General features: G+C 49.0%; 1 protein-coding gene across 1 annotated transcript; it reads right to left on the reverse strand.

Annotated features, from left to right (window-relative positions):
- Nucleotides 1–38,217: 38,217 nt before the first annotated feature.
- Faah (fatty acid amide hydrolase) lies at nucleotides 38,218–55,295 on the reverse strand. Its single transcript, XM_051188501.1, has 15 exons — nucleotides 54,787–55,295; nucleotides 46,828–46,941; nucleotides 44,959–45,093; nucleotides 44,690–44,823; nucleotides 44,397–44,603; nucleotides 44,093–44,133; nucleotides 43,709–43,833; nucleotides 42,347–42,472; nucleotides 41,827–41,924; nucleotides 40,732–40,831; nucleotides 40,457–40,497; nucleotides 39,878–39,917; nucleotides 39,324–39,432; nucleotides 38,640–38,785; nucleotides 38,218–38,461 (listed from the first exon to the last, which is right to left on the reverse strand). Exons 1-15 carry the CDS (start codon nucleotides 54,979–54,981, stop codon nucleotides 38,333–38,335), a joined length of 1,740 nt encoding a protein of 579 aa, XP_051044458.1. The 5' UTR covers nucleotides 54,982–55,295; the 3' UTR covers nucleotides 38,218–38,332.
- Nucleotides 55,296–60,948: the final 5,653 nt, after the last annotated feature.

Below are 60,948 nucleotides of genomic sequence, written 5' to 3' on the forward strand. Positions count from 1 at the left end.
ATTCTGCACTCATTTATCCAGGATTCTGCCCATTATCTCCCCTACCTCTTCTGTAGCCTGTGGTTGGGGCCAGCCCTTTACTATCTTTCCATACACACATCACACATAAGCTAAAAGAGGTCATGAGGAACCTCGACAGCCCAGCAGAGCAGGTTTGAGACCAGGGAAGCTGTCTTGTGGGTAAGTGACCGCTAGGGGTCTCAGGAGGCCAATCAACACTTCCAAAAAGGAACTGAGCTGATAATGTTCAAGAGGCAGGGTGGGAGAACTCTCCTGGAGGCTCCTTCCAGACCTGTAACCCCAAGACCCACTGTGTTGGAAACGGGAACTCACACACGCCTCCCAAAAGGACCCTGGACCCTCTTCCTCCCAGACCAGCGATCAGAAGGCTTCTTGAAAGGCTGAATAGCTTCCTTTCTTGACCTTCCTCTCAGGTCCATGAGGCCCAAGGGAGCCTGGTATCTGGACTTAAATAGAGCCTACCCCAGCTCCACAAGCTAGCCCTGTACCCCCACCAAGGCCTCCGTGTCTGACTGAGTGAGGATGGGGACGACAAGGGGCCAGGAAAGGGGCTCATCAACGTTTCCAGCGATGCTAATAGACTATCCTCGGCCACATCCTATTACTGCACATCCCCTCCCCAGCCCCCCAGCCTGGCCGGCCTGCTCCTCTCCGCACGGCCCCGGGGACCAGGCATCAGATTGGAGTCAAGATTCTGAGAGTGTCATTTGCTGCCGTTGATGGTGCTGATAATAGGGATGGGCTGGCGGGTGGGGAGCTGCAGCACGGAGGCGGATTCTCTATTAAGACTTCTGCTCAGTGCAGCAGCGAGCAAGAGTCAGGGAGTCCTGCACAGGGCAGGCAAAGCAAGCAGAGTTCCATAATGGGATGGGTGGCTTACCTATGTCATTGTCTGCACTGTTAGTGGGGACCATTGATATGGGCAGATAGACTGGGTAGTTACTGAGGTCAGAGAGTGTCAACCGCCAGCAGCAGGAAGAAAGATGGCAAGCCCCAGACTAGGCCCCTGCAACAGCATCTGCCTCCTTCTCACTATTTGGGATCTCAGGTTCCTAATCGATAAACACAATATGATTTTTTTTTCTCATTTCTTGATTTCAGAGTCTTACTAAAGGCCAGGAGTCCTCCCTGATGCCCTAAAAATACTGGAAGCCTTATCCCTTCAGCCATAAAGCTGAGCTCAGCCACTGAATGATTTTCTGGTTTTTCTTTTCTTTCTTTCCTTTCCCCCCATAGTCTCATTAGGTAACCCAACCTGGCCTCAAACTCGAAATACTCCAGGCTCAAGCTCCCAGCTGCTGGGGTGATAGGTGAGAATGAATGTTGTTCCTATGCCCCTGCATACCTACCCTTCCTTTACTGTCACCAGACCACCACCTAAGCCACCCTTACGGTCATTCCTGCCACCTGCAACTCAACCCTGTTTTCACTTACACACACTGCTTACCATTGCTGTACCCAACTCCATCACCACCATATGACATGTGACAAAGGACACAGACCTGAGGGTTCCTCCAGTGCCTAGCTGTGTTATCTTCTGAGCCTGTATTGTCATCGCCTTTAGCATGTTTATGGTATTAGCTACTTTAAGGGGCTTAGCAATAAAACAAGTCACCACCTGTGAAATGCGTAGAGCTGTGCAAAGCACACACACTCAGGTTTTCTTTTCAGTTCTGCCCCTCCCCTGCTTTTGCAGTGATTGGAAGCGACCTGAGATCTTGCAACATACCTAGACAACCAGCCCCTTGGAAAAGATTTTTAAGAATTAAAAATTACATAAGTGTGTCCCATGTGCGTTTGTGTGTTGTATGCTTCTATGCACATCTGTAGGAATATACTCATATGGAGGCCAGAGGTAGAACGACACCTACTGTTTTCTTTGATTACTCTCCCCTTCTGCTTTGAGGGTCTCTCACTGAAATTGGAATTGACTAGTTGACTAGATCAGGTAACCAGCCAAACCCCCATAACTGACTTTTTTACTTAACATGAATGCTGGGGATATTAACTCAAGTCCTTATACTTATGTTGCAAGCAATTTGTCTACTGAGTCATCAGGCCCCGATCCCTTTTTATTTTGAAACAATTCTGGGTTTTGATCTACTATGTATCCAGGCCACAGCCAGGCCTTGAACTTGTTAACCTCTGTTCTCAGCCTCCTAAGTAGTTTGAATTATTCCAGTGTGAACCAGGCCCAGCCATTAAACCTTTTTCCAGTGGGGAGAAGGGTTGAGACAGGGTCTCGCTACATAGATCTGAGTGTCCTGGAACTCACTATATAGGCCAGGCTGGCCTTGAACTCAGACATCTGCCTGTCTCTTACTCCCAGTGCTGGTGTTAAAGGCATGCCCCACCACACACTTAGCATCATCACCATCATCATTCTTATTTATTGCTAATTCCACTATCATTGCCATCCCTACACATACTCTTTTCATCTCCTCCTCTACCTTCCTTATTAATCACAGCAGCTGTCACACAGCATGTTGAGAGCTATTTTAAGGACCTACAGAAGTTAACTGACTTAATCCTCATGGTAGTTCTGTGCAAGAGGCATTATTCTTACCCCTGTGATATAGATGAGGAAACCAAGGCACAGAAAACTGAAATAAGTCACCTAGTGTCACACAGCTAGCAAATGTCATATCTGAAAAAGTTGAGCCCAGGCTGTGCTCTTGGCTACTACACCAGGCTATCCCTTGTCATCTTATCGATGGCAAGCATCATCACCTTTGACTGTTACCATCTCTTCCCTAGCACCTCTGCAATCACATCAATGTCACCTCCTCCTCCTTGACTATCTCCACCTCTGTGATTGATCATCCACCATCACCATTCTCCCAGCCTCCAGTAGCAACAACTTCTCAGAACTGTTACTCACAGCCCACCAGGAACAGAGTCTTGCTTCTACTCCCCCCTCCCACCAAGATCACGTGCTCTGAGAGATATATGTGCTTCCCATTAATGTTGGCTAGACCCAGGAAGAACAGACGGGACTTTAAATTGCTACCAAGGTATTTGGGTACCAGCTGGAACTTGAGGTTGGCTGGAGCCTGTAAGATGTGCTTTGTACAGCTGACTTTGCAGCTCCCCTAGGGGGCCTACCACACTTTAAACACCCTTTTAGCATTCTGAGAGCTTCTGGTGTAGAAAGACACTTTCCACCTTGCAACAAGCTGGGCTGAGAACAAATTTGTCACCACAGACACAAGCCCCTATTTGACTACTTAGATGTTCATCTCCTCAAAGCCTTGGGAGTGGTAACAGTCCCATGTGTCTTCTTGCCTCACTCTGTTTGTATCCTCTATTCAGCTCGCCTCCCCACACCCCCAAGCACCAGTGGGTAAATTGACAAAGGGCCTCTAGTTGCACCTGAAAAGAAGGGAGGGGAATCTTACTGGCCAACACTCAAGGATACAGCTTATCTCTTTAGGGACATAGAGGTTCTTGTCCTCAACAGGTTAAGACTCCCCACTCCCATCCCCAGAGCACAGCACAACTTACCATCACAGTTTGCAAAACCCATTATCATTCACAGTCTGTTCTTATTTCAAAGGCCCATCATTGCTTACAGAGCCTGTCATTGTTTGCAGAGCCTGAAATCATATGCAAAGCTCATAAGTGTTTGCAGAGCCAATTGCCATCCACAGAGTATAGCTCATCACTGATTCCTGAGTCTGTTGCAGACTCTGTGATAATTTGCAGAGTCTGTTCTCATTTCCAGAGTCCAAGATGTTACTAAGGCTGTTAGTCCAAGATGTTACTATGGCTGTTCCTATTTCCAGAGCCAAGCCCTACATTTAGGCCTCATTACTATCTGTAGACCCTTGTTACCATCTGCAGAGCCAGGCTCTATGTTGGGTGCATACTGAGTGCTCACGAGCTCAATGGAGAAAGGAAGCTGGCCTTTTCTGAGTCCTGGGTATTTAGAGACCCTCTGTTGGCTTTAATGCTTCAAACCCCTCACTTATTTATTAATAATACTAATAATTTCTGAGACCCTGTGTCTCTATGTGACCCTGGCTGGCCTGGAACTCACTATGTAGATCAAGATGGCATCAGATGCACCGCCTGCCTCTTCTTCCCAGTGCTGGGATTAAAGGTGTACACCATCACACCTGGCTTGGGAGTATCTCCCAATAGTCCACCTCCAACACTCAGGAATAGAGAAAGATAAAAGGAAATAGAGTCAGGTAGGAAAGAGGGGAATGGAGAAGAGAGATTTCCATGCATCCAGTCAGAGTCCTGCGGAGGCTGTGCTTATGCTGAGCTGTATAAATGGAGAAATGAAATAAAATGAAAAAAAATAGCTTCTCATTCTTGAGTTAAGCTCTGTGCAATGTGCTTTGCAGTTGTTATCTTATTTTCTCTTCATCTCAGTCTGGGGAGATAAGGGCTGTTCTTAAGTCCATTTTTTAAAGATGAAAAGCCTGTGCGTGACTGGGAAAGATCAGATTGGTCTTGTAGAGCCTGTGGACAGCAGATCCAGAACTTGGATTTGGTTTTGTTGTTGTTCTTTTGTTTCTTGGGAGTTGGTTTTTGTTTGTTTGTTTGTTTGCTTTGTTTTGTTGTTTTTTGCCTTCAAACACCATCTCTGCTACTTCTTGATAAAAATGGAAGAAAAAAAAGAAAAAGAGAGACAGTCTAGTAAACATGGACCTTGAAACCCAATCTAAAGAGTGGACCTAAAGTTTGTTGGCTTCAGAGACTTTTTCATGTCCCCCATTAGTGCTGGGCAGACCTAGGTCCGAATGGAAACTCTGGATGTAAAGTGTCACAGGGGTCTCTAAACTGGCAGAACTCTGGAAAGGCTGGCTTCCCCCTTTGTTCTGCTCTTAGCTGCAGCAGCTTTAGAACCTGAACATAAAGATGAGCCACACAGAGGATTGCCACTAGTAACAAGCTTCAAGACAGCCAGAGAGATGAAGCCTGCAAGATACCAAGGCTCAGAGGCCAAAAAAGATGGCAAAGAGCCAGGGATAGAGACTGAGAAGGATGTACAGAAATTCAGGAAGTGACAGAAGGCTCATTCACGGGACAAACAGACATGAAGAGGAACCAATAGCAGCAAAGGTCAAGGGGACAGAAGCCAAGAGGGCAGGAGATAGACTCAGTGGTGCACACTGTGAAGATGCTATATAGTCAGTCTACTTTGGGAGCAGCCACAGCACTTGACAAAGGCCAAGGAAGCTCTTCTCAGGATGTTCTGGATGCAGGCTGTGAAAGAATCTTCTAGACACAATCTTAATCCTGGCCAGATGTAGATGGTTGTGAACACCTATAATCCCAGCACTCAAAAGGCTAAAGTGGAAAAACTGAGAGTTCTAGGCTACCTGGGTTACAGAACAACACGTGTGTGTGTGTGTGCGCGTGCACACACACACAGACACACGGGGGGGGGCCCACACATATGTGGTGACTCATGTCTGTAATCCCTGCATTCAGAAGGATATGCAGGAGGATTGCCATGAATTAGAGGCTAGCCTGAGCTCCCTAGTGAATTCCAGGTCACCTTAGGCTACAGAGTAAGACCCTGTTTTAAAAAGTTAAGGAAAAAAGAAAAAAAAGAAAAATAGAAAGGAGGTGCATGTAAACACACACGCAGCAGCAGCAGCAGCAGCAACACTGGGTGGGCAGGTATGGTGGCCCACATTTTTAATCCCAGCACTTGGCTGATCTCTGTCAGTTCAATGCCAGCCTGCTCTGCATGGTGAGTTCCAGGCCAGCCAGAGCTGCTTAGTGAGACCCTGCCTTAAAAAAAGAAGGGAAAGGTGGTGGTGGCACATGCCTCTAATCCCAGCACTTGGAAGGCAGAGGCAGGCAGTTCTCTGTGAGTTCGAGGCTAGCCTGGTCTACAGAGCGAGTTCCAGGACAGCCACCAAAACTACAGAGAAACTATCTTGAAAAACCAAAAAAAAAAAAAAAAAAAAAAAATGGGGGGGGGGAGGGAAATCTGGAGTTCAAGTAGGTTCTAGGCCTGAGATCTGGTAGTCAAGCACTTTGTCTGGATTTAAATCCAGAGGTGGCATCAAAGAATACTTGAGAGTTGGGGGGAGGGTGGTCTTTAGCCTTCCTCTCAATCATGCGCAATCCTCTTGCCCCAAATAGGCAGGCAATCTTCATAAAATAGCAAGCTTGCTCTACAAAGCCCTCACACAGGGTCTCAAGCCCTTCCCTCCAATCTGCCTCCCTTCCCCCTCCTCAAATGGAACTTCTCTCATTTCCATTGCCAAGTTAAGCCTCCAGGCTAGATAAGTGGATGGCATTTTTTTTAAAGACCCCTGATGGCTTCCAGCTGTGTCTAGGGTACAGAGTAAACAGAGGAAGCTTGGGGTCCAACATACAGTAGGCACAATCAATTAGTTGGTGCTGTGAACAGGAATCACTCTCTCTTTGCTGGACCACCTGCCCCACCCCTAGACCCAACAGGGAACATTCACCCAAACTGGAGATGGATGGAGACCTTGCTTCCTCACCTGGGCACAGAAGGGTAAAGGGTAAAGCAAGGAGGCCCCGGGGCAGACCTGGAGTCCCTCTCCAATCTGGACTCCCTTACCCTTGTCCCCAGCCCCAGATGGACAGTGAATTTATCACTCCAGGAAAGTAATGGCTTCTGCTGAGAACCAACTGAGCCAATTCAGATCCAGCTTCTCCTCCCCACCCACCTGCTTGCACTATGGCAGGGACAGGGCAGGGAGCTCAGTCTATCTCTCCATTCCTTCTGTGAAAAACCTGAATGGGAAAGAGAATATTGTAGCAGATCCAAGGGTCTCTTCTCTACAGCCACCTTTCTTTATAAAGAGGAGTGTCAAGAGATCTGATAGATTTTAGGATTCCTTCTGCAGTATGCCTATTCTGAACTACAAATAATAGTAACAATAGTAGAAAGTCTCACACCAACATGGTAGTGCACACATTTGAAAGGCAGAAGCAAAAAGATCTCTGTGAGTTCAAGGCCAGCTTGGTCTACATAGAGAACCAGGACAACCAGGACCCTGTCTCAAAAAATAAAACCAAAACAAATAAATAAATAAAAGTTCTACAGCTTAAGCACCCCTCACTCACATGTTTTATGGTTCATTTCTACAGATCTTGGGAGGAAGGCATTATTATATCCTAAGTTTAAATATGAAGCTAAAGAAGCTAAAGACTTTTCCTGAGAGTACACTTTCACTAGGTGACATAGGATTCAGACCAGGGCAAGGCACTGAGAAGGAGGTCCACAGCTCAGACAAGAACTGTGAAGACAATGCCAAGGTCTCAGAGACTGGGCATGTAACAGGGTGCTCCCCCTCCCACCCCATCCCCGGCACCTTTGAGGTGAGGTTTCTACTTGAGTAGGCTCCTTCTCATGGCCTGGTCACTAATCATGACCAGTCTCTCTCTAAAGCTATCATACCAGATCTGTCCCATGAGAGACCAGAGAAATCCCTCCTGAGTATTGTTCCAGCCTGATTAGATAATCAGATAATGAGATCATGAGCAGACTAGAATCTTTCTGTTTTGATTTATTCAAGGCAGGGTTTCTCTGTTCAGCCCTGGCTGACCTAGTACTCACTCTATAGACCAGGCTGACCTTAAACTCACAGATCTGCCTGCCTCTGCCTCCCAAGTGCTGGGATTAAAGGTGTGCACCATGCAGAGCAGAGCTAGGAATCTTGACAGGCATATCCACAGGACTTTGTGGTTGGTTCTGTGTAGTGAATGAAGATGCTGAGAAAAGAGGAGTCCTTGTCTTTTCCCCTCTACAGTCTGAATATTCTATCTTCTCCTAGGCACTCAGATCCAGAAAGCTTAAGGAAAAACAAAACAAAACAAAAACAAACAAACCAAAACAGCTAACCAGAGAACTAGACCCTAACAGTTGAGTCAGGTTTTGGCTGTGGCTACACTGGAGAAGGAAAGTCCCACCACTACCATTACAATCATAACCAGAAATGCTCAAAACACATTTTACCCTTCCCAAAAACCCCACTTATCCCTACTGGCCAGGTCCAATGGTGAGCCAAACCACCTCACTCTGGATTCCAAATGCTCTGGATTCCAAATGCTGGGGGTAACACACACACACACACACACACACACACACACACACACACACACACACAAACAAAAAAACACACTTTCCAATGACAACAAAGGTGGCTATGATGTACACACAGTCACATGCATGAGAACACACACAACATGGGAAACTGTGACAGAGGCCAGAGCTCTGCTTGCTAAAGACTCATTGACCCCGACCCCTCCATCCATATTGATCTGGCTAGTCAAAAGACATTTCATTGCTGCCTGGGGCAAGGAATGGGGTGCCCTCTGTGTCACAGTAGTTGCTCTCTGCCACATGGGCAGCAATTCTGTAACCACTGTCCGTCTATGATGACTTTCTCAGGAGTTTGGTGTGTGTATGAAGAGTCTAGGATGAGTGCCTGTGTGTGATCAGTGTGTGTCCACTGACTTGGTGTGTGACTGTAGTGTTTGTGGAGCTGTGGAGCTACAGATACACATACCACTGCCCACAAACACTATCCAAAAACATTGCACCATAGACACATGTAGATGTATACTAAATGCCAGTTGGTATATAAATCATGCTGACAGTTCTACAGATGAAAAGCTCTTGTGACAGCCTGCCTCCATTTCACTTAGAGCTGGGTTCTCTGTCCTTTCCCAGTTCAGTAAAGGAACCACACACACACACACACACACACACACACACACACACACACACACCAGCCTCCTCCTACTCTCCTACTTGACAACTGCTCCAGGAAGCAACAGGCCCAGAGACTGGATCAGCTAGTCCCATAGAGAGGACCTCCTAGCCAGAATCACCAAGGAATGTGCTTATTTCCTAGCCTGCTGGACCACAGTCCCCCTCTCGCACACATACCCAGTAGTCCTCGGTCCCTGAAACCAAGACCGGGCCCAGATGTTAGAGAAAATGGAAGTCAGTAGAAAACGCACAGGCTCACAAACACTATTATAACACTTGTCCTCGGGGGTCCTTCATAGAGGAGCCGGAAAAGATCTAAGGGAAACTAAATGGCAGGTGCAGGGCCATGCGTGCGCCTTCTCCTGTCGCTGGTGGGTTTCTGCTGGGCCTGCTCCGAAGCTTGTCTGAATCGCGTCTGTGATTGTGAGTACTTGCCTGACCATGAGCTAGCAAAGAATGAGTGTGAGCCATGGTGGGTGGGCTTGGCGGTGTGAGGTGTCAAGGCCGGGTGTGCGCGCGCACGGGTGTTTCCGTGGCTGAGCTGGCGGCTGAGCCACAGCGCGCGTCTGCGGGCTTGTGTGCGCGTGAATACTGCCCGCCCGAGGGTTGTGCGTGTGCTCGCTTGCGCCCGGGAGAGCGCGGCTGCGGCGGGGCTCGCTTCTCCCTCGGCTTGCGGGCCAGCGCTCACCCAGCCCGCCGGCTCGTCTCCGCCCCCTCCGCCCGAGTAAACTTTTCCCAAATCCGCGAGCCGCTTAGGGCGAGCCGCCCCCGAGGCCTAATCCGCGCCCCCTGCGGATCTGCATAATCGGGTTAGCGGCCGCGCTCCCTCCCGCTCCCGCCACCGCCGCCGCCGCCGCGCGCGATTCTCTCGCTGTCACTTAGGGAGGCTCAGCGCGATTTGCGGCCTAATCCCCCGGGATCGCTCGGCCGCCGCTCCCCGAGGGGCCGCCAGATTGTTCCCTTCATAATTGATTGACTCTATTTGCCGGATTGGGACTTCAAAGCGCCGGCAGCGCGGGGGCGCCTGGGAAGGAGCCTGGCCCGCGGCGGGCGGGGCTGAGGGCTTGGCGCTGTCACTGCGCCCGCCCGGAGGTTGAGCCCAAGATGCGCTGGTGATGTCTGCAAGCAGGTCCTTTGGCCGCAGTGATGCGGGCAAGTTTGCCCAGGCGCCGTGCTGGGCCATTGACGTGTGTGCACTAGATCCTTCGCCTCCCCCAAACACAACACCTTCGAACCCGTAGAGTCGTCTCCCTGCTTCTGAGACAAGCAAAGAGATCCAGAGGGGTTTCCTTATTCTCTGAAGACCTTACCCCCCCCCCCGAGTCCTTCTTCAAGTTCTGAAGACACAATTGGGAGCCAGCTGTTTCTGTCTCCATGGAACTTGATTCTGGTGGAGGGGTACACATAAGAAATGTGAAATAAACGAGCAGAAAAATAACGGTTCCCAGGATGGGGGAAAGATGTGATCCTAGGCTCCTTAAAGAGATGTGTTAGCATTTGAATCATGAAGGCTGGAAGAAGCCAGTGCTTAAATGGTCTAAGGGACTAACCCGGGGCAAAGAAGGTGGATAGGAATATCCTGACCCAAGAACAACTTATCTGTACATGGTTAAACTGAGACTGAAACTCAGGGCTGCTTGAGTACTAACCTTTCCACTTCTCCGTCTAGACCAGTCAACACAAGCTCAACCCTTAACAAAAATAAATGGCCAGCGCCGCTGGAAGAGGCTCCTGTCCAACTTCACACAACCCACCATGGGCTGTCTCCTGTGTTCCACGTCCCACTGACCAGAGACTGCTTCAGTGGACGGCCCTAAACTCAGCCTCCTGGACCTACAGCCTTCTCTTTCCTCCACTCTTAAGAAGCCCATCCCCTTTCTTTACGTAGTCATAGACAGGCTCCCAGGAATACCTACCCCAGACTCGAGAATCCCCAGAAACGCTTAATTAATTCTTGATTACTCACTGTCTCTGCAGCTGCCATTAAACCACTTCCCCAGCCTGGGCCCAGTTAGACCATGTAATTAAATTAGCACAGGGTGAACATCCAGGCAAGAGCCAGGTACTCCTGCTGGGCCCCTTAGAACTTTCAAGGAACTGAGGAGGAAACCAAGGCTCAGGGACACCTAAGGGAGCATCTAAGGTCACTCAGCAGAGCTAGGACTGGGACTCCAAGTGCATCTCCCCCCTCACCCCACCTCTCTTGAGACCTCTATTCTAAGCACGTATCTTAAACCTTAGATATCTCTAAAACTGAAAGAGATTTGCTGCTGTCCTTAAATATATGCCAGTTCTCTGCATTTGGGGAGGAATGCATTTGAGACATTGGGGAGGGGAGGGGAGACTGAGAGTTTTTTATAGGGCAGGAAGTAGAAGACTGGAAGCTTCTCCTGTGTCCAGAATCAAAGGGGAGGAGCATGGGAGATGGGGATGAAAGATTAGCCAGTATATCTTTCAGGGTGCTGGTGAGAACGGAAGAAGGGTTTGGTGTAGAAAGACAAGTTCTGGCCATAGGAACTCAATGAAAGAGGAAGTCACTTTCCTTTTTTACAGAGGAAGGCAGAGAACATAGAATGTAGCCTGAAAGAACACGCTAAAGCAGTGGTTCTCAACCTGTGGGTCAAGAACCCTGTGGTCAAATGACCCTTTCACGAGGCTGCCTAAGACTATTGGAAAACACAGATTTACATCATCACAGTAGCAAAATTACAGTTATGAAGTAGCAACAGAATAGTACTGCTGGGAGTCACCACAACATGAAGAACTGTATTAAAGGGTCCCAGCATTAGGAAGGTTGAGAACCATGGGTAAAGGCACACTCTAAGCAAAAGCCAAAGGGACTAGAACATCATGACCACCTGCTCAGTAAGGTTGACCTAGCTGGTTTCTGCTGCTGCTGCTGCTGCTGACCCATCAGCCGGCCCTCCCTCCCTGCATGAGTCCCTCCCTGCATCCTCCTCAATCCTGGAAGATGCTTGCTGACAGCCCTCCTCCCCCAAACCCAGCTCCTTGTCACTTCAGAAAATCAGAAATAAGCCTTAGTGATTAGAGGAAGACTAGAGAGAGATGGGGCTTAGAGGCCCAGGCTCTGGGAGGTGTTAAGAGGCAGTGAGACTCAGAGTATTAGGGGGTGCAGAGCTAATAGCTGCTTTAGCTGCACCCCTCCCCCAAGGCTGCAGGACCCAGGGAAGAGGGGAAACATTGAGGAGAGGCAAGAATGAGGAGCTGTGGAGGAGGAGGGTGGGGATGGGAAAGCAGGGAGGAAAGAGAGTAGCTGAGAGGAAGCCAGGGGAATGCTATCGTTCAGGAAAAGGGCAGGTGTGGGAGTGAAGGGACAGGGAAGAGGGAAGGCAGGTGATGGATGAACGAAAGAAAGAAGATACAGTTGGACAGAGGCTGGAGTGGGTCACAGCAATACTAATAGTATGGTCCTAATCTTAATATGTTAAAAATAAGTCAGATGCAGTGGTGCACACCTTTTATCACAGCACTTGGGAGGCAGAGGCAGGTGGATCTCTGTGCATCCCAGGCCAGCCTGGTCTATGTAGCAAATACCAAGCCATCCAAGGATACAAAGGGAGACCTTGTTTCAAAAAACAAAAAACAAACAAACAAAAAAAACCCCACCAAAATAAATGTTAAAATAAAACCATGTATGTGGTGGGGGAGCAGAAAGATGGCTCAGCAGGGAGACACTGGGTACCAAGTCTGGTGACCTGAATTCAATCCCTGGAACCTATATGATAGAAAGAGAGAACCAATTCCCGAAAGTCGTCTTCTGACTTACACACTCTGGCCATAGTGCGTGAGTACACACATGCACACACATTAACACACACACCTAAATAAAATATTAAAAAAATTAAATTCAAACATGGCAAGGAAATGAGAACCCCTATAATTACTGACATTAGGATTTAGGGAATAGGAAGTAACATTGGGTTTGCTTTTCATTTTGTATTATTTTGCATTGTTCTATTGAGTCTTTTCAAACCATGTATTGGTCATGTACATTTATGAAATAAATTTTTAAAGAGAAATGAGAGGCTAGAGGTAGAATGCTTGCCTTGGGCAGGAAGCAGAGTAAGGAGGGGGTGGTGACAATCTGGCTAGGCCAGGACTGACAGTCAAAGGGGAGCAGTTTGGCTCAAAGGAATATAAGGTTTTTACCCAAGCAATGCCAAATACATTCCTTAGCCTTGTCCCTACCACAGAAAATCTGGCTAAGGCTGAGTAATTGAAGGCTAATTGGGTTTTAGGCTTGTTAATGCTCTACGAATGTTTGCACAGAGGAGAGCCAGTCGATCCGGATAAATGACTCCCTGTGGGACACATTGGACACATTGGAGGAAGAAACATGAGGAGAAAGAGCATTATGAATGGTGAGCAGCAGGGAGGAGTTCTTCACTCCAGACCAGAGGCCAGGGTGAGGAGCACTGAGAAGCCTCAGGGAGGAGTTCTTCACTCCAGACCAGAGGCCAGGGTGAGGAGCACTGAGAAGCCTCTGGAGCTCTATGGGGTAGCACAAGTGATAAGAAATGGCGAGTTTAAGGAGCGCTGGAGCCATGCCCTGGTGAAGTGGGATTCCTGTAGCATCAGGGAGGAGACCAAAAGGGAAGTATGGACTGGAGACATGCCCTAACACATACTAGAATCCAGCATACTGCAGGCTTGCTGTTCTGGTCTCCCCAGGGCATGAGGAGCTAAGCATGGCACCAGAGATAGGTGGGTACTGAGGGCTATCAGACTTCTGCCCTCCCCCAGGGGGAGGAAATATATGGTGCACAAAAGAATGGATGCATTTTAGAACCATTTCCTGGCCTGGGCTATACAGGAACATCATCCACTTCCCAGGCCCAGGTCACAGACCTTCCTTCCAGATTCACCTCTACTGAACTTTTGCTTGAGACCCAGGCATGGGGTGGGGAAGTCCCTGAGGCTCCCAGTCTCTGACCCGTGGATGCTACTGGCTTCTGACTCTGACATAAATATGTTCTAGCAGGGATGGGGACAAAAGAAGAGTGGCCTCCCCAATTCCCCTAAAGAGGCCAAATGATGCTAAGAGAGAATCCTTGGAAGGGAGGCAGACCCTGGGAGACAATGACCGGAAGGAAGTGGCTTTCTTCTGCAAAGCTGCTGCTGGAGGAGCTCTATAGTATGTGCCACGGAGCCAAAAATGCCAGCTCCCCAGAAACCCACAGCCTTCATAGTCTCCTTTCTCTTTACCAGAGTCAGAAATACAGGGTATGCTTCCAAAGGATCAGCTGCACATTGTTTTTCCTCCTCCTCGGGCCTGACTTGGGGACTAAGGACCCGTGTGACAAGGAAGGAAACATTTAATGAGTTTGTATCCCCCTGACAGCATGGTGATTGACAGCTGCCCCAGGGGGTCACTACTCTTCCTGCTTCCCAGAAGGAGATATAGCAGCTGTGGGCAGGCTCTGCATATACACGTGTGAACACATGTCTGTGTCCCCCTCCTGAATGTGTACCTGGGCAGGGCTGGAACCAGAGGTAACTTTTCTATGAACAGAGATAGCTGTGGGTTTGGGGAGAAGGGAAGGAGTCTGGGTGGAGCCTTTCTGCAAGGGCTCCATTGGCCTGAGCCTCAGCTCTCCACCTAGTTGCCTTGGGTCACTCTTCACATGACCAACCTGAGCCAGGTGGGTGGGAGGGAGCCTAAGGCTGCCCACAGTGGGGTTGGAAGGAGTCTGGGGGCATGGTCGATGTAGAGGCCTGAGTCTGCATGGGTAATGAGGCCAGGGACTGCTTGTCAATAGCATTTAAGTACTTTTCTCCCATTTTCAGGCCAGACTGAATTATTTATTTGTTTCTGGTCAATTGTTGGTAATATCATTAGCATTTGTCCATCAAACGTAGGGGGCAGAGTGTGAATGGCCCCCTCCACTGACCCCCCACATCCCAAACTGACTCTCAGAGGTCAATCCATGCAGTTCCTTGCCCCTGATTCCTCAGAGGCCATGAGTCCAGGATGTTCTCTCTTCCCACAGAGCATCAAATGAAGATAAGCGAGGGCTAGTGGGTGTTTTTCCTACCCTCCTCACACACTCCCACCACCAACTCACAAGGCACACCACACTTACAAAGAGACTCCTTGGGAAGCAAGGCAAGCCCAGCAGAAGACTTGGATGGGTAGACAGTGGCAGGGCCCAGTCAGGGGGCAGGTTGAGTCGACCCTCATCTTCTGGTCTGAAAACAGTTGCCCTTTGGAGTCAGCTCTATGAAGCATCCTTTCTCCTACTCAGTACTGATTCCCTTCCCACTCAGACCAGACTCCCAGGAAATGAGCTCTTGTCACCCTAGATTACATGAGGATTTTATTTCTTGTTCTACAATTAGTTCCCCCCAGGCCACCCTCAGGCCAGAATCTCAGAGTGGATCTCCACAGCCAAACCTCAGCATCTAGTTTTAGTACATACAGCTCCCTATACTAGCCCACTGAAACCAAAGGAACCCAGAGGATTAGTGCCCAGTAAAGGGCTGTTGATCCACACCTACCCACCTAGCACCTGGGTCAGGAACTTCTGAAACCAGGCCTTGTATGGTCCAATCTCCTCTACTCCCATCCTCCAATGTAAGATTAAAGAAGAAAGTAAAATGTGAGACCTTGAGATATCGGGTGTGTATAGGAAGCTTATGGAGAGCACTCTGGGGAGTATAGGCAGGGGCAGCAGTATTGGAGGAGGAGGTCCAGCCTTGATTCAATGACACTAGGGACTCAGCCAACTCTACAGCCCAGTCTAGCGCTGGGATGGCCTTTCAGGGTTGCTGCAGACTGAATGGAGGTGGGCACATTTTCCTATTCTTTTTTTTTTTTTCTGTTACACAAGATTTCTCTGTTTAACAGTTCTGGCTGTCCTGGAACTCGCTCTGTTGACCAGGCTGGCCTCGGCTGGGATTAAAGGTGTGTGCCACCACCACCTGGCTGTTTTCCTACTCTTACATTATCCCATCATCTACAGACTGAACCTTAGGAGGGCATGGCCTTGGGAGAGCAGCTGAGGACAATTCCAGAGGAGAAATGTGAGTGGTCAGCAGCAAACACTCCCAGGAGTGTGTGTGTGTGTGTGTGTGTGTGTGTGTGTGTGTGTGTGTGTGTTTATGTGTGTATGTGTGTGTGGTGGAGAGAGAGAGAGATTCCAATAATTGGGGGAACTGGCTGGCTGGGCAGGGCAGTGTGGGTGGAGTACAGTAGGTTGAAAAGTTTTCAGGGCAAAGAAGGGTGCCAGACAGAGAGGGCCTTGTGATCTTTCTTCTTCCATGCCCGCTGGGCCCAGCAGCTTCAGTCGATGAAGAAGTCTCCCCCAGCGCTGCAGCTCCTTCTCCTCAGTCACTAAGCAGGATTAGCCTCCTCTTCCTCAGGAGGAGGGGGCTCAGCTCCTGCATCAGGCACCAGCTCTGGCCCTAATCCCCCTAGCTTTCTAATCCATCCACGACTTTCTTAGGCATTAGCATTGGGCTCTCAGCTCCCTAAGCACCACCCTAAAGATGGGAGCTGGGCTGTGAAGGGAATTAGGCCAGCCTCAGAGGATGGCTGGGCAGACAACTGGAGGGAGTCTGGGGATTCCATTTACCCCTCAGCTGTTCCTCGGTAGCTCCCCCTCCCCATGACAGGATCTAGAATCCCTTCCAGATCACTGATAAAACTAGGTGAGGAAGGGCAGAGAAGGTCAAAGGAAGTGCCCTTCTGGGCTACAGGGTACCAAATGAAGGTATGAAGGTAACTCAACCCTGACAAATGAGATAGGGAAGTTCAGGGAACTGCCATGAGAGAGACTGAAGGTAAATGGAGGCTGGATGGTGAAGGGCTTTGAATGCCAGCTGAGAGATTGGAACTCCACCCTGGAGGAAGTAAGAAATCTCAGTAAGACAGTGCAGAGCTGTGGTGTTGGTGCTGGCCTGGGAAGGACTGGCAGAAATGCACGGTCACTCAGTGCCAACTCCAAGCTTGTTCAGGTAGCATATCTCCCCATGTCGACACTGGGACAAATGTAGCCTGGCTGGAGGCTCTATATGTCTGCGAGGTGAGGTGAAACTAAAAACCCTTAACTATCCATAGCTGCCCTTCTGGACCTCCCACCCATCCGTTATTTCATTTAGGGCAGGGACCAGTGCAGAGTGGGCAGACCCTTCCCCTGTCCCAGGATGCTCTGCTCGGAAGGCCTGTCAGGCCCAGTCCAGTCCCCAAGAATGGCCATGCGTTTCTTTCTAATTATGGACGCCTGAACATGGAGCTGAGGAAGCAGGAGGGTGTGTGAGCCCAGGGGTCCCCTGAACATCAAGCACTATTCAGTAGTGCTTCCTCAGAAAGCAGCCTCTGTCCTCTCCCCATGGCACCCTCCCTTCCCTGGCCCTAGGTTAAATCACCTGCAAGCATTGCCAGAGTGGTTACTAACATTCACCAAGCCAAAACCTTACTAAAATTCTACCGCTGTTCACTTTTTTTTTTTTTTTAACAGATGAGACAAATGAGGCTTAAAAGGATGTCACTTTCTCTAACCTCACTTAGCAAGTGACAGCATTGAAACCAGAGAAGCCTATGGAAGGACATCCATTTACAACCAAAGCAGAGTGTGGTACAGCCTGACTGGTGGAGTCTGACAGTCTCCCAGAAGCCACTCTGCTGCAGCCCACATTTCTCAGTTGGGAATGAGTTGCCCATTCCAACTCACAGGACAGCTACAGTCTGTAACCAGTAGGATAATTCGTGTAAGGGTCCCAATGAGGGCTGGGAAGGGATGGCTACTGTTGCATTGTAAACAAACAAACAAACACAAAACTGCTGAGTGACCAGGCAGAGAGGTAGAGATGGATTCTCAGCCATAATTCCAAAGTCTTTAGATGGACCATCCCAGGGGTAGTGGTAGATAGCTAGGGTCCCCAGACTTTTTGCAGGGGTGGACAGTAGGGCAGGCCAGAGTATGGAGTAGATGATGGGATATTAACAGGCTGGGAGGTTCATCATGGCAGGTTCGTTAGGCCATCCCAGCAGGCCGCTCTCATTGGGCCTCCGTAATGAGCTTCTGCTGGATTATCTGTTCCCACCTCCACTCAGTTTACACTGTCAAATCGAGTTTGCATTTTAAATGGGAATTTGACAAGACGAGCAATTTGTCTGCTGACGAGGTTAATGGGTGTTATCCCTGTGGACTAGGGAGGGAGAACCCGTGCCCTTTCATGGTCTGGCCCCTGCTCAGATCAATGACTCTGGTTGCTGCTCTTCTACGGTATGCTCACACTCCCTGACCCCAGAAGCTATGTTAGCTCACCACCTCTAGGCAGTCTCCCAGAAGAACCCTGATCTGACCCGCTTCTAATAATTAGGCTGGGTGGCATCCCTTCTACCTGGATGGACTCAGTTAGGGCTCTGAGGACTGAACCTTGTCACTTCTCAAAATAAAAGCCTCCCCTCTTGGAACCTGGCTCTGAGGCCAAGGACAAAGTTTCCCTCGGAGTTGGGCTCACTGCCACCAGCTGCATGTGGGGTCAGTGGTGTTCGGGTTGCCATACCTGTTCCAGTGCTAGTTCAGGGCCATCTTCACAAGAGAAGGCTTCCAAGTCATCACCTCTAAGCCTTCTTGAGAGGCCCAGACTTGACCTCCTCAGCACTGGGTCTATTCCCATGCCTTACACATAGAACTGGTCAAGAACCCAGATTTCTGGGAGCCTAGCCAAAGTCAGGTGCTGAGCCAGGCCAGGACGCCTTGGGACTGTACATGAAGATGCCTCCTCCTGCGCTTTGCTGAGGCCCAGAGCCCTGCCCTTCCCCACCCTGGCTAATGTGCCACAATTACCTCCTAAGTGCCCAAACAAATGTGGCTGCTGGGGAAAGTGACACGGGCTCCAGGTGATGGATTCGTGCCATCGGGGAGCCGGGCGGAGCGGGCCCCATGCGGGGGGGCAACACTAATATTGTATCAGCGTCGGCGCCGGCGCCACGAGCCGGTGATGAATATGTGTCACTTTACACGGCGCACACTCGGGGGCCTGGCTGCGCAGGCATGGAAAATAGAGTGTCTGGGATTAATGATATTGAAAATGATAGAGAGCAGATTGGAAATGGCTTCGCCTGCCCGACCCGCAGAGATGGAAACGTACCTCACAGCTATCTGCCCAGGCTCGGCCCCCACCTGCCCCCCCACCTTCTACCAGCTGCAGAGAGAGGCTCATGATTCGGACCCTGAGTTTTGGTCCTACTTGCAACTGCTTGAGATGGTATGAGTAGGGGCTGGTTGACCTGTGAGCAGAGAGACGGAGAGAGCATCAAGAAAATCAGCCTTGATTGACTTTTAACCCAGAAGATCCTCACCCCCATCTACCCAGTGAACCCTGATCTTGTCCATAGACAAAGCTCTAATCTCAATTCTAGCCACATCAGCTAGAGTAACTCTGTGGAAGCTTGAGAATCTCTCAAAATCATAAGAGCTGCAGTGATGGAGGTGTGTGTGTGTGTGTGTGTGTGTGTGTGTGTGTGTGTGTGTACAGGGTAGAGGAGGCCAGGGCATGATAGTGCACCCAGTGTAGTGAATTCCACTGCCAAGGAAGAGCTTGGAACCCAAGCTGTTACTGCATGGACTAGGCTAGTAAGGAAAGGAACAGGTGTCTCCTCCATTCGTGTCTAAGTGTTTACATTGGTCTTGATGAATGTATCCATATACAAAGAATATATTTGGAAGTGTGTGTGTGTGTCTGATCACAAACACACCTGTGGGTTGTGTTGTCCTGTGCAGAAACAAGAGTAACTGGATGGATCACTCTGTGTCCCTTGGTGTTTTGTGCATGTACAAGTGACTTTGTCCTTGGTTGCAGCTCACCTTAGATTACTTTGTGCCCTAGTGACTCTGTGTGAAAGTGTGTCTGTGAGAATATGCAAATATTCACCCAGAGCTGAAGGAAGTCCAGGCAAGGACAAACGTTTCTGTGATCATAGGTACCCATCACAAGCTAAATTCTCAGCACCAGAGCAAGACGGTTTTCCTGTAGGAGAAGGATCTATCATGCTGAGATTTCAACACATTTTTCAGAGGGACATCAAGCTTGAGACCATCACCTTAGCTCAATATCCATCAGGCTCCATTTAAGCCAAGGACAGAAAAATACACCAATTGACCCAATGATACCAGTTTTTTGTTTGTTTGTTTGTTTCAGGATCTTGCTAACTCAAATTCTATTCCCTGCTTCCACCCCTCAAAGGTATCACAGGCATGTACCATCACTCCTGGCTTACAAATACTTCCCAGGAGCTCCTGATATGGCAGGCACTTTCTGATGAAGGGACAGATGTGGTCCTAGATGTCACAGACATACAACCCATTGAGAGAGAGATGCTAAATAAATAAAGGGTTAAGTAAACAAATAATGGTAGAGCAGGGAAGTGCTACAAAGTAAGTATTTGGATGGCCATGACAAAGATTAATGGGGTGACATGTCACTGGCTGAGATGCTCAGTGGAGAGCAGGGAGTACCAAGGCCTTGGGCACAGTCTAAGCCCTGTCAGGGGGTGGAGCCACAGGAGGGACAGAAGAAAGACTTCAGCTTTGCTCTGGGTAGATATGGAGCTGTTGCACTTATTGTTTTGTGGGGGGTGTGGGTCTGCCACACAGCCTGGCTTTTATGCAAATGATGGGGATCCAAAAGCCAGCCCTTGTGTTTGCAAGGCAAGTGCTTTTATTCTCTGAGCCATTTCCCCATCCCCTGTTGGAAGGTTAAGAAAGAGACAAGTCAGGTATGGTGGTTCAAGTTTGTAAACCCAGCGCTTGGAGGCAGGAGAACGCCATGAATTTGAGGCCAGCCTAGGCTACATAGTGAGTTCCATTAGATGCCCATCTCAAAAGGAGAGAGAGAACATTTACATTTTCCCTTGGTAGACAATGGAAAGCATGGAGAGCAGCAGTTGTGATGTCTTTCAGGAGGTTATGGGGTCAGCTCTCTGGGCCCATGGTCTGTACACACTAGTATCTCATACATCGTCATGGCCTGCAACAACAACGGTAGGGTGTATTTCCCTAGGTCTTTCCAGCAGTATCATGGGGGTCCTGGCTCTCCCTGGGCCCTCCCTCACCTTCACTCTGCTTCTCACTGGGTTGCTGAGAAAAACCTTGCTCTGAGACCATCTCTTTCCTTCTTACCCAACTTGCCTCCAAAGCAGCAACAGCACCCCACCTTCCACCCTTTTCCCTACCCCACCCCCACCCCTACAAGTCCACACCTGAGAGAAACAGACATGAAGGGGAAGGACTGCTACAAGGCTCACTCCACCAGAGGACAAAGTAGTGACCTCGCTCCACCTGAGGGTTAGCTTAATCCACCCACTCTGCCCTAGTCTGGAGCCCAGGCAAGCTCCCAGTTGGCAGTGACCTCAGTATTTGGAAGAGGGACAAGGGACTTAGGAACTAACTGTCCCTCCCTAAGGCTACTTCTCTCCCTTTCTGCTCAGTCTGACTTTGCTCACCCACATTCTCCCATTCTCTCTCAATCTCTCTGTTCCTTTCTCTCCCTCCTTCCCTGCCTCTCTCTCCCTTAGTCATTTGCAGAGCGGAGATGGCCTAGCCCATCTGGGAGCGAGAGCGCTGCCCGGTGACGGAGGCGCAGGTAATAGCCGAGTGGAGGAGAGAGACGTGGAAATTTATGACATTGAAAATGACTGAGGGAGAGTGTATGTGTGTGAGTGTGGGAGAAAGAGAAGGCGGGGAGGGGTGGAGAGGGGAAGGGAGGGGTGTTCACACTGCTATCTCACACACACGCAAGACCTTACTTTCTCCAAGGGAGAACAGCCTTGTTGGAGTGGGGAGCAATGCCAGGCCATGGACAAAGACAGACAGACAGACAGATGGGAAGGAGAGAGAAGAGAGGTGAGAGCCACTGAAAGCACAGTTAATAACCACAGGAGAGCCACCTGCTTGTCCTTGCCTAGCCCCCGCCCCCCTCAGGAGCTCTGAGGGACAGTCCCACGGTATAGGGCATTATGGAGCCTGGAGTCTGAGCTACAGGTTTTCTAAGGTGTGACTGAGAAACGGTCAGACAGATATCACAGCAGGTCAGTGACAAAATAGGAACTGAACCTAGGACTCCTTTCTCCCAGCATGGGTTCTGTCTCCCCTAGCTGTCAGTGTGGGGAAACAGTATACATGGATCATGACAGGTAAAGGTATACCATCCTCTTGTCAGGAGAATTGATTCCTTGGGATGCTAAGACCCACCCCCCACCCCAATCCCTCTACACTATCCATTTCCAGACCACTCAGGACACTGTTCCTAGGCATGGAAGTGATTAGACATCCTTCAGAGAGCTTAGCCTCCATCTCCAGTAGAGGGCACCCCAGGCCCAGAGGACCATACATCCTATTCTTGACTCTGCCACTCTGACTCAGATACTGTTGAGTGTCTTCCCAGCCACAGGTTTTAAACTAAGAGTCACTTAACAGGTACCCGACTAGAAAGAAAAAGAGGCAACTCCCAATTCCACAGTATGCCCTCTCCTTTTTAACTGGCCCTCCACTGAGGCCCATCCCCCCCCCACACACACACCTCCTGTTCCTTAGCAGTTTTGCCAGAACTTCCTTGGATGAGTATTTCCCATCCCCAGGCACGAGAAGAAGCTGTCTACAGATTAGAAACACAAGATTTAGGGCCATAGAGCTTCCCCCAAAGCATGGCTCTGCTAGGTGATTGGAGGCTCTGTTCCAGAAAATGGGGCTATGGTGAGGGTCATATAGTATCCTGTATACAAAAATGACTGGTACAGAGGAGGCACTCAACAAATGAGCTGTCATCGGGCTCCGCCGAGCACACATGCAGCTTTGTCCTGGCTTACAGCTACATTTAGAGGGATGAGGTTGAGAGCTGTGGGTGAGGAAAGAAAGCAACCAGCAACAGCATGGAAGAATACTGCACAGGTCAAAAGAGGTAAGGCCAGAGCTATCATAGCAAACACCCAAGTTAACCCCAAAAGGGACTTCCCATTCTGAAACATTAGAGAAAGCCACTGAAAGTCACCCCCATCTTGCCCCAAACCTGGTCCAGTCTGCCTCCATCCTGGAGGAAGCTCAGAAACAGCAGCAACTACCCTGCCTGGGGACAGTGGGGGAGGTGAAGAGTTCACAGGGCTCAGGGGCTGTGGGCCACAGGCCTCCCACCCAGCCCCAGTGCCCTGGCCTGGCCCATTGTGGCCGCATAAAAGGTGACGGATGGTTAATAGGGGAGATAACGGGATTCATAAGGGAAATTTATCGGTCACTCTGGTGGTATAAATATGTTTATAGCGGACCAAGGGGAAATGAAGAAGCCCCAATAAATCACCGTGAAGCCACCAGCAACTAATAGGCAAGCGGCCTCCAGAACCCCGGCGTTGCCGCTCGCAGACACCCCCTCTGGCTGCCTGGTAATGGCATGGTGGAGCTGCAAACTCGTCAGCCTGGACGTCTGGCCCACGCAAGGGCAGGAACAGGACTCCAGGGGCCACCTCTGCTAGACCGGAACTAGCCAGCTTTCCTGTGACACCACTCCCACTACACCCTCACCATGGGGGATCTGGACTCAGCCTCCTAGAAAGACTTAGTGGGCTATAGGTACATGGACCAAGACCAGGAGGCTCTGGTGTCAGGCTGGCTTCAAGACTTCATGTTGTCACTTTCCAATCCCAGCCTCTCTTGGAATGTCATCGTCTGCAAATTGACTTAGAGATTTCCGATTGCTGTAACAATAACCCTTTGCTGGGTGTTTAGTGCCTTGAAAGCTTCAGTGAGTAGCAAATATTCTTGCTATTGGGCAGAGCTGCCCTGTTTAGGAAGTTTGCTCAATAAGAAACCTAAGACTCAGAAGTCAGAGGCCTGACAACAGTCACATGGCAGAGAAGAAAGGCTGTTTGATTCCAAGCTCAGGACTCTCTCCTGCCCCAGCATAAGTCTATGGCAAGTTTTTGAGGGTTTCCTATCCATGCTTGCAGAGGAAGTCTAGGATTTTAGCGGCCCTGAAGCACTCAAGGCAAAGCCAAGGGCCTCCGGCAGCGATTGCTGTTGCTAAAGCTTGAGGCCTCCGGCCCCCTGACACCTGTCCCCTCATCCCGGCTCTCTCCCACTCCCTTGCTGTACAGAAAGGGCTGCCCTTTCCTCACCCCAACACTGTGAGAACCTGAAGCCTTTCTCTAAACCTATTTTGGGTCTATACAGTCCGCTATCCCGGTCACAGCTAGGCCAAAGTCCCCTCTGGCTACCTTCATCCCTTTCTTACTACGGCAAATTTTACGGAGCTCCCCTGCCAAACACAATATTGAGCAAGATAGACAAAACCCAGCCCCAATGGTGTCCATTGCCTGCTAGAGAAGTCGGGTGGGGATTAAGAAACAGGATGGTGTGTGCGCCACAGCTGGGCAAGCATAGGAGGATGAACAGCAGGCGGGCCAGAAAAGCATTTCCGGAGGAGGGTACTGGAGTGAATGTGGAGGTCAGAGAACCTCCTGAGCACAGTAGGGTTAGCTGGGCTTTTTCTCTGTCACTGCGGAGGGGCAGTGGAGACACCTCCACTTCAGACTCCACCAGCATCGGGTCCCTGTTCCTTCCCGGTGGTCACTCCTCCCTGGACAATGCTGCAGCCCGTTCTCCACTTAACTACAACGCCTCTCTTCTCACCCTACGCAGGCCTGAACACCAGAACTGTCTCCAAGACCCCAGTCTAGGGACCACCCTTCCCAGGGCAGGATCCTTAAACAGACATCCTGGGCCTGAAACTCCCTAGGACACCACTTCAAATCCATTGCTTTGAAGGGAGGAGGGACGAGGCTACCTTTCCCCCACCCTCGTTCCTTATGGTTCTTTCCTCTGTCCCTCTTTCCCAACCTAGTGGCTGTCTCTCCCATTCCTGTCTCTGGACCTCTCTCCCCATTCTGCTCTCCCTCAGTCTCCAGATCGGTGTCTTCGACCCCCCCCAACACACACACACACACACACACACACACACACACACACACACACACACACGCTCGCTGGCCTCCTCCCTAGCAGGGCGGGGGAAAATCGCTCCGTAAATAGGCGGATGGCCCGGGGCGCTCCGGGCGCAGACACTCGTTTTTAGAGCCGGTAATTGACTCCTTTCAGTTGATAATTCATGGCTTGCATATGCGCTTTAATGCGGGCGCCCGGGGAGGCGCGGCAGGCGGGGCGGCAGTGCGCCGAGCGAGCTGCGGCGCGGCGGGAGCGATCCGGCCGGCCAGGATGCGTCCTCACCACCCGACCCTCCGGTCCAGGTCCCCCGGAGGCGCGGCCGCCCTCTCTGCTTGCCTGCCTGCCTGTCTGAGGAGCAGGGCACTGAGTAGCGAAAAGGTTGCAGGGGTGAGGCTGGACTGCACTGGTGGAGCCCTCCACGAAGATGCAAGGACAGTGCATACGGTCACCTCTTCCCCACACAGTCAAAGGGGAAACTGAGGCTGGAACTGGGGCAACAGTTCTTATCAGCATTCCATCCCACCGAACACAAAATCTGAACTCTAGCAACCGTACTACTCAAAGGGTGTGGGTGGGAGGTCTACAGCCCAGCGGCTGTAAAGATCCCTTCACCCCAGGAACTTCTCTTGTTTCTGAATTAAATTCTTCTGCGGTAATGGCCCACCCTGTTGCTCTCTCGCAGACTCTCCTTGGGCCAGCTCTTCTCCAAGAATTCTGGAATCGGACATGTAGACAGGTGGTCTCTCACCTAAGCTGGGAGAGCCCAAGTCCCTTCCACTTGCCCTTCACCTTCTATGAGTCGGTAGCCTCCTGATTCCGTGGCACCTGTGATCTGTAATGTCCTCTTAAAGATGTTTGGAAGAGATGGGCTACCTACAGAGAGAAACCTGTGCCCAGATCAAGCCGGGAAAGGAGTGGGAAGGGAGTAGAGGATGTTCCAGAGGGTCTCACACTGACTTCAGAGAGGCCCCACAGAGGAGCTGCGGGAAACCGAAGGACCTGCCCACAGTCACACAGGTCAGGGGTGATTTCAAATAAAAGAGGTTAAAGTCACGGATGAAGATGTACTGGCAATAAGCAGCAAGAGGCATTAGCTCAAAAGCCTAGAGAAAGCCAGTCCTTAAAATAGGTCTGTCCCCAGGACATGACTTCTGTTTACTCAGACCGTGGGAGTATTTCCCACTCATTTCCTGTAGCTAATTTCACCCCAAGGAAAACTCGACTCCCTCTGCCTTAAAATCCGAGAATGTTATATCAATGTCAAATCGCCTAACTTATTGCTGCGTCTCTCTCGCTGTCCTTCCGAGGACTGATTTCCCCATCTGTGCAATGGAGCAGGGGGATCAGAGAGGGGGGTTCAATTTCCAAGGGGTCTGAAACCAGAAGGCTCCCGCTCGGCCGTGTGAAGCTCAATGCTGCTCCCTGCTGTCCACACTCTGTAATCAGCCTTGGAAGGCAGGATCCTATGCAGTAGACACTTGACTCAACCTTCTTACTAAGCCTGTCTGAAGAAAAACCCGTAAGGCTATTTCTGTACCAGGCTTTTTCTTTTAATCCGCCAACCAGCTCCCAAATCATGACACAGAGACTTATTATAAGTTTTGAATGCCTGGCTTAGCTTAGGCACGTTTCTGGCTAGCTCTTTTTAACTTCAATTAACCAGTTTCTCTTTATCTGCCTTTTGCCTTGGGGCTTCTTTCCTTTCTTACTTCTGCATATTTTACTCTCACTTGCTTCTCGATGTCTGGTTGGCTGGTGTCTGCCTGACTTTTTGCCCTAGGCGTGTGTCTCATTCTTCCCTCCTCTTGTTCTTCTGCTTCTCGGTCCTCTTGAACCTAGATTTCTCCTCCTATTTACTCTCTCTGCATGCCAGCCCTGCCTATTCCTCTCCTGCTTGGCTGTTGGCCACTCAGCTTTTTTTTTTTTTAATTCGGCTTTTTATCAAACCAATCAGGTGCCTTAGCAGGCAAGGTGAAACAAATACAACACGTCTTTTCATAATTAAACACGCATTCTTGCATCATTAAACAAATACAGCATAACACACACCTTTACACAGTTAAAGTAATATTCTACACCATAAACAAATTAACCCAGTTTAGGTAATATTCCACAATATATTTCTTCATCAGAAATCTTGGGCTCAAGTAGAGCTGAAGAGATGGGAATGTCTTAATGAGATCAGCAATATCTTTGTAAAGCATGCATCTGGACACCCTAAATGGTTCCCTCAGAGCTGTTGTAATACCTGGGGTCTTCATCTCAGCCAAATTCTTAATTGCTTATTTGTTTTTCTGCATGTGTTTGCCTGCATGTATGTATGTACACCATGTGTGTGCCTGGTGACCTCTAAGGTCAGAAGAGGGCACTGGATCCCCTGGAACTGGAGTTGCTAAGTCCCACTCAGGACACAGGTCACAAGGTTGGCTGGCAGAAAAAAATCTACTGAGCCCCTCATCCTGCTCTCCATCTTGGGCCAAGGTGGGGAGTCCATGAACTGAGCACCCACACAGTGGACCACAAAGCAAGCTGGTGAAGTCGAGGGAGGAGACAAGAGGCCACTATGGTATTCATGAGAAGAAAGAGGCACAGGACAGACTGGGGGAGGGATGTAGGATGTCTCCAGGAGGCAGGCCATTGTACAAATGCTCTACCACTGAGCTCCACTCCTACACAGCCCCCTGCTCCTGACCAAGTTCTCTATCTCCATGAGCCAAAGACACAGCTCATCTCCTACAGCAACGTGAGGTAATGCACCAGAAGTCCCACAGATGTTCATGACCTTCGGAGAGAAGGTTTTGGAACACAGATCCTGCTTCATCCTCACAGTCTCCTGGTTAGGTTGTCATTACTTCCCATGCAATTCTGTCTGTCTGTACCAGTTCCTAGCCTAAGTTTGGCCTTTGTCTAAATATCTTGTCCCCAATAAAGTGAGATATCCAATCTCCGAGTTCTAGTTTCCTCAGATCTCAGCAAAACCTAAAAAGACATCAATAATTTCCAGGATTATCATGTAAAAACATAGTCCCTGTGCAAAACACTGACCATAATGACATATAAACACGAGAATCCTCTGAATAGCAAGGGAAAGCAGGGGAATGGCAAATTCCTGGTCTAGATCTTGAGTCCACTTCCACAGAGAAAATCTTGCCTTGATCCCAAATATAGATCCAGGGACATGAGGGCTGTGCCTCTCTGCCACGAATCTCATACATACATGAAGTACTCAAATATGTACTATTACTTTATGATGATCAATAGTCTGCAGAGCCAAGTCATCAGTTAAGACCCTGGTCCTCCACTTAAACTGGATCGTCACTTTGGTCCAGTCTCCAGATGGAAGTCTACTGCCTGTGCCTCAGTTTCCTTACTTATAAAACCACACACACACACACACAATACATACATAGACACACATATACACATACATACATATACACATACATATATACACACATGCACACATACATACATACATGCATACACACATAACACACACATACACACATACATACACACAGTTTTTGAGCAGCTCCTAAGAAAAAGGGCTCAAAATACATCAGCTAGTATTATTTTCTCAGAATCCAAGTCAGCAGTTTTACTGCTGTAAACTTGTTGTTACTGTTAACTTATGCAAAAATCAATTTCCAGAAAAAGTAACTTCTGACCCAGACTTGTACACATTCTTCCTCCCCCACCTCTCTTTCTCTGGGTTATTTTAGATCCTGCGGTTAAATCAGCTGATGGCATTTCCTTTTCTGAACAGGTCTGAATTAGTCCTAGAATTCATTGATCATTTCCTACACAAAGACCCCTGCTTCATCCTTTTCTGTCTAACTTTCAGTAAAACCCTTCAAGATACATATTTTGAGTCCCATTTTCCTGGAGAAGGAACTGAGATCCACAGATGTGCCCACAGATAACAGTGTCTGGTTCAGGTACCTGGTAAATTCCTGGACTGCCACATTCACCCTGCTCCACCCTCCTTTCTCTCCAAGTACCAAGAGGATCATTGCTTTGCTGTTTTCTCTCAGTTAATGGGTGTGTGTGTGTGTGTGTGTGCGCGCGCGCGCGCGCGTGCATGCCACAACATGTGTAGGAGTCAGAGGACAACTTATTCCTTTCACCATGTGGGTTCCAGGGATCAAACAGGCTATCCGGATTGGCAACAAGCCTCTTCACCAGTTTAGCCATCTCGACAGAGCTGGTTTTGTGGTTTCCTCATGACAAGGACAGGGCTGACATACAGATCAAATGGTGTGTCTTCAGGGATGGAGTAAATCTTTACCACAAGAAACAAAGAGGAAGCAGTGGGAACCGTCCACCGCTCCCTGCTGGCCCTAGCCAGCATTGAAGCATCCATGGAGAAGTATGGAGGAAACTGATTTCCTGGGAGCTTTTGACAGTATCGTCCTTGTAGAAGGACGGTTGCTCCTCATCTTTATCTTCGGGGAAGTTCAGGATGTACTGCAGGCGCAGGTACAAGAACTGTCCGCAGAAAGACATGGGAACGCTTAGGAAATCAGAACTGAGACGACTCAGGTAAGACTGTGAATGAGTGCCCCCTGCCGGTATTTGTAGGAACTACAGGTTTCTGGGCTTGGAAAAGTTGAGGCCCCAGCTCTCCAGACATGCCTAACCTGGGCTTTCCAGAGTTCAGGGAAGCTAGGGGAAATAGCATGATAGGAACCTTATTCAGCACCCGTTACTGGGCTGGCCTCCTTCCGTTGCTGAGTCTCTGACTTCTCCCCACACCTGTGTGGTAGGAATTGCTATCTCTTGGGTTCAAATGAAGAAACGGGTGGCAGATAGGTGAAGCAGCTTTCCCAAAGTTACACGTAGTGCTAGCCGAGGGTTTAGTCCACGTCCTCCTGTGTACTGGAATCCAGGCATGTTGGAGGATGTTGCTGCACAATCCTGACTTGAAAAAGTTCCTTTGTAGCAGTCACCTTGTGAAGGGAGGGCCAGGTATGGATGAACCAGAGACGAAGGGGAGAGCTAAGAGGATACGTTCTTTGGGTCAGGGGAGAAGTCCAGCCTGGGGTTAGAGTTGGGCTTCATCCTGCAAAGAGCAGTGCCTTTGACATCAGCACCTGGGGGTGGGGTGGGGATCATGAATACCACAGGCATTGCCCTGACCAGACCCGTGTTTCAAGTTGTCTATGCAAAAGATCCCTTTTGAGCTTGTAAGAGTGCTAAAGGAAAAAAGCCAAACACGAAATCCTCATACTTTCTATTCCATTCATATGCAACTCTAGAAATTTCTGTCCATGGTGGCAGGAAAAGAAGCTACTAAGGCCGGACACAGAGTGAACTGCAAAGAGACAAGCTGGAGCTTGGAGATGGCATGCTGTGGTTTGGATATGAACTGTCCTGTATAAGCTCACGAGTTTGCACACCAGGATGGCCTCGAACTCAAGAGATCCACCTGTTTCTGCCTCCTGGGTGCTGGGATCAGTGGTGTGCACACCGGAGATGCCTGGCCCTGAGGTTTACCCTACCACCCTTTCCTGTTCCCTCTGCTGCCAGTGGCCATGTCAGAATAGCAGCAGGTGGCGGCCTACTTCAGATCAGCCCACCAGAATTCAAAGTACTAATGGGTGACTTTCAGATAGGCAGAGCCCTGCTGTGTATTTGCATGTTTGCCATCACCATTTTTCTCTGGTGTCTGGCATGGTGTGAATGGATGTGGGGGAATATCCAGTTCTACTGGGCATTGTTACCTGGGTTGCTATGATGATGATTTCCCCCTAAGCTGTACTGTTTAACCAAAGCATTTGGTTATTTATAGCTTAAATAGAATTTTGATGGTTAAGGGTTTTTCATCGTTATAGTAAGGGGTTGTGATAGAGGTTTGTTTAGTGGTAAAATTAATATAGACAAAGGTAGGCTATGGTATTGTCCCCACCCTTGATGAAGCAGAGGCTGCAGAGGATAGAAAATAGGACCAAGAAAAAGTCACACAGCTAGGATTTATGAGGGTCTCTTGAGGAGCTGTATAGACTGTGGCTTAGGTTAATGATTAAGGAACCCCAGAAACTAGGTTAGGTCAAGTTCTTTTAATGTTGGGAGATATGTTCACAGGTTTCAGCATGCATCGTAGCTAAAACAAAGCTCTAAATAATGATTTAAGGTTTGTTTTTTGTAAAAAAAAAAAAAAAGATCTTGGGAACAATTTAAAGTTTAGAAAGGCACACAGTTGAGTGAGGGACTCATTGAGGTCTAGAAACAAGAACAAAGATGGCCCAGTTATTATTGGCTGACATGCCTTTCTTGCTAGGATGGATTGGTGATCAAAAGCAGTGATTAATTTCTTGTACCTGATTGGAGATGTCATTCTGTAAATATGTTTCTTGTGTTGGTTAATGAATAAGGCACTGTTGGCCAATAGGACAGCAAGATAGGCGGGACTGGACTAGGAGACTAGGAGGAGAGAGGAGGTAGTAGGAGGAGTCAACATGGAGAGACTAGAGAGAGCAGAATGCCAGCCCCTCTCTCCGGTAAGATGAGACCATGTGGAAATACTTAGATTAATAGAAATGGGTTAATCATTAAGACAGAGCTAGCCGATAAGAAATTAGTACCTGGCCAACAGCATTATATCAAATACAGAGTCTCGGTATGTTATTTGGGGCTGGAGAGGCAGTGGGTCCAGACCGGCAAAGAAAAACCTTAAGCTTCCTGATATAAAAATCTGTTGATGAGTAGGTATGCACCCTGGGGATTAAAATATAGATGACTGGTTGGTTTTTGTTTTTGTTTTTTGTTTTTTTTTTACACATAGGAGTTTAGATTTGTGATTCTTTTAAGATTTTTTTATAAGATTACCTTTGAGATAAATAATAAAGTGATCCTTTCTTTGTAACCACAAATTGCAGCCTGCCTGTAAAAGAACTAAGAAAAATACCTTTCTTGCTTACACTCTGTTAATCTATAACAAGTTGCTTGCACATGAATGTATGTGGGTTCATGGAGATAATGTTTTTCATCTATAATATGTAAAATGTTTAATCATGTAAGGGATATGTAAAACATGTTGTGTTTTACTTGTATTCATTGTAATCATTTATTTAATAACAGAATGTAACCACATAATTTTTATATTACTTGAAAGATTCTGCTGGGGTATATAAGCTGTAGGAGAAGGAATAAGACACTGTAGAAGGAAAACAACAGGAAAGATGGAGAAGGAAAGATATAGAAGGAAAACATCAAGAGAGACAGGAGGGATACATCCGGATACAAGTGGAAAAATAATAAAGAGAGAATGTGATAGAGAGGCCCTAAAAGTGTGTGTGGTTTTTCACTTTTTTGCCAGCCCCAGAGAGTCAAGTTTTACCCCCTCAGGTAGAAAAATTGAGTGATTAGTTTGAGGACTCTGTGGATCCCCTCAATCCCTGAACTGCTGTAGTCTGGTCCTCAATGAAGCAATACTCTACCTCCAGACTGCTAATCAGCATGAATAGACTGCCCATCTCCTGCTGCTATGCCTTACCCCCATGATAGAATGTGTAACTTCGAAACTGCAAGCCAAGAGAACCCTTCCTTCCTGAAGTTGCTTTGGTCAGGTGTTTTGTCACAACAAGAAGAAAAAATCACTATTATATAATGGAAATACATATTCTATGAATTCTAAAGATTTATCTTTTTTTTTTAAAGGTTTATTTGTTATGTATATAGGGTTCTGCCTGCATGTATCCCTGCAGGCCAGAAGAGGGCACCAGACCTTATTGCAGATGGTTGTGAGCCACATTGTGGTTGCTGGGAATTGAACTCAGGACCTCTGGAAGAGCAGCCAGTGCTCTTAACCCCTGAGCCATCTCTCTAGTGCCCCCCTTTTTGACTAAATAAAAATGGAAGGCTTTAACTTCAACATAGTTACCAATTAGAATTATATTTACAATATTCAGGGGAAATACTCCATTATCTACCTTATCTTAGTAGTTCCAAAGTTTTATAACTAATTTACTTTCTATCATAACTAAGGAAAAGTATAACTCCAGTTAGTCTTTAACTCCATCAAGACCCCAGAAGGATGTAATATTACCTAACGAAAGAGACAGCTGTCTGTCTGAACAGTCACCCAAAATTCCTCTGCAATGTTGGGGCATCCATTTTTTGGCTTACAGGCCTAGAATATCGGGCAGACTTCTCAGTGAAGCAGGGAAATTTGAAAGACCGTCCTACCTTGTATTGGCAAAATTTGTCAGTCACTTTCCTCTGAGTCCTACAGAATGTCTAGTGGACTCTTCTGTGAAGCAGGAATCACAAAGGACTGTCCTGCTTTCTCTTTAACTACGTTTTGCCTCTGAACTTTTTATTAATTTGGGTTTTTCAGGGCAGAGTTTCTCTATGTAAGAGCCATAGCTGTCCTGGAACTAGCTCTGTAGACCAGGCTGGCCTTGAACTCACAGAGATCCACCTACCTCTGCCTCCAGAGTGCTGGTATTAAAGGTGTGTGCTGCCACTGCCTGGATGTTGATAGCAATCACGTATATCTTCAGAACAAAGGCAGAATGTACACAAGTACTTTGCCAGAATGTAAATGGCTTCTGATCAAGTCTCAATAAGATGCTTGTTCCCTTCTGAAACCACATATTATTGTCCATATTTCTATCGGGAATGTCCCACAGAACTATACCCTCTGCTTATAGTATTCTCAGGTTTTCCTAGCCTATAGCTCCAGATTCTGCCACATTCTACAAACCAATGTCAAAAGCTTATGAACCAAATGGTCACACCAACAACCCTACTTCACAACACCAATTTTCTTTATGAATTTTCTTTTCCCTGTGATAAAATATACCTCAAAGAAGCATACAGATACTTAAAAGAAGATGAGAGGATTTCTTTGGATGGTGGTTTGAGAGGGTCTGGTCTATCACTGCAAGAAGACATAGTTGCAGGATCAGCTTGGGGAAGTAGGAGTGTGGATTGGATGGCTATATTGCACCAGCATTCAGAAAGCAGAATGAAAATTCATGCCAGAACCAGAATGAGCTATGCCCACCATTCATCCAACAGCAAAACCCCACCTCCTGAAAGTTCTACAACCTCTCCAAATAGCACCACCAGCTGGGAACCAAGTCTTCAAACAGATGAGCCTATGGGAGGATGTTTCAAACCCCAAGCATCATACTTCGTGCACTCCCCACAATGGTTCCGCCTCCTTCCCATTTCCTACCTCTTCTTCCCTTGCTCTTGTCTGTAACATCCCTCTCTGGTTCTGTCAGCCTCCTCACTGGCTGAGGAGGCTTAAATACTTTTGAGTCATTTGGCTCTTCCTAGGTCCCACCTCCACTCCACCTATCCTAGGCCATCCTCCAGGACATCACCCTCTCCCCCTTGGGCAATTCTCCTGCTTCAGTCCCTCCAAGGTGCTGGGATTACAGGTGTACATTGCCATACTACTCTCTGGCTTCCAAAGGCTTGAGCGGTGGGCCCCTCATTCTTGGGTCTGAATTGAGTTTGAGGTTTTGACCCTACTCCTCTCCTGGGACATAAAGTTGCATACATACCTGAGATCTTCAGGGCATTTCTGTTAGAGGGTGACCAGACTAGGAAGCTGTCCAGAGGAGGCCTGTATGGCTTTGTTGTGGCAAGAATGAGGTGCTGAGAGCCAAGGTTGCAGCCTTGAGCCTAGAGATAGATGGCCTCTTCCAAAGCCCTCCTCTCCTCCAGCCAACCAAACACACATCCCCAGTGGGTGTCCAGCTGGTAGGGGCATACCCCAGTGCCTACATAGTGTCAAACCCCACATGGAATCTGCTGTTCCCAATTAGCAGACATTTTATATGTTTGGCAAACATTCAGACAAACCTCAGCCATACATGTACACCCTCCAGGCAATAACACAGAACATACTGTTTTGTAAGAGATTTTTTTCCTGGCTAGACACAACTCGAACACATCCGCTCACCCCCAAAAGAGAACCCTCAGCAAACCAAAGTAACAATTTCACTGAAGTCCAACCTTGTGAAGTGATGGATGAGCTTTTATTGGGCGAAGGGCCACTTACAGGGGTAGAGATCACTCAAAAGCAGCCACATCACTGGGAAGCCCACCCCATCACGTGTGATGACTGGCAAAAGCCTTCCAGGTGCGAGAGGACTCTGGGAGGGTCTGAGAGGCAGCATGGCCACTCAATCTTCTCCCCAGCCGTCGTTTCCTGCTTCTGTAACTCTGAAGAGGGGCCCCCATGAATCTTCCAAGTGGTAGCTTGTCTAGACATGAAGTTTACCTCCCAAGTTTCATGAGCTCCTTTCCTCCCTTCAATCAGAGGAAGCTGATGTACAGCACACTCACACATGGCTAGGTACACACGGGCAACACGCAGTCACATGTATACTTAACCACAGCACAGGCAACTCCAGCAGGAGGCACAGGCGGCATTCGCAGTAAAGGTTCCTAGGCCAGCCACCACTGCCCACAGATGGGGCCTCAGCAGCTCAGGAATCCTCTCCATCATGCAGATTCGCCACAGCAACCCCATTAGCCCAGACTTCCTCCTCATCAGTCGGGGAGGGATTGCTGCTCTCTGGGGGTGGATTGATTTATCCAACTAATTAGTCCCAATTAATATTAATACACAGTCTCAGCAACTGCGGCAGCTCAGGCAGAGAAGCTGCCCATTGGGGCCATCAATCACCAAGCAGGGGACAGCAGAGGACACTCTGGCTCTTCAGCACACTGGACCCCACACCTCTGACACTATCCCAAACCTCTATGCCTCGGGCTTCCAGAGGGAGTGTGCTACCAAAATAGGGATTTCAAACGGGGGAACCCAAAGCCCAGAGAGGGGCTGCCATATGCTCCAACCCACACAGCAGATCCAACCAAGGCTGCATCTCCATGCTCCCTTCCCTACACTTCTCTCAGCCATCTGTGATGCACCCAGGGCCCAAGTACTTCATCTGCCCATCCCAACCAGCCAGCTGCAATGGCTGTCCGGATGCCTTGAGGTTCCTATTGCGTGCTCAGCAAACATTTTCAGGATGGAGTAGGGTGGATGCACGCAGACGTGGTGTAACTAGGTTTTTGTGTCAGTGGAGACGGAGGACAAGGTCATCTAGAAGATGGAGAGACTCCTCAAGTCTATCCCACAATCCCCCAGGGGAGATGACACAAGAAAATAAGGATTGAGGCAAGCATTTAGGATCTTGGGGATCCAGCCTCCCTATTTGCTGTGGGTGAGGATGGGAAGAGAGGAGAAACAAGAAAGCTATAAAGAAGCTATGAGAGCTCCAAGCAGCACAGAGGGGACTTGCCTTAGGAACCCTACTGTTCTCGATGCTTCAATATAGACTGTTTTTGGGAGAGGCACAGTCACCAGTGGGCCAGTCAGTGTGGCTACTGGTCACTATGACCAAGGAAGTGGTGATGATCCTCAGAGCCAGAAGTCAGGAAAAGCAGGAGTCAAGCTTGTGGATGACACCGTGGGGTCTGAACCCTCAAGTTACTCAGAAACAGATGCCAAACCATCTTCAAGGCGTCTGTCTCCAGAGCTTGCTCTGCTCCATCCTTCCGCCTCTTTTTATCCTAACCCTGCTCTACTTTAAATGAGGTCTACTGGTGTCCTCAGGTTCCTCTTCAAGGCCACATGACAGCCACACCATACCCCAGGGCACCTGGGTCTCGTTACTTCATCTTTCCTCAGGCTGTACGCCTCCATTACCATGCCAACCTTCTTTATTTATTCACACTTAACCATCAGTACAAATTGTTTTATTTATATACTTCTTTGCATGCTCCCTCCCTAGAAAATGCATTCCTTGAATGTCAGGACTTCATCAGCCTTTTGAAAAGCATCTGGCACTCAATGATTACTCAATGATGGTGGGTGGAGTTCCCCATCCCTATCTTCACCTGTCCTCAGCCCCTGTTACATCAGTAGCATTTAAGTTGACTCTGCCATTCTTGAAACACTCCTATGACAATGTACTTTTCCGCTTAGATGTCACTTCACACAGGAAGTACTCCCTGACACATCTGCTCACACACTACAGGCCAGGCAGCTAGCACTTGCTTGACGTCATCATACCCAGGACCTCTGCTTTAGAGCATTTCGGACACATTGTGTAATTAACAGTTGCTGGTAGAATGGAAGACCACTCAAGCAAGGGCTGTTTCTGTTAGATTACCCTGAGCACTCTGTGGGAGGAATTCCACATGTTGATGGGATGAATCGAAAGAGGAGGGGAGGGACTGAGGCATGGTGGGAGTTGATACATGCAGCTCTCTACACCTGGAGACAGCTCTAGGTTGAACACAGACAAGGAAATATTTGTCCTTGTGGTCATGAGTCAAAGCTAAGAAAGTACATTAGAAAAAGTTAGGTCAGGGACAAACTTGTTAATTCCCTATTATGGATGAGAGAAGGAAGTAATCAAGAGGTACCAAAGCAGATTCCCTTGTAACAAGTGCGCTGTTCCTCCAACAAGCCTTCACTGATCATCCACTAAGCACCAGGCACCATGGTGGCTACTGGGCATACAAGGATAAACAAACTCCTTACAAAACCCTGACCAAAGGTGGTCTCACTCACTAGGTCACCACTCCAACCTATTTGTAGGAGAGTTCCAAAGCCTGGCCAAGACTGGCAAGCAAACAAAACAGACAGGAGACAGATTTGGTTGGGAGGCTGGTGACTCGATTACATGGCTAAAGGGTTTCCTGGCAGGTATCCAGGGTGACAGACCCCCTTCCTTGATACTGTGTACAGATTTGTAGATATACAAGTAGTAGCAGATAGTTTGCAGACAAGAAAGGTTGACACAGATGACCCTAAAAGATGTCCCATTTGTTGTGGAGTATTTGCTTAACTATGTAAAGATGTGTTACTTTTTTTTTTTTCTTTTTTTAAGCTTTGCCTACCTAAGGCACCTGATTGGTCTAATAAAAAGCTGAATGGCCAATAGTGAGGGAGAAAGTATAGGTGAACCCTCTGGCAGGGAAAGTAAGTAGGAGGAGGAATTTAGGGACAGGAGAAGACAGAAAAGGATGCTGGGGTAGGGACAGGGGGTTGTCAGCCAGTCATGGAAGAAGCAGGAAAGTAGGACAATCAGAATGAAAGAACAGCACAAGCTCAGAGGCAAAACATAGAAGAATAGAAATGTGTTAAATTAAAAGAGACAGTGAGACAAGTCTAAGCTAAGACCGAGCATTCATAATTAATAAGATGCCTCTGAACATGCCCCTGAGCATGTGTCATCTTGTGGGTGATGGTACCAGGGAGGTTCTGGAGCAGGAGAGTGACGTGGCTACAACTGGATCTAGAGGTCCACACCAGCCCTCTCAGCAGGCTCTGGTGCCCAGGACCCTAACAGAAATGCCCAGAAAATACATAACACATTGTTCCTTCACTGTTGGTGAGCCTTGCCTGGCCCAGGCCATTCCTTCTGGCTGCCTCATGAAGTAGGGGATCAGGATGGAAATAGGGCCGAAGAGGGGAACAAGGTCCAGACTGTGTGTGTGTGTGTGTGTGTGTGTGTGTGTGTGTGTGTGTGTACAGGGGAGGGCAGGTGGACACCTCTTCCCTGTGCTTGGCATTTCCTCACAGGTGATAGTATCCTGGGTAGATGGGGCTGCAGAGCTCATAGGCCTTAGGTCCCTCCAGAGCTGGGCAGGAAAATGGCCCTCAGGATGGCTGCTTTTCCGGGGTCATCAGCCGTTCCACCTCCCGCATGAACCGCAGACACATCTCTTCCTGCCAGGGCAGAGCCACACACTGCACGGCCACAGGCAGGCCTACACCTTTCTTCATGGCCTACAGGGGATACAGACATCAGGACAGGAGGAATGGATTACACCCCAGGTCCAAGAGACAGGCAGCACTCACGGCGCTTATTCTAAGGAAGGCTGGCAAAGCCTGCACGTGCTAGGCCTCCGTCCTCCGCAGCCCCTGGGTCTGGGCAGCAGAGAGCTAGGGGATGGGCAGGCTTTACCTTCTTCAGTATAATGTCCCAGATATCTCCAAAGTAGCCTTTGTAGTGTTCCATCTGGGCATCGTCCTCAGCGGTCACAGTGGTGACGGGCACCACCCCCGCAGGGAAGTCGAGGCAGTTGTAGAGCACAGTGTAGCTGATAGCCCCTAGAATACAACACAGTGGCTGTAGCACGCCCTGTCACCTGCAGTACCAACTGTCCAATCTGGGCCTAAGTGACTCTCATCCCACACCTAAAATGGCACTCTGCTTTCTACAGCTGGCCAAAATCATCCTCACAGCCCTGAGGTCTGTAGCAAAAGTACAGGAGCCCAAGACTCACATTGACACGTGCTCTGCACCTCTTCCCGTGTAGTTTCCCTGACCTGGAACATTGTTCCTATTTTTTGGGTTTATCTAAAAACCACCCACATTCAAACAACACCTCCTCAAACTGCAGGCTCTGCAAGGAGACTCCTACACAAATAGTATTCAGAAATGACAACTCATCCCCTCCCAGAACTCCACATGCCTTCCATCTCTTTAGTCAAGAAGATAGTAAGGCCCAGTGAGGAGCAAGATGCTCCTCCGTGGACAGGATATTCCCCTACAACTCTTCTTCTATCCCACTGCACCACAGTGCGAAGGCTGGAACTCAGAAGGGGAGGGGGATGAGAGCATTAGGGGAAGGGCAGTAGAACTCACCTGTAGCTCTGCCTGATGCATTCAAATCCAAAGCAGGGCCCAGCATGGGGGTCAGGAGCACATCCAAGTTCATAGCTTTCCACTGGGCAATCACTGAGTTGCGGTAGACCTGAAGGTAGGTACACACACACACACACATACACACACACACACACACACACACACACACACACACACACAGAGGAGAGGCACTCAGACAAATCCAAGGAGCCCCAGGATGGCAGATGGACACTGAGGAGGCTCTAATCTAACATGTGCATCTGAGCTGAGCCACCACAAGACCAGAAGAGCTACCTCTTGTTGGTACTGTTTCCAGCATGGACCATTTGTCAAAGTGGAACCACTTACTAACATGGATAGTCCTAGGGGAACAAAGAGGGGCTCAGGACAGGGGCCCTATGCTGACCCAGACTCCAGGACAGGCACTGGGCAAATAAATGAACATCTCAGAAGGGCCCAAGCCACCATCCCCAGTGGGGATGGCTGCCAGAAGGCTGCTGGTAGATGCCCTGAGCAATTGCACCCTCCCCTGCTCCCTGGGGCTCAGACCTTACCTCAATCTCATGCTGCAGTTCCCACAGCTCTCCAGCTGACCTGGGCAGACAGAGGGAGGTCACCAGCCACCACAGCCATAGCATCAACACCATACACCCTGCTCTCACTACTTCTAGATCTCACTCAACCCCAGGAGATCTCTGAGAGAGGAAATCAAGACCGTGCTGTCCAGATAGAAAAATCCAGGCTCTCAAGGGACTCCAGCTGGATGGTTTAAAGACTTCATAGCCAAGCCAGAACTAGATCAGACCTGATTGCTCATGACAAAGAGAGGGTAGGGCTGTCAAAGGTCCTCAACACCTAGAGGCGAGAGGAGGGAGTCCATGGTGTCATGCTAGAAACCGGGTGGCTCATGTGCTGTTTTTGAAGACCCAGCCACTGGCAGGGCCAGATCCAGGCCAGTTTAGTTCAGATTCCTAAAAGCCTTTTACCTGTTTCCCTGGTACCCACAATCTACAGACCACCTCAACCTTAGGAGTTATTTCCCCCAGGGATTTCCTGTCAAACCCGCCTGGCTTCAGAGCAGACAAGTTGGGGAAACACAGGGGCAGGTATCAGGGTATAGGAAAAGTTCTCACCGAGGCTGCATGCTGCTGAGAAAGGCTGCCATCCGAGGATACTGCGCCAGAACAGATCCAGGGTCAGTGATAGGTCCCCCACGCCACCTCTTCCACGCCCTCCCACCTCCCAGGTCCAAGTCACACCCATCTTGACAAACAGGTTTGCTAAAGACTGGGGGGACGGGGAAGAAGAGATAGAGGAGGAGGCCAGGGGAAGAAGGCAGAGCTGGGACCATAAGATATCATAGGAAGGGGGCCCAGAGGTTGCATCCTTGCATGCCTGGAGCTCTCACCAGAGGCTTCAGCAGGAAGCTCACCAGACTTTTAAACCACTTGGGCAGCTTCAGAATCAAGATCAGGTCCCCCAAGCAGGGATCCACAAAATCGCCTTTGCTGGAAGACAAAAGGCCTAGTTAAGGTGCTCCCCTCTCCTCCCCTTCCTCCTCCCGGATGACTGCAAGTCCTGTTGACTCAGTTGTCCTGTCCACCTCCTTCCTCACCCAACCCTTGTGGCACTGGTATCCAGTTCCTTGCTTAGCATCTTTCCAATGCACGCTTTGTTTCTGCTGCTCACTGGGGTAGCTAGACTCTGTCCCACCACTAGTAGAGGCTGCGGGGACCAAGCTGAGCTACAGTGAGTGAGACTAAAGGAACAGGTTTATTGCCTTGGCCAGCCCAACTACATCTCCAGGAGATACCTTCTCAGGTCTCTGCAAACAGCTGGGAGGAACTGCCCCCTGGCTAGCCTCTTAAGTGAGTCTGTCCCACATGCCCACCTCAGAAAAGGGAAAATTGAGGGCTGAAAAGCAAGAGTTGGCTCAGGAATGGCTGATGTCCATACCCAATCCCCTTCCTTAAAAGACAGCAAGGGGACCCCTGCCCACCTGCACCCTATACGACACTTGGCTCTGAGTGGGTTATGGAGTCACCATCCAGCCGCCTGTTGCGTTACCATTTTTTCATAGTCTTTCTAGTAAATTATCTCCAGGCTCAACTTGCATAGCTAGAAGGACAGCAAGGTTCCTGCCCAGGGAGCCCAGATCTCCCATGTGAGCAGTGAGGGCCTGTCCTGAAGGTGCTCACAGGGCCCAGCTGCCCTCCCTGAGACTACACATGCTTCCAATTTATTTTATTATTATTTTATGTGTATAAGCGTTTGCCTGTATGTATAGCTGTGCACTGTGTGTGTGCCTGGCGCCTGCAGAGGCAAAGAAAGGGCATCAGAGCCTCTGGAACTGCAGTTACAGACAGCAGTGAGCTGCCATGCGAGTGCTGGGAACTGAATCTGGATCCTCTGGAAGAGCAGCCAGGACTCCTAACCGCTGAGCCCAGCCCCTTTGCACATTTTTCTGATTCCACCCTACATCCTGAAGCCCAACAGCACTCACAAGTTCTGGAGGAAAGTGTGGCCACCGTCACTGAACAGCCCACCTGCGGTCAGGACCTCCAGAGCGTAGGGTATGTTGTTTGGCAAGAAGGGAACCAGCTGCAGGGATTGAATGGTATAAGGCCCACAGATACCACAGCCTTCAGTACCCATAACTCATATGCTGCCTCAGTGACCCCGAGGATGATGCCACATGATCACAAAGCCACAAAGTCAGTCTTATTGACCCATGACCTCATGAGACGTCTGGACACACACACGAAGCTGTCGCAGAATAACAAACTCAAACCCACTGGTTCACAGTCTCAAGTCCCTGGGAGTCTCTAGAGAGCTGTATATAATTGCTCATGCCTACAGAGCATGCTAAAGCATGCACTCAAACACGTTCCAGAGCAGGCTAAGTCCTCCATCCACTATTTGCCCCAGTACTCCCAACTTAGTCATCTTTATACTGGTTTCACAGAGCCTGTGAGGGCCGTGGGTATCAGAAGGACTCCCCTGGAGGATAGGAGATGCCATACCGTGTGTCCAGCAGCTTCAAGACTCCGCTTGGTCTCTAGCACGGCCCTCCTCATGGCTGGGGAAGGCATGGTATAGTTGTCAGTGTCATAGTATCCCACCCGCAGGGGTCTAGAGCTTGTATAGACCTACAAGTAAACATCAGAAATAAGGGCGAGGCAGAAGAAGTTTCCAATGCAGAATGCTTAAAGACAGAGACCCTCTCGGTCCACCACAGCCACAAGGTTACAAGCTGACTCCTTCTTACACATTTTCCCCTGAACCATCAGCAACTGAGTGTCAGAAAGGTCAAACCCCTTCACTTCTAACCCTTTCGCAAAATGCCCTCATGGTGACTCAGAGCAGGAATGAGCAGTCCTGGTAGGTAATCATAAGAGCGAAGTAGGGCTACCCAAAGCCTCAAGCCCAACCATGCATCCTCTCTCCCGAGCAGAAGTTCTGTTTCCTGGCCCCCAACCCTCAGAAGGGGGTCAGGCTACAGCTGTCTGAACCTATCTGCCAAGGAGGAAAAGCCTTTTCCACACAGTCCTTCCCACCCACCCTAACTCCTACTGCCTGGGACCCTTCAAGACAGCCCCTTCAAGACAGCTCCATGGAGAAAGGGACGAGGCCTGCAGGGGAGAAAGAAAAGTTGGACTGCTGGGAGGTGGAGCTCGCATCCCATAGCTGACATGACACACCGCTCTCCTGTCTGCATCTGTCCACTGTGACTACTCCCAAAAGCTCTGCACATAAATGCAGAGAACCTCTGTGCTTCTCCTGGTTCCCGGCTTCTACATCAGCTCACCATGAACCTCTCACCTAAAGTTCCTCCTCTTTCTGTTCCCCTCCCCAACTATTACATCATAGTCCTGACCCAATCCTAGCCCAACTCCAGGTTGAAAGATCCACCTAGGTAGGCGCCATCCTGCTCTTCCCTCTCAGGCACGAAGAGGCGGACTCCCCAGCTTCAGGGAGTAAAGCTGTTCAGTCCTGTCGAATCAATGGCCTATATTGGTCATATTTAGGAAGCCGACACTTCACACTGCTTTCAGTTCATCCAGGCTACTTGCCATGTAGCCTATGTGCTGAGGAGGTGGGCAGGAATACTGTAAAAAACACTGCTATTTCCTAAGAGCAAATTCAACCCAGATCCACAGCTTCTTTCTGAGGAGGTACTGATCTTAATGGTCCTTAGCAGCACAAACTCAGGCACGGGCGCCACCTGGTGGCCACGTGTGGAGTAGCAGCAGCCCCAAACCTACCCAGCCACAAGGGAGTTGTTTTCCAGAAGAGCTTCCAGACAATCCTGCTCACATTGCCTGGGTTCTAGAGTTTACTCCCCTTGCCTGACCCCATCCCTCCCCCACCTCCACCCTGCTCACCTCCTCTCTGAAGGGCAAGGGGGGTATGGTGGGGTCCAAGCGGAACAGGTCCTCACACAGTAGGGCTCTCAGGCATAATGCCAGGCTCTCCACATCCCGGGCCATGGGGCCAACAGAAAGCTGCACTGTAGGGAAGGGAAGGGAGGGGAAGGAAGAGGTGTCACTTGGCCCCCAATGAGCTCTGGGTCTGAGTAAGGACTCATCTATGGCTCCAGAATAAGAGTAAGAAAGGGCAGTAGGAATTCAGACCTTCAGTGGCCTGACAATTACATATTGCCCATAGGCAAAACAGAAGCAAAGGCAGATCAAGATGACATCCCCCCCCCACACACACACACACCCTCCAGGGCACCAAGAGTATCACAGACCTCACACCTCACTCACCTGCAGTCTGTCCATAGACACAGCCCTTCAGGCCACTCTTGCTGGTCAGAAACACAAGATGTTGGAAACAAGTGGTGGCCACGCTATACTCTATACCCCCCCGCCCACACCCCAGCTCTACCACCACCCCCACCCCACCCCACCCCCGGCACTGGAAGTGAAACCATGCGTGGCTGGTGATATTTACCCCCCTCCCACACCCACACACTCACAAATACTGACTAGTGAATCCCTCCTGGATCCCTGAGAGCCTAAAAGCTGAGCCAAGATCAGAGAGTCCAAAAGGTCCCCGTACCCACCATACCTGAGGCGGTTCCCGGTAGGCTTGAGGCCACAGATGCCACAGAAAGCAGAAGGAAAACGGATGCTGCCGCCAATGTCAGTGCCCAAGCCCAGAGGGGAGCCCCCAGATCCAATGAGAGCCCCTTCGCCCCCCGAGGAACCACCTGGGCTCTTGGAGGACTTCCATGGGTTCAGAGTCTGGCCAAAGAGGGGGTTACTGCAGTCAAAACTGGAAGAAGCAAGGAACAGTTAGCCCAGGTCACGTCAACACCTATCCTCAGTCTACCTCCAGCTCGCCGACTCCTAAGGACCAACCTTAACATGGACTGGGGGACGTTGGTGTGAACAAAGGGCACAGCTCCCTGCAGCTTAAGCACTTGTACCACCACACTGTCACACTGCGATGGCGCCCCTTCGTTCAAACTCAAGCCCAGCGTGGAGTCTTGGCCCTTAGGGAAGAGATGGGTGTAAGGAAGATACCACTGATGAGGTAGGACAGCTCAGGGACACTCCCACCACCAGCACACTGGCCCCCAGAGCCGGCTGGATACAGAGACAGAGGGCTGACACCAGGCAGGGTGTACCTTGTAGCTGAAGCATTCCTTGAGGCTCACAGGGATGCCATAGAGCAGGCCCTGCCGTGGGGCCCGGGACAGCTGAGTCTCACAGTCAGTCAGATAGGAGGTCACACAGTTGGTCCCTTTGTTCACTTCCCAGGCCTAGGGAACGGGAAATGGACATAAGGCCGAGGGAAGCCGGTTCCTCTCCTTGTAAAACACCCCCCCCCCGACACTTTATATAAGGGAATATGTGACCAGAAACGTGGCTCAGAGGGGCAGCACAGAGCATGGCCTCCAGCCCAGCACTCACCTTGCTGGGACTATGTGGCCCTAGCTTCACCTGGGCTCTCTTAGAGAAAGAGACTTAAGGCCAGGCCAGGCAAGGGAGTAGGACCCTGTCCCCAGAACACTGAGCAGAGAGCACTGAGCAGAGGATGAGCTGGACGACCACTGGCCGCCACCCTTGTACTTACTTCCAGGCCCTGTCTCTGCCCAGGGAGGAGACCTCCACATCAGTCATGCTGGGAGTCAGCTGGGCTAGGCCAGACCCTGGCACTCCCTCCTCTGCCCTGTGCCAGGTTCATACGAGGCCAAGCCAAGCCTCCTTTTACCCTTGGGACTCTTGAGTCACACAGATAACTGACATCAGTAAAGAAATAAGGGTTGGACCCAAAGTAATGATAAACTGATAGTAGACACCTAGAACTTCAAGCCACAGGTCTAGGTCTCCAGAGGTACATAAGGGACACCTAGGCTGAGCTAAAGTGATCTTTCCTGCTCCCGGGAGACAACTAGAGAAAAGAATAAGTTGTCTGTCAAAACTGCAGACATCAGTCACCAGGCCACCCAAGGCAGGAACTAAAATGCTCATCTGTGCACTGGAAGTGCAGGGATCTTTCAAGGCCTTGGTAAGGAAGACTGACAGCCTTGGCTGAGTCTCTGTCAGTGACACTGGCCTACTTTCTCCCGCCCACTTGGATATTGGCCCTTCTAACACTGCCATTACATGCCTCACCCCGACACTGCTACTCACCTACCCAGGGTCACACTCACAGACACAATCACACTCACAATGCATAGTCCATCTTACTCTTCTTTTCTTACATATGTTCCCTGAGCACACCTTAAGTGAGACACAATGGGAGATGGCTTCATGGTAAGAGTACTTGCTGTTCTCCCAGAGGACCCTGCTTTGGGTTCCCGCACCCATGTCAGGAGGCTCACCTGTAACTCGAGTTCCGTGGGACCCAATCCCCCACATGCACATACCACCTCACATACCAATACACATAATTTAAGACTCTTAAAAGAATTAAAGAACAACCCCTGTCCACAGGACCCGTGGAGAGCCTGGGGAGGAAGACTTGAGCCCTGCCTGTGAGTAGACAGGGAGAGGGAGTATCCAGCAGGGCTGGGACAGGGGAGGTCTTGCTGGTCAGCATTCAATCAGTGGCCTGGGAGGGGCAGAGGGAAACAGAATCCAAGGAAAGGGCACCAGTACAGAGCTAGGCAGACCCTGAGTTCAGGGCCTCTAGTCTCCCAAGGCCTGTGCAACTGGGGTGAAGATCTGGACCTGAAGGCCTGCTCAACTAAAAGGGCATCTGCCTGGAGGCTGCTGGAGCAGAATTGGTGACCAATGAGGTGGCGGTGGGAGAGAGGGAAATCTGGGCTGAGAGCCAGGTTTCTAGCTAAGACAACATGCTCAGTGTCCACACACACACACACACACACACACACACACACACACACACACACACACACACACCCCTCTGGCTCCTTCCCTCCCTGGTATCTCTTGGCACTGAGGACCAACCATGACCCAGGGCAGGGCAGCTCCAGGCCAGGCTTTCCCTACAGCCAGTGCAGAGAAAGTAGGGGTAGACTAGGGCTTACCTTTCCCAGGTAGGTGAAGAGCACAGCCTCCGGAGACAGCTCCCCATTGCCTAACTTCTGCACTAGCTGAGGCAGGGTCAGGGCCAGCAGCGCCTCTGAATCCAGGTCAGGGTTCTGAGGGTAACATACTCCGTCAGTCTTGCACATGTGTCTCTTACCACCCAGTCCTCACAGGAAACAAGCTGATACTCACAGCCACTTGCTAACATCCCTACAGCAGGTACCACCTGCAGCTCCCCACACCAGAAACCATACCCAACCTAGGTGGGCTCTTGGCATCCTAGGCCAGTGCAAATGTAGCCTCTGGAAGTCTGCTGGACAGGAAATGGTGAGGGGCAAGGCGTTGTCAAGACAGATTCCTGCACCATTAAGACTTGCATCCAACACACCTGCCTACTGCCTGCCATGCACAGTGCCCATTCTGGTTTGTTTGTTTGGGTCCCCAGCCCCACTCACATGGTTAATTTTCATTTTCTCTTTTGGTTTTTTGAGACAGGGTTTCTCTGTATTGCTTTGGGAGCCTGTCCTGGAACTCATTTTGTAGACCAGGCTGGCCTCAAACTCAGAGATCTGCCTGCCTCTGCCTCCCGAGCGCCGGGATTAAAGGTGTGCGCCACCAATGCCTGGCTTTATTTTTGACTTTCTTTTCTTCTATTTCTGACAGTTTCTTACTATTATAAAATGCACTGTGATCATATCCCCATCCCCCCAGTACCTTCGCTTATCCCTCCACACACCTGGAGCCCTTCTTCCTAACTAGCCCTGTTGCTGCTTTCTTCATGGTGGTTTTGCTTGATTTTTCTTTGGGTTGTGTTATTGTGTGTGTTTAAGTCATGTTATGATTGCAACAGCCATATCATACATATCCAGAAGACAGTGTTTTTCAGTGTCCCCCACCCCAATCCTTTGAGTTTATTTTGTTTTGAGACAGCTTCTCACAATGTAGACCAAGATGGCCTCAAACTCACAGAGATCTGCCTGCCTCTCCCAAGTGCTAGGATTAAAGATGTGCGCCACCACACCTGGTTGTATTTGTTTTTTGAAAGGTCTCAGTTATTTTTGACCAAGTTAGCTTTGAACTTTCAAGATCTTCCTCCCTTCCCCTAACCCCCAAGAAGATGGGATTACAGGCTTTATTTTAGTTTGGTTTGGTTTTTAGGTTTTCAAAACATGGTTTCTCTGTGTAGCCCTGGCTGTCCTGGAACTCGCTCTGTAGACCAGGATGGCCTAGAACACAGAGATCCGCCTGCCTCTGCCTCTGCCTCCTGAGTGCTGGGATTAAAGGTGCATGCCACCACTGGCTGGATTACAAGATTTGCAACACCAAGTCTATGACCCTCCCTGTCTTGATTAACTCTTACTACTATTCCCATTGCACAGATTCAGAAACTGAAGCTAAGAGAAAGGAAGCATTTGGTTAGAGCAGAAAGGTAAGGAGTGGGACTAGCGGGATGGCTCAGTGGTGAAGATTGGTTTACACAGTGGCTCACAACCGTGTGTAAATCCACCACACACAAGACCTGGCATGGTAGTGCAACCACAAAAGCCCCATTAAGATGCTAAGTTTGTGCCGACCTGAACATGGGGGAGCTCATGCACCCCAGTCTGATAGCTGGGAAACCAGCATAGGACCGACCCAGACCCCCTGAATGTGGTGTGTGTTAGGAGGCCTGGGCAGTCTATGGGGCCTCTGGTAGTGGATCAGTATTTATCTTGAGGGATACTCCCTCAGCCTAGACACATGGGGGAGGGCCTAGGCCCTGCTCCAAATGATATGACAGACTTTGAAGACTCCCCATGGAAGGCTTCACCCTCTCTGGGGAGCAGGAAGGGGATGGGATGGGATTTGGTGGGGGGGGCAGAGGAGGACAGAAGGTTGCAGGAACTGGGATTGACATGTAAAACAAGCTTGTTTCAAATTCAAATTTTAAAAATTATCAAAAAAAAAAGATGCTAAATGTGTGGCTGAAGGCCACATCCAAAGGGGGTTGAGGGGATGACTGACACATTCATTTCCAGACAAGTATGAAGCACCTGCTCTGAGCCTGGCCCTCGTGAGCTTCCGTGAGACAGGCATGGAGTGGAGAACTTAAAGGTAACTAACTACACTGGTTAGTTTGTTGTCAAGTTGACACAAGCTAAAGTCCTCTAAGAACAGGGATCCTTGGGGCTGGAGAGACGGCTCAGAGCTTAAGAGCACTGGCTACTCTTCCAGAGGTCCTGAGTTCAATTCCCAACAACCCAATGGCATCTATAATGAGATCTGGTGCCCTCTTCTGGCATGCAGGCACAGCACTGTATACATAATATATTTAAAAAGAAGAGGGAGAAGAGGCATGTCTGTGAAACAGTTTCTTAATTAATGGTGTGGGTAGTGCCGCCCTTGGGCAGCGGTCCTCAGAGAGCCAGCTGAGAAAGCCATGAAAAGCAAACTGGCATGCAGTGCTCCCCCATGGTCTCTGCTTCAGTTCTTGCCTGGAATTCCTGCCTTGGCTTCCCTCAATGATGGACTATAACCTGTGAGTTGGAATAATCCCTCCAACTTACTTTTGGTCATGGTGCTTATCACAGTAACAGAAAACAAGGGAAGACACAATCAGATATGAATGTAGATAGTGAAGGACTGAAAGAATAAAACAGGGTGTGGTGGAGAGTGGCACCTGGGCAGGGTGGGAAAGAATTGCTCTCTGAGGAGGAAGAGCTCTAAGGCACACCCACCTGCCAACAAGGGGCCAGGTCCCTGGGGTCAGCTCTACCTGCAAACACCCTCCTGGGTCCTCCTCAAGAGTATTCGACCAATTAGTGAACACTGAATCAACACCCCACTGTCCAACACATCCTCTGTTCCTGCTAAGGTCACCAGACTCAGCAAATACTTGCTTAGCTGTACCTTCCTCAGTGCCTCACTGAGGTCTTCCGGTGGGGATAGACCACATGCCACTCTCTTTAGTTTCTCTTGCAGAAATACTACATCCCTTGAGTCCCCGGCTGCCATCTCTCTGCTGCTTCCTCTGCTATTCATTCATTCACTCAACAAATGTGCAAAGGACTCTGTGAGAGGCCACATATACAGAAGTAAACAAGAAGGCAAGGTCCCTGCATTCAGAAAATCAACACCCAAGCAAGCAAACAAGACACTGGTAGACAGCTTGCAGTAAGGTGGAAATGAGGATGTTGTAGATGAGGTGAGAGACACAGCTTCCTCCAGGTTCCTCTGGTACTTGTCACTCTCTGAGGCCAGAGAAGGCTTGCCCTCCCGGCTTCCACTCCCTGTGTTCCCATCTGTTCCGCCCGCCCCATTCCTCCTGATCCTCCACTAAGCTCCACATAAGGGAACTCACAGATGTTCATGAGGAGAGTCCTGCCCTTCCTTCTCTAATCACCACCTCCTACACGGTCAATATGGTTCCACCTCAGTATGTCCTAGGACCCTCAGCCAGGCAACAAGTAAACTCATCCCCGGGTGCCTTCCTCTTCCTCTCCATTGCATCTGATCAGTCACCAAGCCCTTTAAATAGCTCTGGAAATTGGCTCTATTCCTCCCCTGTACCAAAACCCTCATCCAGCGTCAAACTTTCCTCTCCAAACTACGACCCTTGCCCCTGTGACTGGTCCTTCCTACTATAAGGGCAAAGCCCAACCTGGCCTTTCCCCTTAAAATGTCTACACAGCATGGTACTTCCAGCATGATCTTATTAGATGACCTTTGGCCCATCTCTCCCTTGTATCTCCTATATACCCAGAACACAGCTCTGCCACCCCCAACCTGGGAACCTTACATTCTTAATGCCAAGAGCACATCCCCAAATTTGTTAAATGATACAACACTTACTTGGGGTTTTTATTCTTTTAATACAACAAGCTACACAGAAGAAAAACATGGATCCATGATCTCTTTCCAATACACCAGACAACTCTAATATATGTAAATGTATGTATGTATGTATCTAGGGGGCTGGAGAAATGGCTCAGATGTTAAGAACATATACTGCTCTTGCAGAGGATCTGTTTGATTCCCAGCATCCATAGCCTGTAACTCCAGACCCTCTGGCCTCTGTTGGTACTGCACTCATATGCATAATTAAAAAGGGAGGTAGGAAGATCCCTGGACCTCACTAGCCAGATAGTCTTGCTGAATTGATGATCCAAGAAGAGACTCTGTCTCAAAAAATAACATGGAGAAGTCAGGAGGTGGTGGCACATGCCTTTAATCCCTGCACTCAGGAGGCAGAGGCAGGCAGAGCTCTGTGAGTTCCAGGATAGCCTGGTCTACAGAGTGAGTTCATGGACAGCAAGGCTACACAGAGAAACCCTGTCTCAAAAAACAAAAACAAACAAACAACAACAACAAAACCCAGAGTGGCTGTCACCATAGTGTCTCTTTACAGCAACAGAAAGCCTGACTACGACAACCCCCATTCTCACACACATTTCAATTCTTTCCAATATCTTCCCTGTTGATAGCTGATGACACAGTTGCTAACAGTTATTTTTAAGTCTTCAGTAGCATCAGGCAGTTAACTGAGACATCCTTCCTCCCCCAAATCACCAAAGTCTGCACCCCAGAGAGGCCAATCTGTGTATATTAGGAAGCTTGGTTTTGCATGGGAAACAGGGGGCCAGGAACTGATAATTTCAGGATAACTCTATGGCCACCAAATGTGGAAACACTTTTCAAGAGGGAGGTACTGTACCACTTTTAAGCACTGCCCCTCTTCCAAATGTTTCTTTCTCTTCTGAATCATCTAGTGTCCTAATTTTAGACTTCTGGGTTGTCTCCTTCTCTCTCTCTCTCTCTCTCTCTCTCTCTCTGTCTGTCTGTCTCTAATCTCTTTTGTTCTATTTCAAGCTGTCTCCTCCATTTGCTCAAAAGATGGTGGAGATATGCTCAATGGTGTAACCATGCTTTCAACTTATCAAGGGAACCATTTCAAAGAATACAAGGGAGGCTTGGAAAAGGCCAGGGGACAGAGCCACAGTGGATCCAGCTGAAGGGAGAGCCAACTGTAGGATCAGCACACTTTTGCCAAAAGAATGCTGGAGAAAGTACAACAGAATGCAAAGGCCCCAGGCAGGAATCATTCTGTGACGTGTCTTCCAGTCTCTGCTGGTTCCTGTCTGCAGTGTAGAAACTATGGGGGAGAAGGGCTGGAGAGATGGCTCTACATCTCACAACCATTTATAAGTACATTTTCAGGGGGATCTGATGCCCTCTCTGGCCTCTGTAGACAGCAGGCATGCACACAGTGCACAAACATACATGCATGTAGGCAAAACATTCATACACATAAGTTTTTTTTTTTTTTTTAAGTTTAAAAATTTACTCGGGGGCAGCTGAGGGAAGTAGGGGAAAGACTGTTGCTGGTAAGCTTCTACTGGTCAACAGTAACCAAAAATACACCTCTCCCTAGAGTTGCTCCAGTCTGTAAAAGCGAACCATGTGTGATCCTCGGTGACTCAGAGGTCCTCATGTCCTCCTTGCTCTCTAGCTTGTGTCTACCATGGTACAAAGTTAACTTTGTGTAGCATCAACCGGAGGAATTGAACTGCTTTGGCCCTCCCAGCACATTTCATCCAACCTTCCCAAGTGCCCCTTGCTATTCAAGGATGGGCTGAGAAAATGTTAGAAGAGATCTGGAGGCAGCCTCAGGTGCCATCTCTCATTTCTCCAAGGAAGCCAGTGCTGTGGGGTGAAGAAGGGGGGTTCTGTGGGGTGAAGAAGTAAAGGGCCCGATCCCAAGGCTGAGCTAACTTTATACCAAACTCCAATTCCTAACCACCCCATGAGGTCTACAAAGCTATGGTCATCAAGAACCCTTAGGTAAGTACGGTGACCCACACTTGAAGTCCCAGATATTCGAATGGCTGAAATGGGAGGGTCTCTTGAGCTGGTCTCTAACTCAGCCAGGACAGCAAGATAGAAAGAGAGATGGGGGGGCAGTGAATGATGACACAGATATGAATGCCTTTTCTGTTTGCTAAAAAAACTCCTAGGAATATGAGCACAGTGGCTTACTCTGAGCTTGCTAGCACTTGGGAGGCTCAGGCAGGAGGACCAGGAGTTCAAAGCCAATCTGGGAAGCATGAGACCCTGTCTAAAACACAAAGAAAGCAAGCAATGCAAGCAGAGGCCCCAGCCCCTGAAACCCCAAAGCCAGTTTCCCTTCCTGAGAAAGCTAAGTTTGGTATTTGAGGCTAGGTCTTGGCTCCAAAAAGATATGCAAAAGGCATATTTTAGAGCCAAAACTTCTACCCTAAAACATTCTTTTGGGGGGGGGGCTCTTCAGTTCTTTAAGAGACCGAAAGACAATTATTTTATAAGAAGTGGGGGAGGCAAAATGCAGGAAGACCCAGCCTTTTCCCAGCCCCCAGCCCTCCCAGCCAAATGGATTCCTTATGGCTAAGAGCAGTCCTTCCTGTAGGCAGAACTGTGGGCAGATTCCTGTGCCTGCTTGAGAAGCTGTGCTGGAAGCTGGCAGAACTCAGCTGGCTGCACAGAAGACCATAGAGGAGCAGCCACGGCTCCCCAGACCTAGCCCAGGATCATGGCCAGTATAGTGAGAGGACACCACCAGAGAGCAAAGTGGGAGCTGGCAAAAAACCAGTGCTCAGGTAGAGGAGGTGGCCAGCGTGGAATAAGAACCTCCCAGCCTGGGAGGAGACAGCTCTAAACCCTGACTGATGGTGGGCTTTTCAGACAGCTTGAGGAGTGGAGGCTGGAACCAGATACACATCTATTTCAGTAAATACATAAGATATACCCGGGGCATTCAAACCATTACAGCCAGCCAAAGTTTTGCCCACACTCAGGACCACATCTGGTCCCCTCACTGCTGCGGGCTAGAGTCCCACAAAGCAGGTCTTGCTCAAAAATCACTTGCTGCAGCCAGCCAGTGGTGCTGCACACCTTTAATCCCAGCATTTGGGAGGCAGAGGCAAGTGGATCTCTATGAGTTTGAGGCCAGCCTGGGCTACAGAGCTAGTTCCAGGACAGGCTCCAAAGCAATACAGAGAAACTCTGTCTCTGAAAAACCAAAACAAACAAACAAAAAAAAAAAAAAAAAAAAAAAAAAAAACACTTGCTGCAACTGAGCACCTGCAAAACGCAGTTTTCACTGGTACTGATCCAGAAACACCTTCCTGACTCCTACTGTCTCCATCACCTGGGATCTCTCCAACTGTCAGATCCCATAAATACCCACAGCAACCCTCCCATCCTTCAGCACATAGGCATCTCTAGAGTTCAATATTTGGGCTTCTAACTGGGGCCAATGTTTCATACAACAGGAGAAAAAGGTACCCTCTTGCAGAAACCTTTTCTAACCTTCCCCCAAAACTCTTTTCTCACACCGCCAAATGGACACACTGAACTGTCCAAGGCAGGAGATGCTCGTAGAAGGGTTTACAGGGTGTTGACTATGAAAGACTAGACGTCAGAAACCATGAAGGACTACTTACATTCTAGAGGGGCTTCGCTACTCACTCCCTGTGCAGGTAGGAGACTAATTTCACACCTCTCCTAAGATCCCCATGCACAAATGAACAAACATGAACTTTAAGCTATCTGGGTGACATGGGCCATCGACGTCTCGGATCATCGCTCCATGATTCCAAAGTCCTAAACCCTAGTTTATCCTATTGAATTTTACTGGCGTTTATAGCATGTTAATAGTCATTTATCGAGATTTTCTGGAGCCTGGTAAATAAAACCCCTCTTTACACCAAAACAGCGTCCAGACTCCATGACCTGTCCTTCTTTCTTTATCTTTTCTCCTCGCGCTGCACCTGGCGCAGAAAGAGTACGGAATGCGTTAGCTAGAGGAGGGGTTCTGTTCCAAGGCTCACTTCTGCGCTGCTCGCTGGTCGGCCTTCTGGTGCCCAGGCGGCTGAAAGTCCTGCCTTGCCCACGCCGCCGTACTCACCACAACCGCCCACCCCAGTCCCGGCGCCCGCCGTCACCTGCAGCCGGAAGCGCTGCACCGCCTTATCCATGGTCTCCAGGCCGGCTCGCTGCCTCTGCCGCGCTCTGGCCACCGCTCTCCGGGCCGTCCGGCGTCCGGTCCATCGCAAGACCACCGCTGCCGACAACAAGCAGCAGGCTAGGGCAACCCCGGAGACTCCGGACAGCGCGGTCCACACTTGGCGCAGCACCATGATCTCCTGCAGCCGGCTGCTACCGGGGAGGAATTAGCACACGCAACCCGGCAGCTCCGCTGCAAAACCTGGCCTGGATCGCCGGCGATTCCGCCTGAGGGAGGGGCGGGCGCAGCAGCGGGCCCGCGGGGAGCGCGCCGTTGCCGGGCAGCAGGAGCAAAGCTGGCAGCGCCAACGGTCAAGGTCAAGCCTGGCCGCCTGCTGGGTTCGTCCCCAGCGTCCTGGCGTTTTAAGGCAGGCGGAGCAGCTGAGCTCCACGTGGGCGCCCTCGGAAGCACCAGGGCTGCCGAGTTTCCTGGACCAGGCCCCTTCCCCGTCTCCGCCCTGAGCACCCCGAAACTCTACTCCCTCCGGGAAAATGCAACCAAGCCAGAGTTCCCAGAAGAGGCCCTCCGGAGCAGACCCCTTGCAGTGGACCTTAATAACCCCGCCCCCCAACATCTCAGCAGCATCTTTTATGGGAAGCCAAGCGTCATCGGGGTTGTGCATAGCTGGACGTCCATCTCACCTGGACTCAGGGTTAGCCCTCTGGGCGAGGAAAGTTCTGAGACGCCCACCAGATGGCCTCTCATTTTTTTTCTAACCCTCATTCAGACCTTGAGTCTTTTTCCTCATCCAATCCACACAGTCGATCCCCATAGGTTACCCTTTCCCAGACCAAGGCCCTTTGGGATTTCACACCCAGGAAACAACAGAACTTCGTCTGAACCAGGGCCCTTTGGGGTCCTAGTGCCCATCCGTCACTGGACGCCAAACATTAGGACCATACACACCCTAATTCTGGCTAGATTGCTCTCAGTAATATGTGATTCATCTCATTTGTCCCCCTAGAAATCCTGTGAGAAAGGCATTTCTATTTTCACTTTACTAGTGAGGTAACGAGGAGGACAAAGGGGGTTAAGTAACTTTTTTGAGCCACACTGGTGACTCCAGTCTTCCTCAAGCGGCACTTTAACCATTAGGCAGTACTGGCACTGTAGAGTAGGGTTGTCTCAGAACTGGATGGAAACTCTGAGTCGCTGAGTATGTTTACCCCTAAATCTGATAGGGGTGGTAACTAACCACTGTACCTTAGTGGACAGTTAGGAGCCTGTGAGGTGCTCTCATTAAAGTCCCTGTCCCCTGTCACAGGCTAAGCCTCACTCACGCTTTAATTTTTTTAAGTTCACTAACTAGACCAAGCTGACCTCAAATTCACAGAGTTTCTGTGAGTTTCACAAGTCTCTGTCTTGCTCCTGAGTGCTGGGATTAAAGTTGTGAGCACTCAACCTGGCCTTTGTTTTTTTTCTCTTTCTTTCACATACATATTATTTTTATGTACATTGTTGTTTTGTTTCCATGGATGCCTGGGTGAGAGTGTCCTGGAACTTGAGTTCCAGACAGCTGTGAGCTGTCATGTGGGTGCTGGGAATTGAACCTGGGTCCTCAGGGAGGAGCAGCAGTGCTCTTGACCACTGAGCTATTTCTCCAGCCCCTGTTTCTTTTTAAGGAGGAACTAAATTATTACTCTCCTTATTTTCAGAGCAATTTAACTGAGTATGGTGTTGCATGCCTGCATTTTCAGCATGAATATAGACTAGGAGACTGGTCATTCCTGAGGCCCTGTGGCCAAGTTTGTTGTCCTGCTGCCTTGGGGATTCCATTTACAAAGCATTCCTTTGTGTTTGCTATAATGATGCCCTTTCTAAGCAGTAAACTCCCTGGGGACATATTAAATTGGATTTACTTTACAAAAGGATGGGGGTAGTACAAGAGTAGGTTTGGAGGCCTATATTGCATGCTTTGGGCTGATTGAGTCCCTGGTAGAGGATCTGGTGGGTGGCCTGTGAGAGAGGGTCCCCTCCACACATATTTCACTTTCTCAGATTCTGTGATTGAGGCTTCCACTGAACCCTGCTACTAAATGACAGTCGTTGCTGTGAGACAGGGAAATCAAAGCAAACAGACCTGATAAACAGCCTTGAAAAGCAGGACATGGTGGTGTCCTGCTTGTAACCCAGCACTTAGCAGGGTAGAGGATTTCAAACTCAAGTTTAGCCTGAGATATACAGCAGGGTTCTTGTCTTCAAAACCCCCAAAACAAAACAAACAAAACCTACCCAATTAAGAGATCATGCTGCATAAATCTGAAGAGTCCTGGATTCTGGGCCTTCGGCTAGGAAACCAGGAATTCCGCACACAGCACTGGGGTTAGACTGCCTAGTTATCCCTTGTTGTGTGATTTTCTGAGCTTTGGTTTCCTTAATTGTAGAATGAAGATAACAATACCTCTCAACACTCTAGAATTTGTGTAAGAAATTAGTGGATGTAGCAGAGCCAGAATAGTTTAGCATGCAGCCATCATGCATATTAGCTATCATTGTTATTGTTGCGATTAGAAAAATAGAGAACAACAGAAAGGGATTTTCTGGTCTGAGAGGCTGAAGCTCAGGAACAGACTGCCTGGATTCAAACCCTAATTCCACTGCTCACAACAACTCAAATCGCATTAACCTCTTGTGCCTCTTTTTCCTTAACTGTGAAGTAGTGATTAATGCATAATCAGAGTTTTATGACATTAAACAAGTTCAAGGAAGGAGATTGCTACATCATTTTACCAGGGATAAGGATCTGATAAATGCTATCTCTTTCCTTTAAGCAGGACTGTGATGCAACCCTTTGAGTATTTGGGAGAAGGCAGTGTGGAGGAGGATTGCTCCATGCAAGCTGGAGCATGAAGCATGGGATGGAGGTTCATGTGAAACTCAGCAGAGAGAGGGCTTCAGGGCTCTACCTTGTTATCCAGAGGAAGCTGTGAGGTCAGGCAATAACACACCATCCTGGGAGTCAGAACAGCATGTCCCTGAACCCCCTTGATTCCCTCCGGAGAGAGGTGACCTCCACACAATGGGTCCTAGTGGCTTCTCTGAACAGGATCAGAGTACTTCCCTAATTAACTGGTGACCTTGAGCCAAGTCACCTGTGTCTTAGAAATCAAGTGAGGAGACAGGTAATACCTTTCTAAACACCCAGGGATAGGAGAGTTCCTAAAGGGAGGTCAGCTGTGCATATTCCAGAGGGTTTTGAAATCTGTCTTCTGGGAATTGGGGGAGCTCTAAACTACTCTTGTCTCTTTCTTTTCTGTGAGCTTTTCCAGGGGCTACAGAGAGAAAACACACAGAGGGAGAGAGAAACAGCAGGTCTTGCTGCAAGGAACAACTGTGGGCATATATAGATATATGAGAGAGAGAGAGAGAGAGAGAGAGAATTAAATCATTTCCCTCTTCCCTTTCTTCCCTCCAAACCCTTTTATATATCCCCCTTGCTCTTTAAAATTCATGGCCTCTTCTTTTCTTTAATTGTTGTTACGTGTGTGTGTGTGTGTGTGTGTGTGTGTGTCTGTGTGTACATATATATTTCTAAATACATAAACATAACCTGCTCAGTGTACATAACGTTATGTTTTATGAATGCTTTCAGGGCTAACCATTTGGTGTGCTGTTTTCTGGGGAAGGCAATTTCTCCTATTGACAACACTCCTTAGTTGCCTATAGTTCTTTATCGAGACTTGAGGCATTCTCCTTGGCATGTCTATTGGGTCATCCTTATGGCTGTTGTTTTAATGTGTGCTACTCCAAAATTGATATGTTGAAACCTAATTAGCAAGATATTAGAAGGTGGGGCTTTTCAGGGAAGTACAGCATTTGCTTCCTCTGCTATTTGAGGCAGCAACAAAATGCCTCCTACAAGACAAAACAAATCCCCCCTGAATGCCAAATCTAATGATGCCTTGATCTAGACTTCCCAAGTTCCAGAACTGTAAGAATAAGTTTTTTCTTTGTTAACAAACCAGCCTTAGGCATTTTGTTAGAGTAGGACAAACATTAATACTAGAACTTCCAGGCTCTTTAAAATTCATGGCCTCTTCTTTTCTTTAATTGTTGTTACATACGTGTGTGTGTGTGTACATATATATTTCTAAATACATAAACATAACCTGCTCAGTGTACCTGCTCAGTGTACATGCAGAAACACCTTCATCTGTAGGTTGCAAACATTCCACAAGGCACCGTCCGGTCTTTAAACTCAGTTGTCTGGAGCTCTCCTACCACAGAGTTTGATTTCTGTGCTATAGTGACTGCAAATGACTTCAATAAAGCTGGGAGTGGTGGCTGTAATCCCAGCACCTGGGAAGTGGAGATAAGAGGCCCAGGAGTGCAAACTCATCTGAACTACACAGTGATAGGCTATATTATGTAGCCCATTCTGGTCTTTAACTAGTGATCCCTCTGCCTATGCCTCCCAAGTGGTAAGAGTACCCTGGCACTGTCATAAGAACAGGCCCAATCTAGTCTGTCAGCAAATGAGAAGGTTCAGCAGAGCCTACTCAGAGCCCAGTTATACCTGCTCAGGCTCTTACATGGCCAAACCAGCCAAGCACAACCACAGACATATGGGTGAGTCTTACCAAACCCAAATGAGCTAACAGAACCACCAGCTAACCCACAACCCACAGACACAGAAAATAACAAGTTTTTTTTTTGGTTGTTTTTTTTTTGTTTGTTTGTTTTTTTTTTTTTTAACAAAACACTAGCTTAACCGGACGTGGTGGCCCACACCTGTAATCCTGATAATGCTCATGAGGCTGAGAGTAGAGGATCACAAGTTCAAGAACAGCTTGGGCTACATAGGAAGTTTAAGGCCAGGCTGAGCTAACATGAGACTCCGTCCAGGAAGAGGGAGGGTGGGGATGCACACGGATGAGCCCCATTGCTCAGATGAGTGATTGAGGAGCACAGATAACCAGTGACTTACAACATAAAACTTCCCCAAACCTGGTTCTTCAAAACTCAGTCCTCCTGTCTTTGTGTCTGCCTTTACAACTGTTATTAAAAGCTCCTAGCCATGACCTTGACCTGTTTTCCTCACCCAGATTTTATGCTGTGCTATCTTTGCTCATGCAGGCAATGACTTTGGTTTTTAATTGTCATTTTTCTTTCTTTCCTTTTTTTAAGATTTATTTATTATATACAATGTTCTTTCTGCATGTATGCTTGCATGCCAAAAGACCCAGATCTCTTTACAGATGGTTGTGAGCCACCATGTGGTTGCTGGGAACTGAACTCAGGACCTCTGGAAGAGCAGCCAGTGCTCTTAACCTCTGAGCCATCTCTCCAGTTCCCTCCCCCCTTTGTGTGTGTGTGTGTGTGTGTGTGTGTGTGTGTGTGTGTGTTTCGAGACAGGGTTTCTCTGTGTAGCTTTGGAGCCTGTCTGGACACTCTCTGTAGACCAGGTTGGCTTCAAACTCACAGAGATCCACCTGCCTCTGCTTCCCAAGTCCTGGGATTAAAGGCATCACCACCACCGCCTGGCATTTATTGTCATTTTTAAGAAAGGGTTTCACTCTGAATTAAAACTCGCCTCAGCCTCCCGAGTGGTTGAATTAGGGCTAGGCAATGTTTCATCTGAGGACAGAGTAATCACAACACTCAGGAGGCAGAGTCCATTGGCTTAGTTTACACCAGGAGCACCAGGACTCAAACGCAAATAAAAGTTATGCTTGTTCTTTCCTGTAACTTAATTGAAATGGTGAGGTTAGTCTTTTAACCATTTGTTAAATAGCATAGAACAGTGAGTGTGAAAATGAGACACAGCGATGGATCAGAGAAACACTTTGATCTCGAAGCGTCACCATTCCCACTGGGTTCTAGACACATCAGTGTGTTGAGCCAGCTCACATGCCTTTCCATCAACTCTTCTAACCAAGATGGAGTGGGAGATATCTTGTGGGCAGCAAACCAGCTTTTGAAACTCGGATATGCAAAAAAGCGCATGCCTTCATTCTTGAGAAGCCCTAATGGAATATTAGTACACATTTACATTGTATTTCACATAGAACATATTCGTGGTAGGTTGTGTGTAAATCAATGTCCCATATGAAGAACTCATCTGGGGAAATATTCTTTTTTAATATTTATTTTTATTTGT

The sequence above is a fragment of the Phodopus roborovskii genome, unplaced genomic scaffold (assembly GCF_943737965.1).
Source record: "Phodopus roborovskii unplaced genomic scaffold, PHOROB, whole genome shotgun sequence".
NCBI lineage: Eukaryota > Metazoa > Chordata > Mammalia > Rodentia > Cricetidae > Phodopus > Phodopus roborovskii.

Bases quoted from the DNA above. Each gene is read 5' to 3' on its own strand.
- Faah (XM_051188501.1), bottom strand. From the start codon at position 54,981: ATGGTGCTGCGCCAAGTGTGGACCGCGCTGTCCGGAGTCTCCGGGGTT. The intron at 44,134-44,396 runs GTATGGTGGGTA...GTTTCTGACCAG, and splicing joins CCTACCGGGAACCGCCTCAG to CAAGAGTGGCCTGAAGGGCT. The intron at 42,473-43,708 runs GTGAGCAGGGTG...GTTTACTTGTAG, and splicing joins CCTTGCCCTTCAGAGAGGAG to GTCTATACAAGCTCTAGACC.